Source organism: Benincasa hispida, chromosome 6, assembly GCF_009727055.1.
Source record: "Benincasa hispida cultivar B227 chromosome 6, ASM972705v1, whole genome shotgun sequence".
In the NCBI taxonomy this organism is placed as follows: Eukaryota; Viridiplantae; Streptophyta; class Magnoliopsida; order Cucurbitales; family Cucurbitaceae; genus Benincasa; species Benincasa hispida.
Window position 1 is genome coordinate 46,233,779 of NC_052354.1, and position 70,565 is coordinate 46,304,343.

General features: G+C 36.8%; 7 protein-coding genes, 1 long non-coding RNA gene and 1 other non-coding gene across 16 annotated transcripts; 3 read left to right on the forward strand and 6 right to left on the reverse strand.

The window, feature by feature from the left end:
- Positions 1–5,426: 5,426 nt before the first annotated feature.
- On the reverse strand, positions 5,427–7,140 carry LOC120080028 (protein ELF4-LIKE 3-like). The gene is made up of 2 exons (XM_039034561.1): positions 6,885–7,140; positions 5,427–6,020 (listed from the first exon to the last, which is right to left on the reverse strand). Exon 2 carries the CDS (start codon positions 5,988–5,990, stop codon positions 5,658–5,660), a length of 333 nt encoding a protein of 110 aa, XP_038890489.1. The 5' UTR covers positions 5,991–6,020; positions 6,885–7,140; the 3' UTR covers positions 5,427–5,657.
- A 2,966-nt stretch (positions 7,141–10,106) lies between these two features.
- Positions 10,107–11,064, forward strand: LOC120079025 (stress-response A/B barrel domain-containing protein UP3). The gene has a single exon (XM_039033205.1). The coding sequence runs from the start codon at positions 10,171–10,173 to the stop codon at positions 10,939–10,941; it is 771 nt and encodes a 256-aa protein (XP_038889133.1). The 5' UTR covers positions 10,107–10,170; the 3' UTR covers positions 10,942–11,064.
- LOC120079026 (mediator of RNA polymerase II transcription subunit 20a-like) lies at positions 11,051–13,609 on the reverse strand. Of its 2 annotated transcripts, none has more exons than XM_039033207.1 (5): positions 13,303–13,609; positions 13,068–13,210; positions 12,808–12,989; positions 12,549–12,629; positions 11,051–11,432 (listed from the first exon to the last, which is right to left on the reverse strand). In XM_039033207.1, the coding sequence occupies exons 1-5, from the start codon at positions 13,314–13,316 to the stop codon at positions 11,190–11,192; spliced, it is 663 nt and encodes a 220-aa protein (XP_038889135.1). In that variant the 5' UTR covers positions 13,317–13,609; the 3' UTR covers positions 11,051–11,189. The 2 variants fall into 2 exon arrangements, with proteins under 2 accessions (XP_038889135.1, XP_038889134.1); XM_039033206.1 differs by having other exon boundaries at positions 12,549–12,638; positions 13,303–13,588.
- A 1,093-nt stretch (positions 13,610–14,702) lies between these two features.
- Positions 14,703–17,021, reverse strand: LOC120079024 (growth-regulating factor 6-like). Of its 2 annotated transcripts, XM_039033203.1 has the most exons (4): positions 16,323–17,021; positions 15,968–16,117; positions 15,507–15,876; positions 14,703–15,407 (listed from the first exon to the last, which is right to left on the reverse strand). In XM_039033203.1, exons 1-4 carry the CDS (start codon positions 16,417–16,419, stop codon positions 14,957–14,959), a joined length of 1,068 nt encoding a protein of 355 aa, XP_038889131.1. In that variant the 5' UTR covers positions 16,420–17,021; the 3' UTR covers positions 14,703–14,956. The 2 variants fall into 2 exon arrangements, with proteins under 2 accessions (XP_038889131.1, XP_038889132.1); XM_039033204.1 differs by lacking the exon at positions 16,323–17,021 and having other exon boundaries at positions 15,968–16,306.
- Positions 17,022–17,166: 145 nt separating this feature from the next.
- On the reverse strand, positions 17,167–24,351 carry LOC120079023. Of its 5 annotated transcripts, XM_039033202.1 has the most exons (20): positions 24,190–24,351; positions 23,499–23,834; positions 23,092–23,283; positions 22,917–23,000; positions 22,388–22,447; positions 21,860–21,904; positions 21,427–21,623; positions 20,321–20,603; positions 20,157–20,236; positions 19,867–19,993; positions 19,587–19,784; positions 19,369–19,458; positions 19,220–19,282; positions 18,999–19,073; positions 18,828–18,878; positions 18,669–18,746; positions 18,433–18,567; positions 18,254–18,361; positions 17,730–17,795; positions 17,167–17,507 (listed from the first exon to the last, which is right to left on the reverse strand). In XM_039033202.1, the coding sequence occupies exons 2-20, from the start codon at positions 23,808–23,810 to the stop codon at positions 17,439–17,441; spliced, it is 2,313 nt and encodes a 770-aa protein (XP_038889130.1). In that variant the 5' UTR covers positions 23,811–23,834; positions 24,190–24,351; the 3' UTR covers positions 17,167–17,438. The 5 variants fall into 5 exon arrangements, with proteins under 5 accessions (XP_038889130.1, XP_038889125.1, XP_038889128.1 ...); XM_039033197.1 differs by having other exon boundaries at positions 20,157–20,603; positions 24,190–24,348; XM_039033200.1 differs by having other exon boundaries at positions 20,157–20,603; positions 23,499–23,860; positions 24,190–24,331.
- A 2,315-nt stretch (positions 24,352–26,666) lies between these two features.
- On the reverse strand, positions 26,667–30,899 carry LOC120079972 (O-fucosyltransferase 35). Of its 2 annotated transcripts, none has more exons than XM_039034466.1 (10): positions 30,741–30,899; positions 29,616–30,336; positions 29,256–29,393; positions 29,074–29,146; positions 28,891–28,961; positions 28,720–28,808; positions 28,427–28,559; positions 27,963–28,195; positions 27,354–27,830; positions 26,667–27,228 (listed from the first exon to the last, which is right to left on the reverse strand). In XM_039034466.1, exons 2-10 carry the CDS (start codon positions 30,102–30,104, stop codon positions 27,027–27,029), a joined length of 1,905 nt encoding a protein of 634 aa, XP_038890394.1. In that variant the 5' UTR covers positions 30,105–30,336; positions 30,741–30,899; the 3' UTR covers positions 26,667–27,026. The 2 variants fall into 2 exon arrangements, with proteins under 2 accessions (XP_038890394.1, XP_038890395.1); XM_039034467.1 differs by lacking the exon at positions 30,741–30,899 and adding an exon at positions 30,575–30,717.
- A 21,105-nt stretch (positions 30,900–52,004) lies between these two features.
- On the forward strand, positions 52,005–53,900 carry LOC120080594. The gene is made up of 4 exons (XR_005482569.1): positions 52,005–52,121; positions 53,010–53,067; positions 53,146–53,224; positions 53,583–53,900. It is a non-coding gene; the product is annotated as an uncharacterized LOC120080594 (long non-coding RNA).
- Positions 53,901–56,686: 2,786 nt separating this feature from the next.
- On the reverse strand, positions 56,687–56,789 carry LOC120080663. Its single transcript, XR_005482613.1, has one exon. It is a non-coding gene; the product is annotated as a small nucleolar RNA R71 (small nucleolar RNA).
- An 897-nt stretch (positions 56,790–57,686) lies between these two features.
- On the forward strand, positions 57,687–58,595 carry LOC120079266. The gene has a single exon (XM_039033424.1). It carries the CDS (start codon positions 57,687–57,689, stop codon positions 58,593–58,595), a length of 909 nt encoding a protein of 302 aa, XP_038889352.1.
- Positions 58,596–70,565: the final 11,970 nt, after the last annotated feature.

Here is a 70,565-nt window from a genome sequence, read left to right on the forward strand (position 1 = left end):
CTAAAAGAATTCGTGAACCGATCGCCCGAGAGCCTATACGATAGTTGCTTCTCTGTTTAAACGATCGTCTTCCTCATGATTTATCTAAACGATTGTATATATTTTTTCTAAACGATCGTTTAGCTTTTCATACACGATCGTGTAGCTTCTTTATGCGATAAGCACTTTTGCTATACGATAGCACTATTTTATCTCCCACTTGCTTATCGTCTACACGACTCGTTGTCTTCAGTCCTCTACCAAATTCACCAAAGCCCACCCTTTGGGTTTTCACTCCAAAAATACTCGGGGCTCATTAGTGGTGGTGTCATCTCTGTTGCGGCATTCATGTTCACGTTGATCGTGCTGTTGCAGTCGACATTCCCGCCAGGCATTGGTAGATCTCTTGGAGGGTTTCCGCTGCGTTGGAGTTCTAGAGTGTGAAGATAGTCTTTGGTATGAAACTCTTTCCCTGTTATTTATTTTGTTCTGAACATGCCGATAATTAGATTTATGTGCATAACTGTATGTGATGAATGTATATTGTTATATTTCAATCACGGTGAGATCGGAGCGATCTGAACACGCTCATGGAACTCTCGGTATGAGATCCTTCATAAGGCTGGATACCTTATCCTGGTGATACTACTAGTGTGGCCCACTTTGTAGGTGTTACAATTGTTGTAAAGTGTTTTAGATGATCTGATCCTGATCATTCATGAATTAGACATGCGAGCGAGGATATTCTATATAAAGGAGTTTGTATAAGACCGGACCTCGAAATGTTTAGGCTCGTTATATAACATTGTTCATAATAGAGACTTTCATTTCACTAGGATGACCATAGGTAATATGACCTTAATCCTGAGTGAGTTGTGAACTCCTGCCTATGAGGGTGGTCATTTGATTTGCATGGGGTGAGAGTGGCTAGATCGCCGACTCAACAAGTCTGCCATTTTGGGGATTCGTCTGATTGGGGAGCTAGGAACTCAGCTACACAAGATGGAATTCACTCATTCCCCGAAGTAGAGGTAAATAGATAAATTGCTCATCCTTAGGGCTGATTCCAGGTCTTGAAACAATATGGTGCCACACCCTTTTCTTGGCCCGAGATGGGTTTAGTCATAGTGGGATTATGATCTATGCGATAGACTAGTTCATCTACACGATAATGTTGTTCACTGCATGATCGTCTTCCTCCTCCAAACTTCAAACTCCAAACTTCCCCTCTAACCAAAATTAGCCAGAGCCCACCACTCCTAGATTCTCACACCGAGAATACCAAGGTCACCAAGTGTAGTGTCCTGTTGGTTCGAGGATCGAGTTTTTGCTTGCTCTTGTTCGAGGATTGTTTGAGTTGTTCGACGCGTTTTGTGAATGAGTACAATCGAGGGATTACTTGGAGAATGGTTCTTCAAAGGTATAGTCTCTTGATCCTTTGTTTTTATTTCAAAAGCATGTCGTAATTTAGTTTCTGATGCATAAATCTATTTCTCTAATTGTTAAATGTATGCGTTCAATCGAAATGGGATTTGGACGATCTGCTTCCGCTCAAAGGTTCTCTGTAAATAGAGTTCCTTCAGTAACATCTACAAAGTAGGCCGTATTCGTAGTGTCACCAGGATAAGGTACCTAGCCTTATCCATCTACTACATGCCATTTAGGTATCACTTAAACATGATCCACCTGTATGTCTCTACATATATGTTTAAACTACAGAAGATAACCTTGGATGTTAGTTTATTGGTTTTGTGGGTTAATGCTACTAAATGTGGAATAAAATAGCTCAAATTTTATTAATAAATAAAATTATTTATACAACACAATTTCAGACTACAGGCCCATGAGATTTAGGGTTATAACCCCAACAATGTAGTATTTAGATAATGTTGTTCACTGCATGATCGTCTTCCTCCTCCAAACTCCAAACTCCAAACTTCCCCTCTAACCAAAATTAGCCAGAGCCCACCACTCCTAGATTCTCACACCGAGAATACCAAGGTCACCAAGTGGTAGTGTCCTGTTGGTTCGAGGATCGAGTTTTTGCTTGCTCCTTGTTCGAGGATTGTTTGAGTTGTTCGACGCGTTAGTGAATGAGTACAATCGAGGGATTACTTGTAGAATGGTTCTTCAAAGGTATAGTCTCTTGATCCTTTGTTTTTATTTCAAAAGCATGTCGTAATTTAGTTTCTGATGCATAATCTATTCTCTTAATTGTAAATGTATGCGTTCAATCGAAATGGGATTTGGACGATCTGCTTCCGCTCAAAGGTTCTCTGTAAATAGAGTTCCTTCAGTAACATCTACAAAGTAGGCCGTATTCGTAGTGTCACCAGGATAAGGTACCTAGCCTTATCCATCTACTACATGCGATTTAGGTTATCACTTAAACATGATCCACCTGTATGTCTCTACATATATGTTTAAACTACAGAAGATAACCTTGGATGTTAGTTTATTGGTTTTGTGGGTTAATGCTACTAAATGTGGAATAAAATAGCTCAAATTTTATTAAATAAATAAATTATTTATACAACACAATTACAGACTACAGGCCCATGAGATTTAGGGTATTAACCCCAACAATGTAGTATTAGAGTTGGTTGCCGAAGTTTGTCATTAGAGGTGGTTTTCCTCTCATTCTTAGGAAAAACCTAAACAAATGGCTTTGCGTGTGTGAAACATGATCGTGAGTTAGTTGCCATATTACCAACATGTGGTGTGAATGTAAAACCACAAATAACTCTCTGTCTTTCTTTGTGGAGGATCTCATCACTATCAATTACAAATGTTCATGTCCCAAAAGAAGCTTCCAAAAGATCGGACTAAAGGATCTACTTCTGACATCAGTCAAAAGAACGATTCTTTCTCGAATTGTCATAGATTCTGCTATCAAAATTGATCCAATAACATTTCTAATTCTCAAAGATATTTTCACAACTTGTTAAGGTTTAAGATATTTTCACAACTTGTTAAGGTTTGAAATTGTAATTTTAACTCACTATTCAATGATCTTATTGTTTGAATGTTAAACTAGGTTAAAAGTCCTAATGATACATTTAACATGAGGATCAGCAAGTAATCATTAGAAAAATACAACTTCACTATGTTTAGAAGAGGAAAAAAAGGCAATAGTATTCACCTTGGATTTATATAAAATTAAAAGTGATTGACAGTGGAAGAAAAGGCCAAAAAGGAAATACCAATAGAATTGGTTCATTGCATGATTGAAAAGTTTATAACCATGCAAATTCAACATATTTAATTTGAGTAAAAAAAAAAAAAAGAAGAAAGAATGAAAGAGAGAAAAATTGATGAGATAAGAAGACAAGAATCATGCAGGACATGAGATGAGATACAATGACGGAGAAAATATCTAAATCTGAAGAAGAGGAGCAATAACATTACCTCATACCACCAATATTATTGTTAGATGTGTAAATAGATTGGGTTGGATTGAGAGTATTTTTTGGACTCATTTGAAAATTAGAGTTGCTTACATCCTTAAATTTCAGGTTGAGTTGGGTTAGGTTGTCGAGTTATAACTTATTTTTTATTTTTAATTAAAAATATATAAATTTATAGACAACATACGACTAATAACTAAAATCTCATAAAATTTAAATGTTCAATACCAAATATTTATGATATTTACTGCAAACTTTAGACGAAGATAAATATCATAATAATTTTAAAAGAAAAATATAATTATATATATATATATTATAGGGTTGGGATGGGATGGGTCAACCAAATTTTTTTAACAACTTACGACCCAACTCAACAAAAATAAAAAAAGTTTGTCCCAATCTAACTAAAAAACAAAACTAGTACAACCTAATCTTTATATTTTGGGTTGGATAGTCTGAATTGTTGTCGAACTATTTGAATATCCCTAATTATTGCCAAAACAAATTCAAATCCCCAATTTTCTGGTAATCAATCTCGTGGGCCTTCAAAATTAGGTACCATCAATTATGGGTCCACCTTGATTTTGGATTCATTACTTTCACATACCTTCCCAGTCTATTTTTACGTTTTAATCATATTTAAAAGATGTTTGACAAATATTCAAAATATCAAAATTTATGTAACTTGGAAACTATGTATCGAGGAATACATCGTAATATAGTTTGCATTTATTCAGCATGTTTTTAGTAATATCAAATCTCCAAACTAACCATTGCAAAGAAGTTCAAAAAAAGAAAAAAAGAACAAAACTTAGTGAGGCATAAACACAACTTGTTTATAAAATGGACAATAAATTAATTATAAAGCCCAACATGTAGAGTATTAATATGAATAATAGAGGAAATTATAGAGTTATGATTTGAGCCTTATTTATCACATGATGTTAAATAGTTATCTTTTTGAAGAGAAAAGGGCAAAGAAATTAATGAGAGAAAGAACCTAAGAAAAGGAGGGGATAAGTATGGGGAAGCTGAGTTCCAAATCCAAGCCAAAAGTGAGAGAAAGGTTTGGGTCCCTGTGTCATGTTGTTGGGTGTCACTGTTTTACTTGTTTGTCTCTTATCTTTACAACTATAGTGGTGCTTGTGATGTGTGTTTAAAATTTTAAAAAAACCCCTCTGTTTTTACTTTTTACACTCAGGAATTATTCCATGGAACTGTCTTGAAAAAACCGTCCCAGAATTTTTAACCGTTATTACGAGACAACATTGATGGATTGTATTATAATTTGAATGAATGAACGAATTGTGATGGTAGGGTTGGCATTGGTCCAGTGAAATGTCCCCATTCTTTTTTAAAAAATATCCGAATGATTCTATTTTGACATTAAATTCGAGTGAAGTTATGAAAATATACTCTCACACACGTAGAAAAGCAGTCTCACTCTCTCTTCTTTTTTCACTCACAAATCACTACGTCTCTCGCTCTCCCTTCATTTCTTAACTCACAAAATCACTCCTTTCTCTTGTCTCTTGTTCATCGGAATTGGTTGCATCAGAGCTACTCGCGTGGACTTGCCGTGTTGGAGAAGAAAAAGACGACGTGCAGAAGAAAATTTCTCGCACAAGAGAAGAAGAGGAAAAAGGACAATACTGTAACTTCACATGGTCACAAGTATTTGACATTTTTTTAAAAAAATTGGGTCATTTGTCATTTTAGACCTTTAAAATGGATCTTTTTAGTAATTATCTGGGTGGGCATTGGTTAAAAATGAAACGGAATATATATATAATATAATAAGGAATGGCGGGGTCAAAAAGACGATTGTCCCTTATCTGAGATTCGGTTCTTGTGGTGGGTGTGTGGCTGTGAGCCAAAAAGACCCTCCAAAGCTGCCATCATTCACCCACAGCATCTTCACAAAGACCAAGATGAGAAATGTATGCAACAATTTAGTTTTTTTTTTTTTTTTTTGGGGGGGTGGGGGATGGGTTTAATTTAATTTAAAAATTGATTTGAATTTCTAGACAGAAATGGACAAAAGAAGTAAAATAAAATCATGAAACAGTAAAGCTGTGAGCAAAAAAAGGAGGTATTGTGTTCATGGGAGAGCACCAATAGAGTAGCTGCACACACTGCCTTACTTACTTCAACAATATTACCCCCAACAGAAAGAAATTAAAAAGAAAAAGAAAAAGAAAATAGTAGGAATTAAGTTATTGTTGTTAAGCAAAGAATGAGGAAGAGGAAGAGGAATAGAGAATATGGCTAATTGGGCGGAGGGCGGTTGCGCTTGTGGCCAGGCTTGACGGCGGAGTCTCCATCGTCGATGGATTTGGTGAAGGAAGTGGAGAGATCAGCGTACAAATCAACAACTCTTCTTATGTTATTGTTCAGCTCGCGAATTAGACCTACGTTTCTGGTGAGATTGTGAGGCATTTTGGACTCGTGATTTTGGTTAATTTCATTGATCAGCAGTCTGTTTTGGTCTAAAATGTTCTCAACTTGAACAAAATTCTTCTGAAATGTCTGAACCATTTTCCCATCCATTTCCCTAATTCCCTTCCCTATTCCTCCTGATGACAATGTCTCCCCCTCCATATTTCCTCTCAATCACTTCCAATAATTATCCTGCTTCCAACAATATCAAATTTAGACCATTTTCATTAACATCAGCCCCAAAACCACACACAAACTTTCTGCACATGAGACAAGAACTGTAGCACAAATCATCACATCCATTTCCATGGATGATGAGACGAGAGAACTTATAATATATTTGTTTATTATTATTTGATTATGAGATGTAGAAAGAAAAAGCAGAGATCCCATTTCCATAAAAAGGAACTTTTTTTTTTTTTTTCTTTTTTAATGTACTGAGAGAATACCCACCTAGAGATCAGAGTTCCAAACAAGAATCTCTTTAAACACTCAAAACCATCCATGGACACCATTATTATTCATCTAATATTATTCTACATTTCTAATAAATATAATTGAAATTCGTGAACACATAAACAAACTGTTTATTTAAGCAATCTGAAAGGGTACGCTATTCATTCCAATTTGGACAAACCAGAACAAATCAAAGAACAATCTGAAATTCTTTTCAGAATAGTAAAGGACTAAAAGGGGAACATAATTTAATGACTGCAGTTACCTGGGAACACCAAAATTAATTAATTAATTTTTTTTTTAAAAAAAACCATCAATAATTATTTAGGTGAAGATCTTAATGTACAACTAAATAAAATCAAGAACAAAAACACAAAGACTCACAGTTTCTTTCTTTCTTCTTCTTTTTTTCTTTTTCCTAAAAAGATTTTAATTTGAATGAAATGAAAAAAATAAGAAGCTGGGAGAGGAATGGAAACGACGGGAAGGGGAGAGAAAAAGTGGTATTCTTTCCTTTGATTATTATGTAATTATTATTATTACAAAATTTGAATGTCTATGAAAATAAAAGAAAAAAAGAGTAAAAATGAAATTGGGTACCTTGAAAATCTGGAACATTATATTGTGGGAAGAGGAAGAAGAAGAGTCTGATTCCCGAGGAGCAGTGGAAAAAGATCGCCGATTGAATCGAATCTCCGAAACAGACACCTCTTCTGTAATTTCTGAGAAATCTAGAGAGAGAGATGGACAAATAAATTAATTAATTAATTAAATTAATAAATAAATAAATAAGCAGAGAGAGAGAGAGAGAGAATATATAGATTTGACAGTCACGCTTGCTTGGAGACGGACCCCTATAAAAAAAAATAATTAATTTTAATAAATGAAATATCCCAACTGTTATTTTGTATTTATTTATTATTTCCATTTCTGGTGCTGCTGCTTAGTTCATGAAATTAGGAGGGGATTGGTTGTGTGTTTTTATTCAGATCCAAAATCTTGACTTTCCCAAACAGTTGTAAATCCGCCACGTGGAATATGATTTAAATTCTAAATTCCACAACAATCAATCAAACATTTTGGGTTTTTTTTTCCCCATTATCACGCCCTGCCTAATTTAGTGCAATTTGTTTCTAATTATCTGTTTTTGCAAAAGGAAAATTTAAAAAAAAAAAAAAAATGGTTTGCCTTTCCTTAATTGAACCAACGAAGATGGGATACATTTACTTTATCCTTACTCTCAAAACATTTAGGGTTGTCTATTTATTGAAAATATAATAATCAGAATTCCATAATTATATATATTAAAAATTATAGATGTCCGACGTATTTAGATTATCATGTATATTTTGTAAGAATATTTTTGTAGATATCTAAAAATATTTTAATGATTGTGTTTGTTTTGTAAGATTTATATTCGAGAATGTCTTAAATTTACATAAAGTTTCAAGAATGTTTTTACGATTATTTATTACTTTATAATTAATTTGAACTAATATAACATTTTTTTTATCATTTTGAATTTCTTTTAAAATTAATACAATTTATATTATTTTTATATGTTATTTTTCTAAAATAATATATCATAATTTAAGTTTTTTTTTATAAAATTAATATTTGTTTAAATTTAAATTTGAATATGTTGCTAAAAAATAATAAGAATTATGATATAACTAAAAATATATGATATACATGGTTGAAAAATATTTATTTTAATTATATAATACAAATGAAGATTAATATATATTTGTAAAATAAAATAAAAAGAATAACAAAAAAGTAAAATGAGGATGCTTTCAACTCGAGAATATGGAAAACTTGTGTTTCAAAAGTGCATCCAAAACTCTCCAGATGTTAGGGCATCTCACAATATCGTAAAACAAAAATGGTAATCCAGGTGCATGCAAAACAAACTAAATCATTTGGAAACATCTTACATTTCTTTTTCTTTGTTTCCTTATTATTGGAATATACTAAAACTCCTCTCCCATAACTCCAACTTTGACCTACTCTCTCATATCTCATCAGTTATTATTTTGGGAGAAATTTGGCAAACATCCTTCAAGACACAACTTTGTAAAGGTCAATTATCTACCATTTTTTAGTACAATAATTGTGGGTGAGGGAACGAACCTCCCACCTCTAGGATAGTAGATCATATCAATTATCACTGATCTAAACTCATTTTCACAACTCACTAGCATTTTTTTAGAACCAAGCGAATGAAAGGAAGATCACAATTGAAACACATGCTCCATTATGTCCAATTCTTAAATAGTAGAAAGAAATTTCTAAGGTTCTATTTCTTAAAAAAAAAAAAAAAAAAAAAAAAAAAAGATTCTTTGATCCCTACTCAGCATAATGATAAAGATAATTTTTAGTTCTAATTTTTAATAGTTGAATGTCAGTTTATATCTTCTATTCTACTTGGTAGTCATTTCACATGGGGTATATTGCAAATTTGGTTTATATAATTATCATTTTATGAACAAACAATCTAAACCTTATTTTATTGACTAACAAGATCACATAAATAAATAGAAAATGCATCAAATAATAAATGACAGTGACTTGTTTATCCGAAGACAATTTGTGAAATTTGCACAAATTAAATGGAGTAGAATTGAAACTTTTAAAATTACAATCATTTATAAGTACCAAAATCGACTTAAGTCAAATGGCATATATTTGTGGGTGATTTTAGACTAAATAACATAATCGCCATCAAACAAAAACAACAGTGTCAGAGAAAAAAAAATCAAGCCAAAAATAACCAAAATGAGCTTAGAGGAGGAAGTGGCCCAAGTCACCATGCTCGTTGTCGTCTAACAAAATACATAATGGGACATGCCTAGCACATGTTCTACTCCAAAGCATCACTTAAAACCAAAATGAGCATAAAGGAAGATGTGCAAAATAGAAAATGAGGCACGTTTGACTTGGTGAATTGAAGAACTATCCTAATGTAATTCCAAAACTGATTTAAGATAACATAAGTCAACTACTTCTATAAATACATTATTGTAGTTCTAGGGAAAAAAAAATAAGATCATTGTCCACTCAAAACTTTTAACTTACTACAGTTATTCACAAGCATCATGCGAGTGTGTAAATCGGGTGATTTTTTTCAAGTCTAGATTTTGACATCAAACAATAAATACATTAAAGAAAAGAAAAAAAAAGGCATGACAAGTACCGAATAGGTGTATTTGTTGATTTGGGTTAAGAAAGTTGGGAAATGATTGGAAATAATAATTATTGGAGAGGATGAGATTTGGAAAAAGGGCAACATAGTAAAAAGAGGAAATGGGAAGGGAGTTTTGGATTGAGATTGGGATTGGGTTGTTCTCAGTAGTGGCATTGGGGATTCGATATAAACAAACAAACAAACAAAGGCCTTTCGGCTTTCGCTTTCTGGTGTGGTGTGGGTAAACCTTTTGATTTTTTTATTTTTGGGATATTTATCATTACTTTTCCGTTTTAAATTATACCAATTTTGTAACCCTTGAGAGTAAATTTGGACTTGGATCAAAACAGAGCTAAATTCACGTCCAACCATTCCAAAGTTAGGATATTAAACTTCACCCTTTTGATTTTAGTCCGTTTCAACTTGTTTGGGCTGCCCCACTGTCCTCCAAGTCTGTTTTATTACCCGATTCGAAACAGAAACCGACCGACCCGGTTCAGCCGTTTTGATCGCTGGGTTCCTGGAAATGTTTTGGTCGGGCCGGCCTCTAAACCATTAAATTAAGGGAGATGATTAGGGACAGCGTGATTATATATATATTTTTTAATTAATTTATTTGTTTGTAAAGACTAAAGAGGACTTGGTACCAATCACGTCCTTGTCGACCAAAATCTGTGATTCCCATCATTTGACATTAAAATGCTCTCCTCTGCTCTCCGGTCTTTCTCCACGCTACCATCCACTTCCAGGCATCTCCGCCTCCGCCGTTTGAACCCTTCTCCCTCTTTCCGACCATTCTCCGTCAACATGTCCGCTCACACTCAACCAATCGAGCACGTCGTCCTCTTCAAGGTCAAAGACGGCCTCGATTCCTCCAAGGTAAACGACATGCTCACCGGCCTCAATGGCCTCATCTCCCTCGACCAAGTCCTCCATATCACCGCCGGCCCTATTCTCCGCAACCGCTCCTCCTCCTCCACCTTCACTCACCTCCTTCACAGCCGCTACTCCTCCAAGGAGGATCTCTCCATCTACTCCGCCCACCCCGCCCACACGAACGTCGTCAAGCAATTTGTTCTTCCCATCTGCGACGACATCATGGCCGTCGATTGGGTCGCCGATGCTTTGAAAGGTCCCATCGTCGCACCTTCTGGCTCTGCCCTTAGACTCACCTTCCTCAAACTCAAGGAGAATCTGGGCGAAGAAGTTAAGAGCGAGATCTTGGAGGTCATCGCTGGGCTGAGGGAGAAATTGGGGCCCAATGTCCAGCTGACGGTGGGCGAGAACTTTTCCCCGGCCAGAGCCAAGGGGTTCTCAATTGCATCGATTGCAATCTTCCCGGGGCCGAATGAGTTGGAGGCGGCGGTTTCAGACCAAGAAATGGTGGAATTGCAGAAAGAGAAGGTAAGGGAGCATTTGGAGAGTGTAATTGTGGTGGATTACGTGGTTCCGCAAACGGCGAGTCTCTAATTCCATCTATGATTTTTGCTACAAATTCCTGATGAACAATGTCGTCGCGAGTGTTGAGATTGAATAAATGTGCCCACCGTTTATGTATGAATGGCAGACGCACTTCTGATGTTTTCGAGTTTCTGCTTTGTTTGTTGGATTTAAACTTTCAGTAACATCTAATGTTCCATCATTCGAAAAAGAAGAAGAGCAACTTAAGCATACATAGGCTAATAATCTCAAACTGATAAATAAAAGCAATTACTAAGCTAATTTCTGGCGGATTGAACTGCTTGCACAGTAGCGATTAGTTGAGCCATCACGTTGGCATACTGAACTGCTGTGTGTTGAGAAGTGTAATAATCCGACAGTCCATATTCTGCAAAATTTGGTTCTATGTGCATGAAACGACCTGGTAATGAACTTTTTGACATGGCTTCTTGCCATACCTCGAAGAACTCCTCCATTACCTTTCTTGATTTCTCCATTGAAGATATTGGGAGATACTCAATCTGCAATATACACCTTTTAATACACTATCACGGGAATGGTAAATGGTCTCTCATATGTTCAAAATGTTCCATTGCAACAACAACAATGAGCAATTTTCATATTTACACCCAAAAAATAGAACATGGACACATTTGACACACAAATTCTAGTTTCTACTTAAATCCCACTTGATTTAACCATACTTCCAATATGATGCTCAACGTACCAGATTAAAAACAAACTACAAAACTGAATCAGGATTTGCTAGAGAAGTGCAAGCGATTCATCTCAGAGGGGTTTCATGAGAGTCGATAGAATATACTACTTGTACTTGACAATACAATAGAGAACATGGTAATGCGTTTTTCAAGAATAATTTGGAGGAGAGGAAAGACAAGGGCAGACATTTGAAATCCGCATCTTTCTTTACTTTATCTGATTCAGAATTAAGCAAAGACCACTACACATTCTCATCAAGCATTCAAGTGAACTGGAAGACACTTTCCAAACTAAATAACTCTTTCAGTTCGATTCATGTGCAACAAGGAATATGAAATATAAACAAATGTGAAGATCACAATCGTGAATTCAATAACTAATCCTACATAGGCTTTTGCAAAGATATCGTAATCAGATCTTACTACTTTTCAACAGAAGATCCCTGGCCCCAAAGCTCACAGACAAGTTATTCAGAGAATTATACATCTATGCGACGACGGGCTTTTTTCTTCTCCTCTACGAGTTAAATCACCAATAAGCCAAGCAGCTTATCAATACTTCAACAATCCCACTAGAGGTTTGAAAAGTTGTAGAAGTTCCAACGAGTCAAAATCAATATTAATTTAGAGAGGAAATGACATTCTAGAAGTTGAAACAGAGGACCTCCTACTCTGGTACCATGTTAAATAAACCCAAAAACTTAAAATCCATGGGTTGTGGTAAATTTAATTATATCCACACTTCTACACATTGTTTTGAAGATGATAACAGAAGCCAAACATTATGTTGAAATTGAAACAGCCCCTGGGAAAAGAAACTGCTCCCTCAGATAAAGAAAGACATCAGAAACAAACAACCAGAAGAACATGCAATAGCACAAAAACAAAGTTGACATGAAATGAGGAAATGAGCCTTACCTCCATAACTATCCCTCTCAAATTCTCGGAATTGTTGGGAACAACTTTTCCCACTCTCAGTTGGAAATCCCCTAACTGGTACTGGAATCCCTAAAAAACCAATAATGTGAACTGTCTGTAATCAAAGATTCGTCTATCTCACACGACTACAAGAAAAAGAGTAGAGACTATAAAGCCACAAAAATCAACTCCAAACTTGAATTGAAGGACATGGGAAAAATGTAGAGTACATTAGAGCTAAAGAAGTTGAGTGGTCAACCTCAAAATTGAGAGCAACGCGCAATTTGTAAGACTGCAGCTTCTCCATTATAGCCTGAATCGTAAAATCAGCTTCCAGGACGATCCGTTGGCCACGAATTATAAGATAATACTTGTTTGGTTGCTCCGGCAGCGAAATTCCGAGAAAGTCGCGCGGGAACTCGGCCGCTGGTAAGTTCTGGTCTGTTGACAGATTTAAGATTCATTTAGGCAATCAAATCCAGCCCAGAAAAACGTCTCAAGAAAGAAGAGTGGGATTACCTCGTAGGATGGGTTTGTAGAAAGTGAGAGTAGCTTTCCACTTGCCCCCTTTAACGCCATGGATACTCTCAACACATTGCGAAACCTCGTTGAGTATCTGACTGTTAACAGTGCTGCCGGCATTCGGTTGCCAATGCAAAACCCTAAGCAAAGGAAAACGATGAAAGTAGATCAAGAATCAAATTCACGAGAAAAGGGATGAGAGATTTTTTGATCGGGGTTTCTGGGGTTTTACCATTTTAGCGGCATACTTCCGGGCGTACAAAGCCGCAGCGAGACGACGGAGGTAAGTCGATTGGGAGCAGGTTAGGAACAATTTGCAACTTTTGTGGACAGCCCAATGGAAAGTATAAAGAGCCCTGCCAGCCCAAACTTGAGTACTTGCCATGGCCTTTGGGGATCCATACAATTCTTTTGATTTGTTGTGAGATTCTACAATTTTGGTTCCCTGGAAGGCTGGAACTCAAAGAGAATAAAAAATAAAAATAAAAAATATAGGTTCCCTGTTCGATGGGCATTGGAGGTGACAATGCTACATGCCTTTTCCAATTTCTGAAGGCCCACCAGTATGACAATATTCTTGCTTATTGTGATTAATATTACGAATTAAGTTGGAAGTCATTTCCTTTCTTCTTAAGCACTTTCAGAATTGAGGTTTTTATATAATAATATATCATATAGAGCTTGAAATAGTGGTTCTAAAAAATGCCAATCAAATCAAAGTACTTAAAGATGGCATTTTTTTGTTCCACGTTTTCACAAATAAAAATAGAGACAATCCTCTCTCTCTCTCTCTCTCTCTCTCTCTCTTGTTCTACTCGAACGTCAAGCTACCAATTTGGGTCCATTTTAGCATGAAACAACAAGAAAACTGAAATGGGTCACAAGAGAAGAGAAGGTACATGTTTGTGTAAGAGGAGCAGTGTGGATTAGAAAGCAAGTTGTGTGTCGTAGAGTGGGGCTGCAGAGAGAGTGAGACAGAGGTCCACATCATCCTGCAGCAATATGCTAATTGATTTGGAAGCTTTCCCAACACTCTTAAAAAGGACCTTTCTCCCGTTTCCTTTTTGACTCATCTTAATATTAAGATTGTGTTTGGATTTGGAATGACTTTTATAAGCATTTAAAAAGTGGTGTAAATGGATTTTGAAAAGAAAGGAAGTTAATAAGAAGAGAACATCCCTTGTGTGTATCCAGAGACGATAATGTTGTTACATTAAGTGATGGAAATCAAATGAAGTGAATGCTGAATGAATGGTGAATGGTGAATGGTGATGTGTGTCGTCCTTGATTTGCAGTAGACGAGAAGAGAGGTATCTACACACTTACACACACACACACTAGGCTTTTACAGCTGTGTAAAGAAAGGGCTGAGACTCTGAGGCAGCAGGAAAGCACGAAGCAACGTGGTTCATTAGGGGCCCTCTTCCATTATTATCATTATTATTTGAAGACAACAGACATAGAAGATTGAAAGAAGCAGGCAGCCCAGAAGACAGATGGCCAGGATGCTTACCTTAGCATTTTATCAGACCTTTCTGACTCACCATTCATTATCCAACTATTTATGCATTGAACACACTTTTCTTTGGATCCTTTTTATGGAACCAATCACTGTTCTGTTCAACTTCAACAAACATCCAAACAAACAAATCCATTTACCCCTCCACCCACCTCATACAATTTCATTTCTCTCACTTAAGTACATATTTGGACACAAAGTCAGAACACAACCCCAGTGGGTCATCAAAGAAAATCAAACAAACAAACAAAACTTATTTGTAATGGCATTTTGATAACAGCTGGGTCATGGATAGGATTCCAAATACAAACCAAATGTAGCCTTGTTTCTCAAAATGCTAAATGTGCACAAAGGAAAAACCAGGATTTCAGTTTTCATTATGCTTATTGGAAGTGAAGATGGAGGAGAAGTCATGGTTGGGAATAGACATTGAAAGCCGAGTTGCACAAACTGAGCCAGTATTTGATGACTTATCATCCAAATCAACCCAAGACTCTCTGTCTGACTCTTTAGGAGACCATTCATCAAAAAAATGATGCATAGTCTTCTGTGGTTCATCTCTTTCCATTTTACTCTGCATCTCATTATATTTTCCAAAGCTCTGCAGCTGCAAGTAAGAAGAGTAGTCGCCTTGTAAAGCAGAGCCGTTCTTGTATCTGGAGGATGAGGAAGAGCAGCTCATTGTCAGAGGAGTTAGCTGCCAGGGATCTTCCATAGACGAAGCAGAGAAGCCTCTCATGTTACCAGAATGTTGTTCCCTCACAAAGGGATGCTGATCAACATCTTCTTCCTTCCCCCCATAAACATTCCTATTTCTTCTTCTCGGTTACAACAAGGTGATTAAAAATCCTCAGTTTAGCCTCTCAAAAGTGAAAACAAAGTATCTCAGAAACAGAAAGAAGCATTTTTGTACAAACCTGTAATCTGGAAGCAAGGATGGATGGGCAGAAGAAGCAGAGGCATGATGATAGAGAAAAGGGTGGGGATGGGGATGAGTTTCAGAGTTGGTGAGTGAACCAAAGGAATGAGAAGAGGAGAGAGTGGAGGAGTTGTGGGTGATGGATGAGATGGGTGGGGTGGATGGATTAGAGTTTGTTGTTTTCAAAACTTCCACAGGCTTTCTTGAACGGTTTTTACCTCTGTGCATATGTCTTTCACAGTATTTAGAATCTGGGTATGCCTCTTTGGAGCATCTCCATTTTTTGCCGTCTGTTCTTCTGCACCTTCCAGGCTCTGGATCGATTTTCCTCCCCGAACCCATCTGCACGTAGTTCCATCCAACTGCAACTGCACTCACTCACACAACATCAAGCATTTATAATGTAATATTACGTAATGGGTCAAAAACAGAGAAATAGGAAACAAATAGGAAGTTTACCGTCTGGATATTGGTGGGGAAAGAGCCTGGAAATGAAAGGAGTGTCCAAAGAGGTTCTTTTAATGGTGTAAAGCAGATCAGGAGGGACGGGGATGCCGGAGACCATGTACTTGAAGATCAGGGCTTGGTGCTCCAGCTCTTGCCATTGAGCTGCAGTGAATGGAAATCTGTTTCGTGAGCTCATTGTTTGAGTTTTTTCAGTGGAGAAGGAGAGGAAGAAAATAATGTTGAAGATGGTTTTATTAGAGGCAGAGTAGAATAGGTATATTTATTTCAGGGACCATTGGGCTGCAGAATCTTCTGTGCATGTTTAAAAACTAAACTAATGGTTCTGATTATAATGCCGGATGCTTACTTCTCTCTTTCTCTCTGATCATATTATGACTGCAACTCTCTGCATCTTCTGCTTCTGCCTGCCACCCCTTGTCTCTGACATCTCTACGGAAATCCATAAAAATAAAGGCAACTAAAATATTTAATAAGGGAAAACAAAACAAAAGGAAATTTATCAGACACACAAAGAGTTGGACTCTGAAGCTAAATACCTGCACCTGATTTTTCTTTTCTTTTCTTTTTTTTTTGGGTACGGTTTAAGCTTTTACTGCAACTACCAACTCTTTACTTTTTCTGTTCATTTACCCCAGAGCTTCAGACTATATCCCAGTGCCCCCCACTTACCATTTTTCTTTTTTACTTTTTTTCTATTTTGGATATTTCGTAACATCATTCATACATATGCCTCACTGACTCTTTTCCATTCTGTTCAGATCAAGCACCAACGGTCCCTTTCCTTTACACCTACTTTTTTACCTTTGCGTTTCCTTGGTTGATCCATTTTAATATTAAACCGAGATCGAGTTGACTTGCAAACTTGGGGGACAGAATAAATTAGTATGAACATTGGAAAAGCAAGCGCATTTTACCATAGTCGATGTGTGTGTGGTTCAAATCCAACATTTGTTTAATGCAAAAAAGTTCGAAGTTTTCAACACAAACTCTAATTTTGTAAGAAGGAAGCCAAACATAGTCTCTCTCTCTCTCTCTCTCTCTTTTGTAATATGTACGAAACAGGGGCAGAGCTCGAGGCATTCAGTCAAGCCAAACAGGTCTTTACTGCTTTGTCATTCAGTACATTGCAATCCTCGAAAAAAAAAGAAAAGAAAAGAAAAGCAGAACAGAGCAGAGCAATGGCTGCAATGTGTAATAAATATAATGCTTTGCTCTTTCCCTATCAATTTATTGTTCTATGAAATACAGTCCACTTCCATCTACATTTCTTTAAATGCTAAACTACTATAGAGATCCAATCGTAGAAATGTCTGCGAAACAAAGAAACCGAAAAGTAGAAGGAAACATTTCCTGCCTAGAAAATTGGAACTTATGGATTAAAAAAGAGAAGAAAAATAATCATTTGTAGTATATAAATTATACATCAATGAACTTGCGTTCATCAGTTCATGTCACGGTGGGATCATTCCTTCTGGAAGAAAGAGAGAACCAGATCTGTATGTACAGAGAACAACTGCGTGTCCACAAAAAGCTGCTCAGCACAATAGAAAACGAGTCACTTGTTAGCATTGAACTAAGGATCATCCCCTTTGCTTGAAAAATAAGATCAATATTTTTAATAAACAGCAGTAGAATCCTCTAAACCCGTACTGAAAACTAAAATCTGGATCTGGCCTGTTCAAAGAGATATGTTTCTCAAATCAAGCCAGTAAGCCAAAAAAAAAAAAAAAAAAGAATCTATGCAGGTGATTACCTTCAAAAATGGCCGATCACGGCTTGGGAACGACTCGATGAAGCTCTCCTTCAACAGTAATGATACCTAACAGAACAAGACAATTAGCCATTGGCCTTTTACAAGTTTATACAGCAAAGCAAGTAACCCCCGCATACAGATCTGCTACAAAATATTTTTAGCATTAAAGTCTTGTCAACCGGATACAAATACACTTAAAGATGTGTTATATTGTTTACATATTAGATTCATATTTGATGCAATCTCGGCTGTAGAAATATTTTATACGTTGGACACTATTACAATCAAAGCCACAGGCCACCTTTTTCACCCATAATTTTTCTTTTTATTTAATCTCATATCCAGACTCTCTCTCTAAGACAATGTTTAGCAACAACGACGATGATAAGAGAAAAGTTTATATCCAAGTCAAACCACCAAGTTTACTAAGACGTTAAAGCTCAAGAAAGTAAACTGTAAAGCTCAACAACACAAGAAGGCATCAAATCACAAATTGCCTAACTTCAAGAGAATTGCAAACCCACCTTATCATCATTCGATTGTACATTAGTAATTGTATGTGAACGGAGGTTAGAGCAGAGAGAGTCCAAGTATAATCTTAGCACTTTCAGGAAACCTTTGGCGGCTTCAACCTATGAGCAACAAGCACATTAAACATATTTACAACGTAAATGATTGGAAAAACCATGGGGGGGGGAAGAACCTGCACATCAGTGCATTCATGCACTGGCCTCTTTCTCCCTAAAAAACTCTCTCCAACGAGCTCTGCATGATACGGTCTTAATGATGTGAATAACTCCTTTTGTTTTGGCAACTGAGGTATTGTTGGGGCCTTGACCTGTCATGTTAAAATAGCGGTGCAAATCAAATACCTATTCACAGCAAGTTAATAATTGACAAAAAATTGTATGAAGATCAAATTCTGGAAAAAGTAGAGACCTGGTTCTTGTTCACGTCAACCAAAACGGCATTGGCTAACTTTGATTGTACTTCACTGGTTTTATTTTTCACACCAACCTACTTAGAAGTTCCCGTAAGTAATCGATTAGAAAAATACCAGAAATAGCTGAAAGAAACAACCAGAAATAAAATACATACTATGTAGGGAACAGGTGCATCCAAGAAGTCCAGCATGTCATTTGGTAACACCTGAGTGTTCATGTTCATGAATGATGACAGTTGAGATGTTCAGAAGGCGATAAACACAGATTTCCTCCCAAACAAGAGATAAATCACATGACAACAAATAATCAGAGGTTAGAATCATACTGGCATCAGCAAGCTTTGCCACTGGTAGGGACGAATCATAGGGATAATTGATAAAACTGAAGCTGATAGGATACCCTGCATGTTGCATATGAATTATTCTCACATCCATACTAAATAAGTCACAAATGAGACCTCCAGTCAACAACCAAATTGAACACCACAATCAGACCCTTAAGACTTCATTCGACCAGAACAAACATGATGCAAGAAAAATCATGTACCAGATTAGAACAAACGATCACGATCTGCTTCTCCAGCAGCGCTCCAGCTAAAATTGATAAAATCTGTGGACAGAAAAATCACATGGCCTATGTTGTCAGCTATATTAGCAACAATACTCCATTCAAGTCTAAGCTGGCTGTATACTTACATGCTCAAGGCGTAAAGAACCACAAATGCTTGCAACAGTCCATATCGACAAGGCATTTGCTTCCTCCTCTACCATGAGAGCACCTTGTGCCTGAGAAATCAAAGGGGATCAAGCTAAATCGAGGAACCAAATGGACATGTCTAGAGAGAAATTTTGACAAAGGCCACAATTCTAATCATGCCACAGATGAGGGCATCATTAAACCTAAAAATAATTACCTCTGCTAATTCAAGACTTGTACTGCATGATCTTGGATCAATGGTCGAGCCAGCAACATGTAGAACTGTTTTTCCTGATCTATAATACTCCAAGGGATGCAGGTGCTCCAGAGGATGGAACTTAACAGAACATCCCCTCGCAGGGTAATGCAACTGGTAATACTCGCATATGATTTGTAATGATCCATTCTTATTTTCCTGAAAATTCAAATAAATTAAATTCTTAAAGAAAATGGCAAGAGAGCTACCTACAAAAGCACAATTGTTACATTTATAGAACCTTGGCCCATTCAAGAATGTCAAGTAGGTCTGTGGAATCATCCTGGCCAGAGAAAGATGCCTCCTCTGTCTCTGTGTCATCAGCATCACTTCTGAAATTTCTGTCTTCACTTGGGGACCCCTGAAAACTACATTATAGAAATTGAATGTTAAAAAAAACAGCATAAAAATGAGGAGCTGCAGAGCGACTGTAATTAAGCTTAATGTAGAACATTTAACAAGTCGTTAACTATATTGAAACGTAAGTCCAATAATCAGTGATTATTCTACAAGCAAATGACCAGTATTAACCTCGAGGACGATTCAGAGCTTTCATATTGATAATAACGGAGGAGAGGCAGAACAGCATTCGGTAAACGTCTATCAATTGCCTGCTTGTTTCTTGTAAAATCATCAACATCGATATCATGACTTTCCTTATGTACAGTAACACATTCTATTTTCTCTGTAACTACCTCTGGTTGTGGATCAAGTGTGGCAACTATATCATCACAAACGCCCTTTTCCAGACATTGAAAATTTCCATCCAGCATTTGATGCTCAACATGATTCTCATCACCCATTCTTTGAGAAAATTCCTCTTTTCCCTCATGTACGTCTTCAGCAGCACTCTGATCTAAAGTCATGCAACCTATGTCTTCCACCAAATCTTCTTCGTTGCTCAAATTCTCTGAGGATTCCAAATTCAAAACACCAATACCTTTTGTTAATCTTTGCAGCCTTTCTTCGGTGAAGATGCTACAGGAAAATTAAAGAAAAAAATAAACCAAAAAAAGGTTAGAAAATTGACCCAAAAAAAACAGACAATAAAACGCAAGAAATAAAATTTAGTTCACAATTAAGAGGGGAAAAACCATACGTGGATAAGGAGAGCCAGAATAATTAATAAAGCAATCTTCTAAGATCTTTACATTAAAACAATTTTATTCCAGATGTTACATTTCATTCCCTTTAAACATTTACAAAGAGAATCTTAATTCATCCTCAAAAACCTATATGAATGTCAGAACCTAAACAAAAAGAAGAGGAGCTTTGGTGCAACGACACCTCATACTTGATCTCTGCAGCCTTGTACGCCAATAAATTTAGCAACTTTAACATTACATCCACCGTGTCTACCATAGGTATTCTCTTAAATGCCGTGAGAATGAATGTATTAAGTTGCAATATCATACATCCAATTACTTACCATCTTATGCTATAACCAGCAATACAAGATTATCATTAACATCAAATTTTCAATCTAAATGTAACTCTTATTAACATCAAACCATTTAACATTGAAAATTAGAGTAAATGTTTTACTATCCAGTATACACACACAAACAAAAGGTGGCAAAATTTCCTAGCATATGAAAACGCCAATCTCTCGAATCAGTGCTCCCCGTAAAGCATTACAAATTCCACTTTGTAACCATTACAACCATAATTTTCAAATGTCCTAGATTCAAAGTAACCAGTCTAAGTCTTTTTTGGGGTGGGGGGGCAGAGTCATTTTATATCTTAATATGGGGAGCAGTGTTTTTAAAAATCGGAATGTTTACAATTTATACATATATACCTATTCAACACACCGAAATGTAATTCGAAAAATGGCAACCGAGATAGGATGCAGTAGCATCTGCGTGTGGTTAGTACGTAACGGCTCAAGGATGAGTAGGAAGATGCTTTTTCAGAAACAGAAAGCAACCCAGATGGTTTCTGCACTAATTCTTCAACTAAAACACAGCATCCGTACAATGTCGAATCATCAGCAACCTGCAAAGCATAGTTTGCAAATGAATGTTGTAGTTCCCTTACTGTTTTAGTTTTACACTTTTGTTTTTTGTGGCATGTACTTTAGAGGTCCTATTTCAAATTCACTCTGTGAATGTAAGGAAAAATTTCCCAGTCCAATGGAGGAATAATCATGATGCAAATATGTAAGTGGCAGGAAATACATGACTATAACCCCCACCCACAAGGGAGAATTAACAATTGAAATTTCCTAGTACCTGTAAGCGGAATACAAATGAGAGATCACTTTGCTTAAAGTGTTCCTGCAAATGCAACATAACGATTGAGACAAGTTACAAATACATGTAGCTACAGAAAGGTGACTCAAGTTAGAAACTAAAATTTCTCTTAGCACATAGCTCTTATTCAAACACTAGTGTGCTAATAATATTACCGAGGATAGCAACAAGGTAGTGTTCTGTGTTCTTAAGTTATCCTAGAAATTTACACAGCTCAAAATAACTTAAGACAGGAAAACAGTGCTGCTTGCAAGCAGTAAGCACAGCACAGACCTAGTTAATGAATGAAGTAATAGTAAATGCAGGTTAAAACTGATCTAAGGTCCAGCGAATATGCTCAGTTTCTTGAAGTGTTAAGCAGCATTACCAAAAAGAGGTTTTTATTGTCAGCAATGTTAAGTATATATGTCTCATTCACATCCTATTTTCAACAACTCATTTTTGTTAGCCAACTCATTTAATTTTATGACTCAAGTTCCAACCCACTTTCCAAAAAGTAAGTAGTACCTGTCCAAGAAGAATCTCGTTCAACTCACTCATGGAAGGAGTTTTCTCAACAGCGTGAACCTGTCGTCACATTATCAAATCTTAGGGAAGAAAGAAAGTGATCTGAGACTCAAAAGAATAATTTAGGAAGCAAAAAAGACAATACTGCTGCTAAAAAAACATCTTTTTAAAATGAGTTTCAATGATGTGGTGAAATGTATACAAAAAAAAAATCCTATCATATAGTAATTACAAGGGACATTTCCAATGAGCAATGAGCAAAGAGAGTAGATAAGTTGTCAATGCAAAAAGGTTAATTAACTTGCTCCATGATAGAGCAAGGAAAGTTATAGAATCAATAAACTTAGGGGTGTCTCATTTCTTATTTGTGAAGATGCAATCATTCCGCTCAAGCACCATATCTATTTTCTTTAAAACAAACATTTGATGCACCAGATGGTAAATAATTGTGAAACAATGCACCGTGTCTATTTTTTTTAAAAAAAAAAGTGTACTTAATACATGAGAAAAGGCCCAATGAGCAACCGACCTCCACACCTCCTGGAAAGCAGAATGAAAGAAGGTCCTTGTACTTTAGCGGTAACTGTTTCTCTGGAGGGTAAACAAATAGGACCTGACAGGGGATGGAAATTCATAATTCAGTTACTGCGGCAGGAAGATCCCATTGACTTTTAGGATCGAGTTTGATTGAATATAAAACCCACCTGTGGTTCAAGATGAGGTTCCACTCGAGATTGACTCTGACTATTATTAAGAGCAGTTCGCAGTCTCCCAGAACCTTCTGACCTCTTTGCAGCATACTGCCTCTGAAGTGCCTGAATATCACAATTAGGATGAAGACCAACAACAACCATGCTCTCGAAAATCCTAGTTGGCTCCTTCTGAGATCGATGGTCCTAAAGTTTTGCAACGAAAATATGTTGAAAAATAGAATAAAAAAAAACTTATTACTATGATTACGTAGTGAGCATCAGGAATCCAAATAGTCCCAAAGTACATTATTGAATGAGAGTAAATATAAATAGCACGGTCGTTTAATAGACTAAAGAACTAATAAATGACGCATAATATATGTTTGTGGAAAACAAATGAGCAGAATGAAAAGGCTAACCAAGTACTGCAACTGGAAATTCGCCCACTGACGCTTTTGGGTAGTGAGAACTTCAGGATTGTAGGTTCCTGCAGTTTTGACTTGAGGAGGACTAGAGAAGCCTTTAAGCACTTTATTAACTTGACGCTGCAATCTCTGAAGTGGACTGCCACCCTCGTCGTCTTTTGAAGAATATATAACAGAAGGACGAGGAGAGCGAGCATCGGTTGCGGCAGCAGCTGCAGCAGCCACAGCTCTTGCAACATCTTCAGTGGTCTGGAGGAAAAGTGAAGCACCCCAACCAGGGCTCCCCGTCTCTTCGTTCTTATCCATCACTAAAACCCTTCTCCTCTCCTCCTACCCAAATATCCAACTTTTTTAGCCTAAAACAATCTCAAACAAAAACAATAACAATAACACGATTCTGCACAACACCGATCAGGTTATTTTACTTTGCTGATGTACCAAAAAGCTACAAATATATCCCTTCTTTTGCACAGAACGTGAATCCCAAGCCGAACTATTCAGAAATTATCCTCCAAAGAAACTTATCGAATTCACCGAAACTTCTATTTGAAAATTCAAAAACTAAAAGACCAGGAATATTCTTCGATTGTTGTATCAGAGAAATTAGCATGAAAAGCAGAACTCAAACACAATCAAAGCCCGTAATAATAAACTTAAGAAGCCGGAAAGGAAAAAAATTACGAACCTTCGATGATTGCCCAATAAATAATTGAAGAGGGAAATAGTTCAGACGGCCATAACGAAGCTATGCTCCACTAAGCGGTCCGCGAAGGAGGAAAAGATAGAGACAGATAGAGAAAGAAGATGGCGGAGGGAGACGGAAGGGAAATTGGGTACAATAATATAATATTAATATTAATTAGCTTAATTAATTTTATTCAATTAGTAAATAAATAAATAAAAGGAAAGGCAATCAAAATTTTCCCTTTCCTCTCGATAAAAAATGGGAAAGGGAAAATAAAACGTTTTTTTCTTTAAGTATCCAAAGGCGTTCCCTTCAAAGGAGAAAAACACACAGAAAATTATTAAAGTAATAAAATTTTGATCTTGAAAGGAAAGGTCCCCTATGGAAGATTCTGAAGAGTTGTTGGTTAAGGGGGCTTTGTTATTATTCAAGTTTTTAATTGCGTAAGGTTAAGTTTTATTTATATTAATTTTCTTTTCTAAATAATTAAATTATTAGATTGGTCATTGGTCTATGGTCAAAGGGATAATTAACATGACAAACCGTCCACCTGTTTTTCCATTAAAATAAAAACCTAGGTGGTAAATCGTTGGGACTAAAATTATTTAATTTTAGGTCTTTAGGAGATAACAAGGGATGATAATGAATGCGATAAAAAAGGGCTCCACTTTCTTCGCTCATGTGTTGCGGAAAGTGGGCCATGGCTAGGCAGATTTAATGACCTGAATCATTGTATGAGGATTCTTGGCACATTTAATAAATATATGCGTCACATGTCTCTTCTCCTCCCCTCTATACATATATATTAAGGATGGTCGGTTTGGGAGAGAATGCTTTGAAACTCCCTTAGTTATGGTCATGGGCGCCAGGATTAGGAGAGGCGAGAGCCATTGGAGAACCCTGCAGCTTTGGCTTGAAACAAAAGGAAAAGAAAATGGAACTTTTTGAGGTGGGTGAAATTGGGGTTCTGCCATAGAAAAACAATGATGACGGGCATGAAACCATCATTATTGCAAAGCATGCGCACATGTCCTTCGAAAGGGCAGTCCCGTTTCCAATATGTGACTGACTTTCGACTGTTGAGACGCATCTATTTTCGGAATAATTGGTGGCTCTGCTTTATTTAGTATCCCTTTGCAAGCAAAAGATGTTTGATATGAAACACAGTGGATTCCCAGTTTCTTGCTGCTTGCTACTGCTATGAAAGATTTGAAGCCAAACTTACCAGATTCACATGCAAGTCAAAAGCCACACTTTATTTCAGTCTCCCTTTTCACCCTTTATTCTTCTTGCATTCCATTATCAAATACGTCTCGTCAGATTAGAAATAGATGGTTCTGGTTTACCAACTTGGTCCAACGGAAGTTTCCATTTAGATTGTGAGAAGTGAAAGGTTTCAAGACAAAAGTTTTACAGCTTCATGAATTGGGCCCCAGGTTTGTAACTTATTTAATACTAAAATGTCATTTCAAGCAGACTCTTATTCCTAAAAAAAAAGAGTAAGTGTAATTACTGTGGGTTGGGGTTTGCCGACATCTTTGCCTCAGATGTTGGACACTGCACTACACAACACCACCCTCCAACCCAAAGAAACAAAAGAGGAAATAGGGATATTGGTTGGCTGGTCTGGGCTTCCATTCCATCCATGGGACATACAGACGACACACACACCTTAACTTATCTGTTCGTTCTCCCACTCTCAACTTGTCATTTCTTTTACATATTCCTGGTGAACATTGCAGAAACCAAGAAGCTATTTCTTCAAAGTGAAAGGAAAAAAAGGAAAGGCACCACTCTAGAAGAACTGAGGTTGGTTTTGTTGAATGCTACAAAGATATACCCTCTAATTCCGGTTATTCACATTTCTGGTTTGTTTGTTTTGATGATAAAAGTAAGTATCTAGATTCACCCCTTAAAAACAACTCAAAGAAAACCAGTAGAGAGTCAGATATTTGGGCATTTTTCGTATATTTACTAATTCAAATCGAGAATCATTCGAGAACAAGAAAATAACATTGAAATTTTATTTCCATGTGAGAAGTACTTCTATATTCCGTCAATTTTGCTCATTGACCACAACAATGTAATCAACTCACCCCTTCAACCACACAACTACTTGCATCTTAATAGGACTCTCAGTTTGAAGGAGACATCGCATATCAGTACTTGCTTTACGTCCTAATTCCTCAATGGCTCTGCTTTAGTTTTACATCGTTTCTATACAGCAAAATACTGGCTTCGATGATTCCCGTATGATGAATATACTATTGTCACTCAACAGAGTGTTTTTCAGCTACACGGTTTCATGACTCATGGGCTTATGTGTTCATGTCTCATTCTTCCAGATCAATAGCAAATAAGAATTTAGCTACAATGTCAGAGACTAGCACAAAAGGTAAAACGCGTCTTTGCAGTCAACAACATTGAACCAAATCCATCTAAACCATAGTAATCACAATCGACGGAAGATATCAGAGTGGAAGCAAAACGGAAGTTTATTGAGAATATGGTATCATAGTTTTGTATTTGTGAATTATAATGCAGTTGATTCAGTATCTGTATTGCCCCCTTGGGGAGTAGGTTGGTTACATGGTAAAATTGGTTGGGTTTCTATGGTATAATCAACAATCATTACAACAACAAATTCAATTCAATCAGACTGATGGAGGGCCTCTCCACGTATATGAAATATTCTCTAACCAGTGAGCTTTCTTGAATTTGAACGTTCACGATCGTCAATGTTGGCAGGGACATGCCCAAATATATGATAAAACCTTTTAAACCTCTTCTTGTGCAGCCGAAGAAGCTCAAGAGAATATAAGTCAATTCTTTGACCCCTACTTTTCTTTGGTTTTATCACAAATGCATCCTGGAAGGGGATTTGCATAAAAACTCTCCTCCAACTTTGGGATTTCTCCAGCTTCTCTAAGATATGGAGCCCCTGCCCGATTTTTATGAAGTGCTTTCACTTCCAAACTGAATTTTTTCCATGATATCTTTCCTTCATCAAGTTCATCAATAAGTTTAACGAAATTTGCCCTGCACCAACAACATTACAAAAATTATCAGGCGTTGTGAAGGAAATGAATAGGTATTAAACAATCAAGACAGATGGAGTTGAAGAGTTGTTAGATTTAAAGTCAAAAGAAGATTTTGATGATTACTTGTCTGGACTTATGGTCTTCTTGAAGCCCTCAAAACGCCTGTGACCTTGAATTGCCTTTGCCATATTTCCATCGTACGTATAAAGGAAAACATCACTTTGAAGGGCAACAACGTAGTCGATGCCAGCCAACATGTTCTGGTGATTCTTGAAAGGATTCAACTCTTCTTCTGTGGTGAGTGTAGAATGGGAATATATATTGGGGAACTCATCCTTAAGATATTGCATACTTCCATTTCCATAAGCCTCACCAGCTACCAAGTATATTCTGGTGCTGGATGGAAAACCCAACCCTCTGAGCAAAAGAGAAGTCTCCCTTGGGGTCAGCGGACAGCCACCAAGCAACCTTCTCTCTGTCCCGTTAATTTCCTTCTCTTTCCAATGGGCAACTTCATAACGCATTCTAACCAGCTCATCATCTTCCGCTGTTGTCAAGTTATGACTGCAGCCTGTAAATGCAAGCATATCCTTCTCATACCTATAACAAGACCATGGCATCATTTTATAATCTTGTTTAGTAGCAAACAAAGAAAAGGAGAAAGGTAGATGTTCAAGGAAAAAATATAAACGCATCCCCAAGTTTTGGAAGGCTATCAAACAAAAAACTTGCCGCAAATGAAGAGCAATGTAAAGGCTTCCATTCTGTCGCATTCTAGAGACCAAGGCGTTCCCCAGTTCTTCAATTGGAGCTGAATATTTTAATGCTTGGAAATTGACACGACATCTCAACTTCTGTATAGAACTTGAGAGACCATTGTTAGCCAACCGGGAATCCGTGTGTGTAAAATACATCACCTTGTGCTGCTTCAGCAGTGGGAGGACCTCTGCTTTATAGTAACCAGTCTGCATGAAATTAAAGAGTATTGTTAAATGAACAGTCAACAATTCAAATTATTAAAATTGGATTAAGTTACGTTCCACTGAACGAAACATATCACAAAGAAGAGAGCAAGAATCTCTTTGTAGAACATTCCACATAAAAAGACACACGAAGTTTTGATCTTCTTAATGTATTGACAGCAAACAAAATAGTTAGATCCTTCAAACATGACTCAATCGAATATGAATGATGACCTTGGACCAAGAAATTGGTGTTTTGTTGAAAGGCACTAATTCGGCATAGGCAGGTGGTAGTGTCTCTACTATATGAACATCATCCTCCAGAGTCTCGAGAAAGTGTTGCCAATTGAAGAGATCTTTAAAGCCACTACAGACACGGTTAACAAATCAGCTATAATATATTGACATCAAGTACTTTTTTTAACCAGAAAAAAAAAATCATTAAATAAATGAAGAGACAAATTCTCAAAGATACAAACTCCATTTGGGAGTGAAAATTGGAACAGAAGTATTCAATGCAATAAAACCTTTCATCTGCCCAGTAGGATTTATGATCAAGCGAAGGAAGGGCGAGTGCGGCTTTCATAACCTTTGCAATGACAACCATATCACAGATCTACACCAAATAAGCTTCGAGATATCAGAAAATAGTCGGTTTCTAAAATAGCCTGTGACAATAGAAAGCAGAATAGCTAGACCCCAAATCTCATCTGATTCAAGCCACCGTTCGCATTTACAAGAATGTATCCGTTTATCTTTGCATCAAGCTCTGTATAAACAGAAAAAGGAAGTTTGTGAACTTAAAACCTAAATTTAGAAACACTATCTACACATACCAATGAAGATGGACTGCAACTATTTGTAAGATAAGTATAACATACTTTTTTGGTGCCTTCCCTCATCAATACAAGGAGCAAAATTCTTGCTGTCAGGTTTCATCCAAATTTCTGAATGCTTCAATCAGTTTGATAGAGTAAGAAATATTTCAGTACTCATCCAAAAGAATCATATGGTAGTTAATGGGCGAATCATAAAACTTTTCAATCTCAGGTTTATCACTTACCTGCATGCCATTTTGACTACCAACTACACCTGATTCCATCATCAGAGTTCGCTCAAAACTAGTCTCCCCTTCCCTGTGTCTAAGATTATGAGAATTTTGATCCACTTGATTTTGACTAGTGATAGAGTCAGGTGTATCCTATATAAAGGATGAAATGTTTAAGTAAGAAGATTTATGGATCAAGTATAGTAAACAGAAAAATGCAAAGGGTAAAGAGAGTTGTAACAAAAGAACCATCAGTTTAAAGATACTTGATCAACCGAATTTTATGTTTATCGAATGTTATATCCCTCAACACCAAATGAAAATGAAGGCTTGTTCATAAAGGTATACAAGTCAATACTATATATTTTCATCAACCTGTTGTGATTCCTTGGTCTCAATGACAGATCCAAACCAACCATTCATGCAGATCTTCAGGATACCCAGAAACAAGCAGAGACCACAGAACATCATGAACATCAAATGCCCCAATTTCCTTTTTTCCCTTAGCCTGAAGTCCAGAGAAACAAAACCAGGATTTAACAAACTTTTAGCAGCAACACCCCCATGGATTCTCTGGCTAATATGTGGAGCTGTCTTCCGTTCCAAAGCAGATTCAAAGCCATCCACTTGAACCGTGCTTCTGAAAGCTTCTGATCTGGGTGAGTTCACAGGAAGATCAATCTCATGGTGGCTACTAAGCCCATTATTGTTGAGAATGTTTGAATTAGTGCTACCATGAGTGTCAGTGCTGTTGTTGTTACGCTTGAAGGAGTGTGCACGACGAGTTATAGGTCCCGAGAACCGCGGGCTGTTGACCCTTTGAGAAACGCCATCGTTGCTGTTGTGGTGGCGCTGTGGAACCATGATCTCTGCCACCACCTAATGTTGATTTTAGTTAGGATATCACATTATCACCATCAAACAACAAGAGCTAAATTTGCAGCCTCTTGCTTGCAGTCTCTTCTGCAGCATTCAACACAACAGTTCAAAACTGGCAAACTCCATTTTAGATGGTCTGATAAGCAGCAGGATTTCAGGTGGGGAAGGGAGACAAAATCAAATCCTTTCCTCTCTTTACCGATGGATATAAATATGCCTGTGCCCATAAATTCAAAATAAATTTTAAAAAAAAAAAAAAAAAATTAATGCTTATAACGACAAACCGAGGACGCAGTGAAACGGGCTTGTATGTAAACTCGTATAGTAAGAGAATTTGAAAGAACAAAATGTAAAACTACGCATATTTGAAATGAAGAAGCAAAAGAAAACCGTGTTCTCTAATCCTACACAAAACCAAAGCGCCCCCTCTTGGATTTTCTTCTTCTAAATCTCACCTGAACTACCCCTTTTCAAGTTGCAGCAACCCCTCCACCAAAGCTCACACTCCATTAATCAAAACCACTACACAACCCTTAAATGATTGCTACTTTATCATCATCCACCAAATCCTCCATCAAAGCTAATTATCTTGATAGAAAAGGCTTGAAGACAGATTCATACCTTGGGTCGGAGATGGGCATCGACGGCGATAAGAATATGAATGACGAGGGGGTCATAAAGAGAAAATGGTTTAGGAGCACTAATGGAGGATGCACATGGTCTAGATTTTGGAGTGTGGGGTCTGAGGAAATGGACTCGAGAGTCAGTCGCTTCGGTAAATTAGCTAAAATCTTTTATTGCATATTGAAAAATATTTATCCTTTTCACAATTTCATGAAGTTTGCTCGAAATTATTATCATCGGCCCACAAATTTGTAAAAGTTTCTTGCTTTTTATAGAATGTCATTTATTTTTAAGTTTTCTGTTACTGTATCTGAAATTCATAGTTGTGATAATTCTGGAGCGTCTCGAAACAGAATCGACAAATGAACTCTGGGGAAAATAGTTATTTTTCTCTCTTTTTCTTTTTTCATTCCAGTTCCATTTTCAAAGAATTTGTCCAATTTTTATGTGTTTTATTTCATTTAACCCTAGATCGCATCTGAAACAAGCTGTTCGAGACTGAAAGCAAGCTGGCCAATGGCCACCGCCCGCTAAATTTGACTTAGCCCGTGAATCCTCGAACTCGATTCCAATTGCTAGTGCTTTACATACCCATCCCCATTTATTTATTGTGAATTTAAGGTGGATTTTGCTAAACAATTTAGATTTTATTTTATGTTATCAACCTCATTTAGATTTCATTTTCGAAAACTGTTTTGATGATGTGATTCAAGACATAAAAATTTTAGAGATGTATTCAAAGTTTAAATTCAACTCTCAAAATCTATTTTTGATCGTTTAGATTTTGTTATATACTTAATTATTAATCCTAAAGAGTTGTTTAGGGCAGTGAGTTGAAATAAAATGTTAAAAAGTTCATTTTATAGGTATATGTTTGAGATACAAAGTTATTTGGTCTAAGTTTATATATCTAAGGTATTTTATGTAGTTTTTTGAATTCTAAAGTCTGTGTTATGGTGAAAATTTATTTAATGATTTAACAAATGTGAAATTACCTAAGACAATCCTCTAACCATTATCTGAAAGTGTAAATGGGGAAGTCAAAAGTTTATCCCCATAGCCCGTATGAATAAATTACAATCACTAATGTGTGAATAAGATGAGATTATTTACTAAGAAATTAATTTAGGTTAACTTTAATATTTTACAACCAAACCTTTACATAATAATATAATTAAGTTGGATTTAAGTTAACATGAGACAAATGACTTAAGTGAAAAATAATATTGTAGATAAAATATTAGCAGCATATAAATAATAAAAACAATTGTATTATACTTATTAATCTTGCATCGGAACTTATAATGTAAATGTTTTATTTAAAAAAAATGTTAATGTTTTATAATTATTTTTTTTATATTTTAATGCATTATATATATAAGATTATATTTAAACTACAAAATAAGAGAAAATGTTAGACAGAAAAATATTAGAAACGAGAAATAAGAAATGGTTATCAAACAAGTTTCTATTTCTGTTTTTTTCCCCAATAAACAAGATTCAAAAATAGTTACCTTAACATATTTCTGTTTCCAGTTCTCAAAAAATAATAGACAAGAAATAGGATACAAGAAACAGGAAACGAAAACGTTATCACCTAAGTTTCCACCTTCGTAGGAACCCCTATTCCCCACTCTAAGTTTCCCTTTGCCCTAAGTTTCCCTTTGCCCTGAATGCTTTAGCATTCCTCACACTTAGTCATATTTCTAGTCCAAAATGGCTCATAGAGTTTGGGAATCCAAACAGTCCTCAACAATTCACGTGTCATCTTGACACTGCCTACAACCACTATTTTGCACACATTTCCCTACCCATCGTGCGTGCCTGTGCGTCTATGCGCTATGACGTGTGCGCTGCTCAGCACCTGTGTGCCAGCCGCACACTTAGGGCCTTCCTAGCACACTCCAACAGTGTTGTGTCCGACTGATCATGCCCATGCTCATGCATGCTTGCTATGCCCACCAATGTCCATCCGAGCATGTCATGAACTTATCCATGCCCATTGGTGTTTAGACTTTCCATGTTCATGACTCGCCCATCTCGGTTGTATGCCAAGGTGTGCTGTCAGCCATGCCACCTTATGGCTGTTAAGCATGCTCTACGCTTGTGACACCATATTAATATATTTTGTCACATCTATTTTTAAATTTCTATAACAATTATTTTTCTTAAACTTTTATCAAATAATTTAGATAAAAAAAATTAGAAGAAATTCCAATCACATAAAATTTTAAATAAATATGTTATAATAAATTGTAAATTAATTATTAATATGAAAATATTGAAATAGCAAGCATCATTACTTTTATATTTTGATTTAAAATTAACATTTATTATAAATAATTTAATAAAATTTGAATTATTATATTAAAAAATTAAAATTAGAAAAAAATAACTAGCTATGGTTATATATATATATATAATTAAAAAAATTGGGCGAAAGCGGGGTCGGGGACGGGGTGGGAATCCTCTCCTTGTCCCCACACGATTTAAATTCCCTATTTGACCTCCGTACCTGGTCAAATCAGGATTCTCTGCCTAGGTTGGGGACCTACGACCCAACCTGTGAAGAATTTTGTCATCCCTTAAGATAAATTTGATTTTTTTTTTCTCTTTTATACGTGATGCTAAAAAAATATAAATAAAATGTGATCTTTTTTAATTGGCCAAAAATAGTATCAATTTTTTATTTTTATTTTTTTAATTTTTACGTGTATATTTTTTTAATGTTTTGTTTTTTTAAACGTGATGCTAGACTTAGGATAATGGGATCTTTTAAATTTTCCAAAAATAGTTCTTTTAACGTGATGCTAAAAAAATAAGGATAAAATGTGTTCTTTTTTAATTTGCTAAATACAGTATCATATTTTGTTTTTTTTTTATGGTAAAAATTTATTTAATGATTTAATAAATATAAAATTACCTAAGACGATCCTCTAACCATCATCTAAAATGTGTAAATGGGGAAATCAAAAGTTTATCCCCATAACTCATAGATAAATTATAATCACTAATGTGTGAATGAGGTGAGATTATTCTAAATAATGGAACTCATTCCCTTTTATACGTTATACAACCCAACTATATGTAGGAGGTCATTTAGGAACTTGTGCACGTCCTATCTACATATTAAATTTAGTGAGTGAAGTTAAAGTTTCCACCTTTTAGGAACCCTTGTCCCCACTTCAAAATGCTTCAACATTCCTCACACTTAGTCATATTATACTCTAAAATGATTTATAGAGTTTGGCAATCCGAACAGTCCTCAGCAGCTCACGTGCCCATGTTGACACCGTCTATAGCCAATGTTCTACGTGCATCTCCCTTCTCGTCGTGTGCACCGATGCACCGATGCGTTATGCCATGTGCGCATGCCCTTGCATGGGCTACCCAACACCTGTGTGCCCATTGCACGCCTAAGGCCTTCCCATCGCACCCCAACTGTGTTGTGTCCAACCAGTCATACCATGTCCATGCATGCCTGTTGTGCCCACCAACATCCATCACGAGGTGTCATGTGTTTATCCACACTCATTAGTGTCCAGACTTGCCGTAATCGTGATCCGCCTCTCTTGGTTGTATGATAAGGCGTGTTGTCAGTCGTGCCACCCTATGGCTGTGAAGCAAGCTCTCGCCCATTGTGTGCTACAAAGTACACCCTCTCATATTTTTTCCTGTCAAACCTTGTTGTATTTGCCTTCTCGAAAATACATCTGTGATACTATATCAATATTTGTCACATCTATTTTTAAATTTTTACAACAATTATTTTTCTTAAATTTTTATCAAACAATTTAGATTGAACAAAATAGATGAAATTCCAATCATGTAAAATTTTAAATATGTTATAAAAATCCTAAATTAATTATCAATATGAAAATATTGAAATAACAAGCATATTTTAGTTCATATAACTAAATTACATTAATTTAGGTTGACTTGTCAAGCATCATTACTATTTTTCAAAAAATTTAAAATTAACATTTATCAAACATCATTTTACTTTCATTCACGACTGATTTTTCAATTGTTTTAAAAACTAAAACGATCTCAAACTAAGTCTCAGTAGCCCATACACTATTCATTTAATATTATTTTATTTCATAGATATAATAATAAAGTAAAAATTTCAAGTGAGTAGCATTTTAAAGGGTTTTCTACATTGAAATTGAAAAGACGTACAAAATTCATGTTTGTTTTACAGTTTTCAACATTTTGCCTAGGAATAAGCTATTCCTAAGCATCCTCATTTTCCATAGACAAGAATTTTCTATTCTCTTCCAAAACTGTTAGCTTTCTTCTTTTCTTTTCTATATGTTTTTCATTTTATATATAATTTTATCTTGTATATAGCTAATTACTTAATTAATTAATATTAATTTAACAAAATAATACAAATATCTATTTTAAGAAATCAATAGCAATGTATTAAAATGTTTAGTTAGCTTATTTTTATCATAAAAATTTATTGAAGGAATACAATTACTTTTTTACTTAAACAGTTAATTAAGCTAATAATTTTTTAAATATATTTAATTAGTAAATTGGGACTAGTTAAAATTAGTTTATGCAAAATTTATTTTCAATAGTAATAATTGATTACTTATTGTTTTTTTTTTTTTATGATTAAGTAATTATTTATTGAGATTAATTTTAATTTGATTTTTCATCATAAACAAATAAAACCTTTTTATTATTTTTCATTAATATTATTTATTAGCATATCATATTTTTATTTCATTTTTCACCTTTTTATATAATATATTATTTATAAAATATATTTTCTTATATTATTTAAGTAAAACTAAAATTACTAAGGTTGAACTTAATTAATTATAAAAATTATTAAGTATTAGTTATAATTAACCTGATGTTAATTTAATATATTAATTAGTTAATTATAATTATAAATTAATCAATTTTCAAATATTTATAATTAAAATTATGATTGATTCTTAATTAATTCACTTTTATCTATATATTGAATGATATGTATTTCTTAATTAATTAATATATTAAAATTATATAAAATTGGCATACTTAATTTCATAAATTATTGCATACATAATTTTTATTCATAAAAATCTGATAGCATTTCCCATGCATAATCAACACAGATTCCCAGACATCTATAAAACTTTAAATCGAACGACCCCTTAGGGAGTGTTTGACTCACCAACATGAGTTGAATTGAGTTGGTATAATATACTAACTCAATGTTTGGCCTACCAGTTTTAAATGTTGGTAGAGTTTAGTTAGTATATTTTATTACAACGACCCGTCTTGCTAAGATGGGTATAGGACTATTACTACATGAATGCATAATCTCAAAACGACTTTTTCTTTCTCACAAAATCCAAATGAATTTCATAAAATAAATTTCTAATATAAAATCTCAAAGAACACAAGTTCATTGTTCTTGGTGATCCTAACTCAAGTTTGAAACAAATTATTTAAACAAGTGAATAAATAAAAGCCAAAGAATGATAAATGATTGACCCCTAAACTAAAACATGTCAATTTAAGAAAATAAGTACGAAAGCGATGTCAAGTCTCAAGGTCTGGTCACAGATTCCTCTTGTCATTCGTCTTTTTGTCCTTTTCTTTACCTAAAAAAATATAGATAAAAGAGTGAGTATAAAAATACCCATTAAGTGACCAACTACTTGGCCCACTAGGTGCACATGTTAGTATCCCTAACATGACAAAAGTGTGCATCCCGACAAAGATATAGGCATAGGCATAAGAGGTGAACCCAAAGGCATGCTTTCATAGGAAGTGACTCCGAAGAGACACAATAACATAATCGTAGGTGGCGATCCCATAAGAACGCTAAAACATACTCAAGGGATGAACATAGTCCGATAGAGGTGTTAACAACCACCATTAGTCTATATGCAACATGCATTGTCCAAGTTCATATCAAGCTACAACATAATATAATAATCACATAAACATATCTCATGAGTTTCTAGAACAGTCTCAACAGTTCATCCATCGATCAAACATAACAAAACCTTCACAAAATATCATATTTTCCGTAACAAAAACACAAGTTTTAAAACACCCTCAATAGTCCAACCATAGCACGTCATAGTAATTCAATCCATCAAAATAGAATCATGCTTTCAGTGCAATCACAATCCTAACACCAACTTGGGTTTGAGGGTAAATCGGTAGTAAATCACTTACCTCAAAACCTAGCGTAAATAATTCAATCTCCCCTTTAATCTTTGAGAAACCTTGAGTCAAACACCACTACCTGAAGCATAAATCACTTTGGACTTTTAAGCTTAACTCCATACATAAAATTATCTTAAAATTCCTCAAACCATCTACCCAATACATGGTGTGACCCCCTATTATTTCCAAATGATATGTGGTGTGACCCCCTATTATTTTTAAATGTCAAACAATAACTCAATCTATGTGACATTTAATTACAAGAGTTAAAGACCCAAATTCAGCAACCACTACTGTCACTAAGGGGCTTTCGAGATCTTACTACTCACCAAAATTTCTCTAAAGCAACCTCTACATTGTTAAACAGTGAGCCTACAATCTCCAAACCCGATTCTAACATCAAAACAACAAGATTTAGGCCCCAATTTTATTGGGCAACAAAGAGTCAATCGGTGATAGACCCAAAATGCACAAAATCTTACCCCAAAAGGCAAAATCCATGAACTTCGACGAGCAAAAGAGGTTGTCGATGAAGCTAACGTTGTGCGCAAATCGGCAGCGGCTAGACGACACAAAACGATGACGAATGTGTTGGAGTTGATACCCTAAATCTCGTGGGTCATGTAGTTTGTAAAAGTAATGTACAAACGATCTATTTATTTAATAAAATCTGAGGAATTTTATTTGACATTTAGTAGCATTAACCCACAAAACCAATAAACTAACATCCGAGGTTATCTTCTGTAGCTTAAACATGTATGTAGAGACATACAGGTGGATCATGTTTAAGTGATAACCTAAATGGTCTGTAGTAGATGGACAAGGTTGGGTACCTTATCCCGGTGATACTACGAATACGACCTGCTTTATAGATGTTACAATTGTTGTAAAGTGCTACAAATGATCTGATTCTGATCATTAATGATGAGACATGTGAGTGGGGGTGTTCTATACAAAAGGGGTTTGTATAAAATGAGACCACAAAATGAATAGTCTCATTGTATAACTTCGTTAATAATAGAGACTTATATTTCAATCAGGATGACCATAGGTGACATGACCTGAATCCTGAGTGAGTTGGAACTCCTGCTTATGAAGGCGGTCATTTGATTTGTATGGGTGAAAGTGGCTAGATCGTCGACTCAATAGGCCTACCATTTTGGGAATTCGTCTGAATGAGGAGCTGGGAACACAACTATACAAGATGGAATTCACTCCTTCCCTAATGTCGGGATAAGTAGATAAATTGCTCCCTTAAAGACTGGTTCCGGGGCTTGAACAATGTGACGTCACACCCTCTTTTGGTTCGAGAGGGGTTTTATCATAGTTAAACTATGACTTATTGTTCATTAGAGGGATCAATGGTACTTAAGGAGTTAATGTACTATAAGGGCAAAACGATAATTTTGGCCCAACTGTACTTACGAACAATTTGTGAAGGGTCATTACACAGTTGACTGGTTATAACCAGTCAATTGTGTAATGACTGGTTAAATCCAATGGACACAGAAAGATGTCTGTAGTGCGAAGAGTGCAGCTGTCGGTCTTTAGTGGAGTGACTGGCAGTTAATGGATATTGATAATTTAATTAAAAGAGTTTAATTAATTATCAGAGTACCATTGAAGGTTCAATCTACGGGTCCAAAAAGTCCCTTCTGTAGCTCAACAGAGATTATTGATAATTAATTTTGAATTGTTCAAATTAATTGAGGGAATTAATTATATATGATATAATTAATTTAAATTAATTATGTATGATATAATTAATATAATGTATTTGATACATTATAATATAAAGTTTATTTTGAGATGAATTAAATATTTGAATATGATTCAAATACTAATTATATGAATGAGATTCATATAATTAAATTTAATATGAATCGAATTTATATTAAATACCATGCATTATTGAGAGAAATACAAACTATAGGTAATATTGTATTTGATACAATATAAAAACTATAGGTTATGTGTTATATTCTATATAACATATAGTTTAATATATAATATATGATAAGTTAGTTATACACACACACACATATATATTATACTATACTACATATTATATTAAATTTTATATTTAGTTTAAGGAGGGAGTTAGTTTTTCTCTCAATTAGACGTGGGAGTGGGAAGTTGGCTGAAGATCTTTTATCTTCTTCCTTTTGCTATGTTTTTCTTTTTTACACAGTATTTTGGTTCTTTCCTAAGGAACACACAGAAAGAAAAATCTCCTATCTAAAAATTCTTTCCCTCATTCCAAAATCATAGCAGAACTCATATACTCCTGCTAATTCTCAACCCCTATGGAGAATATAGGAGGCTCTCTTGTGGTGGTGGCCCTTTGATTTTTTTTTCGTGGACATTCGTAGATAGGAGATCGTGAAGACTTTTGGCTTCAAGGGTAAGTGTTGATCTAACCCATCTTTCTCTTTTTATTACATGCTGTAAAATCTGTGATAATGCATATTGAGTTATGTGTTTTCTAATTACTATAAAATTTAAAATTGGGACACAATCCTCGTTTCGCGTTAGACCTCACAGTCATTCAATTGGTATCAGAGCCAGGTTCTTGGTCCCAACTTTATTTTTTCCAGAATTAAAATTCAGTTTATGATGGGTTGCATTATGTAATTTTGTTCATGATGTTGAACGAATAAATGGTTTGCAATTTATGGATGTTTTCGAGATTGGCTTGTAGCTTTACTGTTTTTCTTTACAAATTTGGTTTGTAAGGTCCCATTGTTTAGGCATAACTATTGCAATCGAGTCTGTAATTCATTGTTACTGTCATTCGTGAGTTTTTCGATGACATTCTGGTGAAAACGAGGCCCAAATTGGAGCAGAAGCGATAGAGTTCGTGTTTATACAGTAGCCGATTGTACAACATGTTGCAACGCTGCGAAGAGGCTGACATAAATTTTTTCCCATAGCCTTGCAACGCTAGGTCACAACATTGCAACGCTCTGAGATAGAAAGAATGATGTAGTTTATGCCTGGTTCGATTCGTGGTTCGGTTGATTCGAGTGGTTCGCGGCTCGATTTGAGTTTTTTTTTTTTGTCCGATTCAAGCAACTCTCTTGTTGTAATAGTTAATTTTTAATTAATTAAATTAAAATAAATATTATATCGATTTAATTAATGGTTTAGGAGTCCAATCTCAGTCCATAAACTGTTCTTTAAGTTATGCATTTGATATATGGTTTAATTTTATTTTTATATGTCATAATGTATGTCATATAGTAAAATCTCACCATAGGTTATGCATTAATCATGCATCACGAATATTATAAATGTTATAATATAGTTGCATGATTTATTTTATAGCATGCTCATGCATCATATAATATAAGTTTTATAATATATGTTTGCATGCATAATAACATTGTCATGCATCATTTATATTATAAGAGATATAATATTTAGTTGGATATATGTGTAAATGTTATTATTTGTATTTCATTACTTTAGTATATAATTGTTATGTATGTTAAGTAATGAAATGGAGATTGCATGAAGTATGACACTACTTTAGATAATTTTATAAATATTGTAATTTTACTAGGTATATCATTAAATGCGATGTATGGTTTTAATTTATTTCATTTATTTTATAATCGTTATTATTAAATGCAAATAGAAATTAAAATCAATAACTCATAATTGCATGCAAACTTTAGTTAAAATCATTTTTTAAATAGTTTAAAATATGATTCACATAGGCCTAAGTTCACAATATTTTTTAATATGATTAGAAATTAGTTTAATCCTTTTAATCAGTTTAATATAATTAAATTGACTTTAATAAAAGATTAAAATTGTAACAAATGTATCTAAGGGACCTTTGTCTAAGGCTAGTTTTGTTTAGGCTGTGGTATTTAAACTGAAGAAAATGGAACACCCTTACCTGGGAACTGACCTGGAAGGTGAATTAGATAGATTTTCTACAAGCACGAGATTGTTGATTAAAGTTTGTTAAAATATTTAATGAACATTAATCAAAATTATTTAACTATCCAAAGTAAGTGTTACCCTTTGACAATTTAAACAATCAATTAGTAAAAATAATTAGTCGTACTTTTCTAAGTTAAATTAATCCTAGGTAAAACACTCAGTGGGAGGAAAATGGGTATATGATACTTCATTTTTATTTTTCACACTTCTCCCTCATAGTTCACACCATGAAATCTATACTTGGCCTTGAGGCACATTTGCGTGTGTCTCCCTACGGGTGGTGTTTGTATAAGTCAATACTAAGGTGAATGGAGGAGTGTTTATATAAGTGAGAGCGGGACGTGTGTCAACACATCCCACAGCCTCTCTCATTAGTTTGTAGTAAATTTTCATGCACGGTCTCGAGGCACCTTTGTTTATGTCCCTCTACGGATGATATTTGCATAAGTATTTACTCAAACTCTAGAAATGGATAGGGTTGCTTTATTTTTTGCCCCAATCGACTTTTCCCTATAGTTGGCTCATTAGGTTGGAACTCTAGAATCTAAATGAGGGATTACACTTAAATAAAATATTGAGCTAGTTAATAATTTCTAGACCGAACAATTGTGACTAATATTTATAGGAATATGAGTTGTTTTGTATATTGGTTGAGATGGTCTCATTTTAGTGAAAGGGTACCCGATCACCCTAAGGTGGCTTTTACCCTGCCTCACCGAAATATCATTACAAAATAGATGTCGCATAGGGTGCATTAAACTATTTTGCTAAATTTGATTGGTTTTTCAAGTTGGGTAATGTGATTACTAATATAAATAAATTGTATCTTTCGGCAATTTTTTAAAATGACTTTCGCAACATTAAATATGCTCGCCATTGACAAATTAACTGGCAATAATTACATCACCTAGAAAAAACACTATTAATACATTTCTGATCATTGATGATTTAAGATTTTTCCTGGTGGAGGAATGTCCTCCAGTCCCAGCTCAAAATGTCGCTCGAAACGTACGGGCGACATACTAGCACTAGATAAGGGCAAATGAAAAGGCCCGAGCGTATATCTTGGTAAGTATTTATAAATTATTGGCTAATAAGCATGAGTCTATGCTCACTACCCGTGAGATCATAGAGTCCTTGTGGGGAATGATCGGATAACCGTCCGCTCAGCTTAGGTATGGCACTCTTAAATTCTTCTTCAATGCCCATATGCAAGAGAGGGCCTCTATTCGAGAACACATTCTGAACATGATTGTCCACTTTAATGTGGTAAAGATAAACGAGTCTGTTATTGATGAGGCCAGTCAGGTTAGCTTCATTCTAGAAACTTTACCTGAAAGTTTCCTTTAGTTCCGTAGCAATGCTGTCATGAACAGGATTGACTACAACCTGACCACTTTACTCGGTGAGTTGCAAACTTTCCAATCCTTGATGAAAGTTAAAGAACATAAGGGTGAGACAAATATTGCCTCGTCCTCTAAAAAGTTCTTCAGAGGTTCGACCTCTAGAACTAAGTTTGTTTTTTCCTCTTCTGATACCATAAAGTGGAAAAAGAAGAAAGGTGGAAAGGGGAAAGCTAACCCACCAGCTGCTGCCCAAAAAGGCAACAAGGTCAAGGTTGCAAAGAGAATATGTTTCCATTGCAACTAGGAGGGACATTGGAAAAAGAATCGACTCAAATACTTGGCGGAAAAGGAGAAGGCCAAGCAAGGTAAATACAATTTGCTTGTATTAGAAACTTATATAATAGAGAATGATGATTCGACCGGATGATTGATTCAGAAGCCACCAACCACGTTTGTTCTTCATTTTAGGGAATTGATTCATGACGGTAGCTGGCACTTGGTGAGATGGCAATGCGTGTAGAACTGTAGGGATTGGGATCGAATCTCGTCACAGTGGAAGCGCCCTGTGTGAGATTGCCTTGCATCCCGCGATTCGATTTTTACAATAAACAAAATCATTATACTAAACTGAATGAATAAATACGTAAATTAGCATGCTATTGGAGAAATGGTTAAAACGATTTTTACCTTTGTAGATTTTCCAAGTGTCACGGACAATCATCTCTAAGGTTTCAATGAACGGATCTCCAGATGGTCTTGATCACGAATAACTCCTTGAGCGATCTCGAACACTATCATGAGAGTTACCTTGTTATTCTCTAGTATTCCAATTGAGGGACAGGTGATATCAACTATTGGGAGAGAGAGAGAAGAGTGTTTTGGATAGTTGGGAGGATTTATGGCTTAGAGACTGTATAATAACCCTAAGGAGTTGTGTATTGTCAGAGTTTCTCTACAATCAAAGTGTATTTTTCTAAAAGGCCATGAGATATAGAGAAGAGCCAAACATCTTGAATGGTCGTAAAGGTAGTTTACGCCATTTCAGAATCTGAGGTTGCTCAACACATGTGCTTGAGGTAAATCCTACAAAATTGGAACCTCATTCAAAATTATGCCTATTTGTAGGTTACCATAAAGGAACGAAAAGGTGGTTACTTCTATAATCCTAAAGATAATAAAGTGTTTGTGTTGACAAGCACCACCTTTTTAGAAGAGAACCACATGAAGGAGAATAAGCCCCGCAGTAAGATAGTGTTAAATGAAATTTTCAGTGAAACTATTGTACCTTCAACAAAAGTTGTTGAAGAGCCCTACACCTCAACAAGAGTTGTTTAAGTTGGTTTACCTAGTAGGTCAAATCCACCTCAAACATTGAGGGAGCCTCAACGTTGTGGGAGGGTTGTGAACTTGCCTGTTTGTTATATGGGTCTAAAAGAACCCTATCTATCGTAGCTAACGAAGATGTTGAGGATCCATTCTCTTATAAGAAGGCAATGGAGGATGTTGACAAAGATAAATGGATCAAAACTATGGATCTCGAAATGGAGTCTATGTACTTCAATTTAGTTTGGGATTTTATAGATCAACTTGATGGGGTTAAACCTATAGGTTTGCAAATACATCTACAAGAGAAAACAAGGTGCTGATGGGAAGGTGCAAACCTTCACGGCTAGACTTGTGGCAAAGGGATACCTAAGTTGAGGAAGTTTTCTTCTCACCCGTTGTCATGTTAAAGTCTATTCGGATACTCTTGTCCATGGCCTTATATTATGACTATGAGATTTGACAAATGGATGTCAAGACTACTTTTCTGAATTGCAATCTTGAGGAGACCATATATATGGAACAGCCTGAGGGATTCATAACCCAAGATCAAACGCAAAAGGTTTATAGGCTTAATCAATCCATTTATGGCTTGAAGCAAACTTCTCGATCTTGGAATATAAGATTTGATACTGCGATCAAATCTTACGGCTTTGATCGAAATGTTGATGAGCCTTGTGTTTACAAGAAATCATCAATAGTCCAGTAGCTTTTCTTGTGAAGTATGTAGACGATATCCTATTCATTAAGAATGATGTAAGTCTACTAACTGAAATTAAAAATTGACTAGCGACCCAATTCCAAATAAAAGATTTGGGAGATGCGCAGTTTGTTCTGGGCATTTAGATCTTTAGATATTGAAAGAACAAAACGTTGGCTCTGTCTCAGGCATCGTACATTAACAAGATACTTGTCATGTTTTCGATGCAGAACTCCAATAGAGACTTGCTCCTTTTCAGGCATGGAGTTATTTTATCTAAGGAACAGTGTCCTAAGTGTTGAGCTTGATGCCCTAATTCTCGTGGGTTCTGTAGTTTGTAATTGTAAAAATATGAGATATTTTATTCGACATTTAGTAACATTAACCCACAAACCAATAAACTAACATACAAGGTTATCTTTTATAGCTTAAACATGTATGTAGAGACATACAGGTGGATCATGTTTAAATGATAACCTAAATAGTCTGTAGTAGATGGATAAGGCTAGGTACCTTATCCTAGTGACATTACGAATACGACCCATTTTGTAGATGTTACAATTATTGTAAAGTGCTACAAATGATCTGATCCTGATCATTCATGTAGGGACATGTGAACGAAAGTATTATGTATAAAGGAGTTCGTATAAGACTAGACCACGAAATGAATAATCTTATTATATAACATCATTAATAATAAGAGACTTACATTTCACCAGGATGACCATAAGTGACATGACCTGAATCCTGAATAAATTGTGAACTCCTGCCTATGCAAGCGATTCTTTGATTTATATAGGTGAGAGTGTCTAGGTCACCGACTCAATAAGCCTACCATTTTAGGGATTCATCTAATTGGGTAGCTGGGAACTGATAACTTGTAGAAATACAAGTTATTTATACTGCCTTATCTAGATATTGCGACCAAAAGAGAATAGATATGCACCAATTGTATGAAAATCAGCTTAGAAATACAATAATTCTGAATTATCACAATTACACCCACTAACATCATTAAGATGAAAGAAGAGGAGATTCCTACTCGTTTTTCAGGAAACCAAGTCACCACTTACGATTAAGGCTCAAGCCAAACTGACCAACGTATCTTTGACACATTGCGCCCATCAATCAACAATAAAAAGACGATTAACAACAATAAAAAGACGATTAACGCAATGACGATGCAATGTGACAGTCGATCCAAAGTTGACTTTCAACTGCATGTGGTAATAAAAATAACACCGCATGCGAACACTCGATCGAAAGATGTAGCTGAGCAACGTAAATGCGGAAGATCGTGCCACGTGTACGCCAACGGTTGTGCAGATTTGACGGTCTGATTTCATAACAGAAGGAATAATATCCCTCCATCTTCGGAATTTTCATAACAACAAGTGGAGACCACAAGGCCGAAGTCAAAGATCTTCACCTATAAATACCCCATAGAATTCACAGAAAAAAAGGTCACTGGATACGGGGCTAATTACTGCTATTATATTGAGAAAAAGGCTGAGCTGAGTATTAAACTGAAGAAATCTGAGAAGAAGAAGAGACAAGGCCGAGAGGTGAGTCTCAGTGTTAATCTGCCAAATCCCCGTCACGAAGCTCTATACTCAGATCCCTGCTACCGGTTGAGTAAGCCTGAGAGGGAAGCTCGTCTTTCCACACGATCCATCCATTCCGGCAAGCAAATCTCCATCCAAATTGGTGCCGAGACGTTGGCACTTGTTTGTTTTTGTTTCTATCTCTCTTTTCATCATTGTATCTCATCTTCTTTATCTCTTCATTCACACACTATGTATCAGACGCTAAATAGATATATTGAATGTCTCGATCATTTTCATTACCACTTCTCTGTCTATTTCCGTTCCTCTATTTATCGTTTTCTTCATGAAGTGTTTTTAATCCCCGGGTAGTCAATATGAATTAAACGAGTACTTAATCTTTGTTAGAGAGATAATTGCATTAGCTAAGGCATGCTAGACGGCATCTTCACCTGTGAGAGCAGAAGTGAAGATGTCATTCTGATCTATCGAGAGAAGGTTAGAAGAATGCATTAACTAGAGCGAGTAGTACTTCCAGGAATGGAAGCAACATTGCATTCATTATGTTCGTCTCTGTTTCACCACAGACATGTGGGAACGCGGCTGATCACTGAAAGGTGTATGCCAAGGGAAAATGAAATCGTACTTATAATTTTAACGCAATTAAGGAACTTACGTTGTTTATATTAGTTATCTTCCTCTTCCTACTTCATACATAAGACTTGCCATCGCATCACATGATCTGTGTATAATCTTCACAACCAGCCTTGCCCTCAATATTTTATATCATGCCGCTTGTATTTTGTGCCATATTAGCTTAGGTTACTTTATTTTATTTTATCATCGCATTTTTATTGCTTTCCTTTACTTTATCGCAACTTTATATACTTGTACACAAATACTTTTATTAAATTGAAAAACCTGATCGCATGTATCATAAACATAATGCAATAACCTCAAACAGTCCCTGTGTTCGACCTCAGATCGCATCGAGAAACTTGCGGTGGAATTATACTTGGTTCCAACGCAAGGAAACTTGTGACAACGCACAACATACTAAAAGAGCATCCATTAATAACGCATATCTAGAAGTAGTATTGCATGAATTTAGTCCATTAACGCATGTATCATTCATAAAGAAGCGATCATGCCATTACAAGAACACAGCTATACAAGACGAAATTCACTCATTCCCCAATATTGGGGTAAGTAGATAAATTGCTCTCTTAGAGGCTGACTCGGGGGCTTGAACAATGTGGTGCCACACCCTCTCTTGGCTCAAGAGGAGTTTGGTCATTGTTAGACTATGATTTATTGTTCATTAGAGGAATAAGTGGTACTTAAGGAGTTAGATGTAATTATAGAGACAAAACGATAATTTGGCCCAGCTGTACTTACAAGCAATTTGTGAAAGGTCATTGCGCTGTTGACTGGTTATATTCAATGGACACAGAAATATATTTGTAGTGCAAAGAGTGCAGCTATCGGTCTTTAGTGGAGTGACCGACAGTTAATGGATGTTAAATAATTTAATTAAAGAAGTTTAATTAATTGTCAAAGTATCATTGGAGCTTCAATGTACTGGTCCATAAGGTCCCATTTGTAGTTCAACAAGGATTTTTTAGAATTAATTTTGGATTAATTTGAATTGTTCAAATTAATTGAGGGAATTAATTATATGTGACATAATTAATATAATGTATTTGATACATTGTGATATAAAGTTTATTATGAGAGGAATTAAATATTTGAATTTGATTCAAATACTAATTATATGAATGAGATTCATATAATTAAATTTAGTATAAATATGATTTATATTAAATGCCATGCATTACTGAGAGAAATAAAACTATAGGTTATATTGTTGATACAATATAAGAACTATAAGTTATGTGCTATATTTGATATAACATACAGTTTAATATATATTATATGATAAAGTGGTTATCATGTGTGTATATATATATATATATTAAACACTTTATTAAAATACTTTATCAAATTATTTTATTAAATGTTTTTTTAATTTTATATTAATTTTTTGAAATTAATATCAACTCCCTCCCTTTTTTTTTCTTCTCTAGTGGAATAACATGCGTGGAAGGTTATAGGGTGGTTTTCCAAGGAGATCATCTCCTTTTCATAAGTTTTTTCTGACAGAAGTCTCTATGGGATTTTATTAGCTCTCATAGAAGAAATTTTCTCTCCAAATCACTCTCCCTCTTCCTAAAAGAAACACAGAGCCCACACCTCTTGTTATTCTTATCCCCTACAAAGAATGTAGAGGAAATTCTTGTGGTGGTGTCCTCACTGACCTGTTCGTGATCGATTCGGAGAAGAGGATTCGTGAAGAACGGTTCTTCAAGGGTAAGTACTTCCTTTCCCTAATTTCTTCTGTTAAATGCATGCTATAAATTTATTTTTGATGCTTCATTGTGTATTGTAAAATTTTGATTTCTGTGAAAATAAAATTTGGGACCGATCCCTGCTTCCGCTGTGGACATTTGGGTTCTTTCACTAAAACACCTCAAAAGGTTGAGGAAATGAGACAGATCCCTTATGCATCGGCTGTTGGTAGCCTGATGTATGCGATGTTATGTACTAGACTTGACATCTGCTATGCGGTGGGGATAGTCAATAGATATCAGTCTAATACAGGATTTGATCACTAAACTATCGTTAAGAACATCTTCAAGTATCTTCAGATAATGAGGGACTACATGCTCGTGTATGATTCTAAGGATTTGATCCTTATGGACTCTGATTTCTAAATTGATAAGGATTCTAGGAAATCCACATCAGGATCAGTGTCCACTTTTAATGGAGGGGCATTAGTTTGAAGGAGCATCATGCAAGGGCACATTACTGACTCTACTATGGAGGCTGAGTATGTAGTAGCTTGTGAAGCTATTAAGGAAGTCGTATGGCTCAGGAAGTTCCTGATTGATCTAAAAATTGTTCCAGACATGTCTAAGCCCATATCTCTTTATTTTAATAATGTTGGTGCTGTGGCTAATTCTCGGGAGCCCGGGAGTCACAATCGCGAGAAGCACATAGAGCATAAGTATCATCTCATTCAAGAGAATGTGTACTGAAGGGGCGTGATCAACATGAAGATAGCTTCAGCGCACAACATTGCTAATCCATTTATAAAAGCCTTCACAGTTAAGGTATTTGAGGGTCAACTACAAAAAATGGGTTTACAGACATCCCACATCTCTAGGGCAAGTGGGAGATTTTGTACTGGACACGTATTATGCCATAGTTTCTTGTTTTGTGTACTTTTATATTAGTATGACTTTTATGATGTATACCCCATTAGCTTTAGGACAAGTAGGAGATTGTTGGGGTTGATGCCCTAAATCTCCTGGGTCCTGTAGTTTGTAATTGTAATGTACAAATAATCTATTTATTTAATAAAATCCGATGAATTTTATTTGACATTTAGTAGAATTAACCCACAAAACCAATAAACTAATATCCGAGATTATCTTCGGTAGCTTAAACATGTCTGTAGAGACATCCAGGTGGATCATATTTGAGTGATAACCTAAATGGTCTGTGTAGATGGATAAGACTGGGTACCTTATCCCAGTGACACTACGAATATGACCCGTTTTGTAGATGTTACAATTGTTGTAAAGTACTACAAATGATCTGATCTTGATCATTCATGATGAGACATGTGAGCGAGGTTGTTCTATACAAAAGGGGTTTGTATAAAATGGGTCCACAAAATGAATAGTCTCGTTGTATAACTTCGTTAATAATAGAGACTTACATTTCAATCAGGATGACCATATGTGACATGACCTGAATCTTGAGTGAGTTGTGAACTCCTGCCTATGAAGGCAGTTATTTTATTTGTATGGGTGAGAGTGGCCAAATTGCCGACTCAATAGGCCTACCATTTTGAGAATTTGTCTGATTGGGGAGCTGGGAACACAACTACACAAGATGAAATTCACTCATTCCCTAATATCAGGATAAGTAGATAAATTGTTCCCTTAAGGGCTGATTCTAGGGCTTGAACAATATAATGCCACACCTTTTCTTGGCTCGAGAAGGATTTGGTCATAGTTAGACTATGACCTATTGTTCATTAGAGGGATCAATAGTATTTAAAGAGTTAGATGTAACTATAGGGGCAAAATGGTAATTTTGGCCCAACTGTACTTACAAGCAATTCGTGAAGGGTCATTACACAGTTGACTGGTTATATCCAATGGACATCGAAAGATATTTGTAATGAGAAGAGCACAACTGTTAGTCTTTAATGGAATGATTGACAGTTAATGGATGTTGGATAATTTAATTAATTATCCAAGTATGATTGGAACTTCAATCCATAAGTCCATAAGGTCCCCTTTGTAGCTCAACAAGGATTATTGAGGATTAATTTGAATTGTTTAAGTTAATTGAGGGAATTAATTATATGTAATATAATTAATATAATGTATTTGATACATTATAATATAAAGTTTATTTTGAGATGAATTAAATATTTGAATATGATTCAAATACTCATTGTATGAATGAGATTCATATAAATAAATTTAATATAAATTGGATTTATATTAAATACCATACATTATTGAGAGAAATACAAACTATAGGTCATATTGTATTTGATGCAATATAAAAACTATAGTTTATGTGTTATATTCGATATAACATATAGTTTAATATATAATATATAAGTTAGTTATCATATATATACATATTATATTATTTATTAAAATAAATTTTATATTTAATTTAAGGAGGGAATCATAACTCATTCCCCTAATTTTTCTCTCAATCAGACATGGGAATGGGAAGTTGGTTGAAGATTTTTTATCTTCTTCCTCTTATTGTATTTTTTTTACACAGTGCTCTGATTCTCTCCTAAAGAACACACAGAAAGAAAATTTTTCTCTCTCTCAAAATTCCCCCTCATTCTAAAAATCATAGTAGAGCCCACACACTTTTGCTAATTCTCCACCCCTACGAAGAATACATCACTACAAGAATTTTGGGCTTTAATGTCGGTTGGAAAAAGTGAAACTGGATGTATAATGTCAGTTTTGTTTTTTTTTTAAAAGCGGATCTTTAATGTCGGTTTTAAACCGACATTGTAAGTATACATTTAATGTCGGTTTAAAACCGACATTAAAGATCCAGTTTTTTTCCTTAAAAAAAAAAAAAATACCCATTCCCCCCCCATTTTTTTTATTTCTCGCTTCTATCCCTATCTATCCTATCTATCCCTTTTCTAAACCCTATTTTCCCCATTAGCTACCTTCTCCCCAGTCCCCCCCATTTTTGTTTCTTACGAAAATGATATTAGGTTACATTTTGTTTCTCTCCTTTCTCTCTCAGATTTTAGACAAACTTTCGTAGACGGGGAAGAGAACTGAAATCGAAAGCTATCAAAAATGGCGACCAAAAATGCCAAAAAAGCCAATCTCTTGGATCATCAGTCCCTCAAACACCTAATCGATGAATCTGTTTCTGAGGTAGAGAAGTAAGAGATATGTGGAACCAACGAGAAATGGCAGAACTCGTAGATAGATCGGCAATGTCGGTCCATGTAGTACCGATTTGAAATTGATTTTGCATCTTTTCGTACTCCCAATGCCATTGATAAATAAGCAGCGAGAGTCATAGTCGATGCTTTGAGAAGATTCCAACGATGATTGAAAAAATAAATTGAAGAAAGAACAGAGAGATCGGTAGAGATATGAAGGATTTGAATATGTTTCTGAGGTAATTCAATCTGCAATTTCATTCCCCCTTTTTAGATTTTTTTCGCGTTAATTTTAATCTAGGTTTGAGCTTTTTCCTTGTAGATTGTCACCAGCCGTAATGAAGGATTTGAATCCGTTTTTGAGTTAATGCTATTTGGCTACATTTTAGTGTTTCTGAATATAAACCAGCTAAAAAAACCACAAAGTTCTAGGAGTTTTGGTAATGCAATACATTTTTCATTTCGTCATTCATTTGTACTTCTTAGGGGAGAGAGGAATACTAGAGCATTAGAGTTTTGGAGAAAGACTTTATTGATGTTTGATTCGTTGTTAGTTCATGTATCTCTAGAAAGTGTCAAGCTGAAGAAAAAGAAGAAACACAAGAGAACAGAAAGGCTTAGGTTGGTAATTCTTTTGACATTTTTTCCAGCACTATTTGTTACATAAGTGTGCCATATTTAGATATTCTAATCCTGCAGATGGTAGCAAAACTGCATGGAATACTGAGACCATTTCTACTTCGGAGAATGAAATCTAATGTCGAGCTAATGCTCCCTCGGAAGAAAGAAATCATAATATATTGGTTATGATTGAAGGTAGCACTGTTTTTAATCTAATTATTATAGATAGATTCTATAACCTGTGCATCAACTTCTCTTGTTTTTATAAATATTATTTATATATTTAGATATATATCTCCACCCAAATCCCTCCCCTCTCACCCAAATCCCTCTCGCTCTCGCTCATAATGACCAAATCCCTCCCCTCTCACCTAAATCCCTAGCTTTCGCTCATAAAGTCCATCCGCTCTCGCTAATAGTCTCTGCAGTGCAGCCCTCTCGCTCTCACTCGTCCCTCCACTCTCGCTCTCGCTCTCGCTCATACCTCCACTCTCGCTCTCGCAGATAAATTCCCCTCTCACTCGCCCCGCCTCGGCCCCGTTGCCAACCTTAGAGGAAACTGATCCTATTAAATCTAGCGCCTTGAGTAAGTATTGTCTTTTTCCTTTTTTTTTCTTTTTTTGTCTTTGTCTTTTTCTTTTCTTTTTTCCTTTTGAATTTTTAAATTGGTGGTTTTTTTCCCTTTAATTTCTTGGATCATATTCTTATCATCATGCGTTTGATAATTTATTCCGTGCCTTCCAATTGGATTTTCTCTCTGTTGGAGGGAAGGGGACAAGGACACGTGGATTAATTAGTATTCCTGTGGTGAACTATTAATATCACCATCACTTGTCAAAATTGCTTTCTTGACTTACTTTCCAATGGTTTACACAAGATATTTTAATTCATAAGTTTTGTCAAATTTCATGGCTGAAAATATAGTTAGCTACGTGTCGTGGTTGTTTGTTCCACAATAGTCCATGTGTGCTCAATTTGAATCATGCCTTTTTGAGTTAATCCTATTGGTGGCCGCTTTATGTTTATTGTATGGTGGTTTAATATTTGGTGATTGATCCTTGTTAACAAGAATTATTGGTATAGGAAGTTCACTTTGGGAAATTGATAGTCTTCGACACCATTATTGTCCTCCTGTTTCAAGGTATGCAGTTTAATATTGATCCAGAAACTTCTGTTGCTTTGGATTTCATACTTAAAACTAGTCCTTATGTTCTTGTAGGTTAGTTTTATGCCTAGTATCCCCGTACAATCAAGTGTGTGAAGTGTTCAAGAGAGAGCTTGGCATGACACCGGATAAGGTATATTTACTTGGCTAAACCTGTTTCATATAATCAGATTATGCATTCATTCTGTTGAATGGAGATTACTTTTGCAATCTGACAGAAGTTGGTTATCTTGATTGTGTTACTGTTACATATGAGTTGGCAGTTCTATTTTCTGTATTCTGATCACATTATAGAATTATGCGTGACAAATTGAAGTTTCATTTACATTTGGCCTTTCATATGATTATATAAATGTGGTTATGGTTATAATATTAATTTTTCTCCTTGGATCAGAGTCTGCCTGAGGTTAAATTCTTAATCTCAAGCACATTACTTGTTAAGTTGAAGTTAAATTGAAGTTAAATTCTAAATCTTTCCAAATCTTCTGTAGTTGCTGGATGGCCTGAAGAAGAAGAATCCTGATAATGAAGTCCATCTCAACAACGTATATTACATCTCTTAATCTCTCAAACCCTCCCAAATTTGTAGACAAATAAAATTGTGTTGCCCTTACACAGAAGATTCTGTTGCCCTTGTAAAATCATAATCTTTGTATTACTTGTAATTTGTGTTTTCAAGGCTTGAATTATTGTACGCCTTTTAAATTATAATTCTATAGCAGAATTTGTGGATTAAATATAATAGATTTACAATCCATACATGAATAATGTCATAGCCATAGTGTTCGATGATGATATGTCATGTTATACTTTTTTACCGAAAAATGGATTTGGCAAGGGAACTTTAAAAAACGGACAATAATTGATAAAACGGACAGATCGGGCTTCAATGTCGGTTAAGAATCCAAAAAAAAAAAAGGCTTTAATGTCGGTTGCAACTGACAAGCTTTAATCACTAAAGACCTTTAATGTCATTTGCAACTAACATTAAAGGGCTTTAATAACACTGTCTTTAATGTTGGTTGCCAACCGACATTAAAGCCCAAATTTCTTCTAGTGCATGAGGCTCTTTTGTGGTGATGGTCATTTTGATTTTTCGTTCGTGAATGTATGTGGAGAGGAGATTGTGAAGACTTTTGGTTTCAAGGGTAAGTGTTCATCTAACCTTTCTTTCTCCTTTTATTGCATGCTGTAAAATATTTGATAATGCATAATGAGTTATGTGTTTTTTTAATTATTGTGAAATTTAAAACTGGGACACAATCCTCGCTTCCACATTGGATCTCACAGTCCTTCAATACGGTGGTTGGCGAATAGCACGAATAGATATTGGACAACTGATAACTTGTAGAAATACAAGTTATTTTTGCTCTTAAGTTGGAACAACTAAGGTTTTTAATGATAGATTCTCCTCATTTTTAGAAGAAATGCATGGATTTATTCAAACGTTAGAAAACTCATGCAAAAGAAGTTTTATTACTAAATATCGTGACACTAACGCATTGTATTGCAGGATTTCAATGCAAGGAATAATGCTAACGCATTAGACAAGTGCCGTAGGAAAAGCTTTAACGCATGGGCCATGTGTCGGAGGGAGTTCAACACAGAGAAGATTCATTGCTCCAGGCTGATTGTGTCACATCACCACTTGCAAGTATGGGCACCTGCAGCAAGCAGCGTTTGAAAAGATTCCACGCAGCAGGTAGCGTCTGAAAAGCTTCCGAGAGTCAGGCGGCTAATCAGGGCATGGACTTTAATGCTGCCCATTCACCAAGTGGACGTGACCAACGCCTATAAATAGATGAAGTCCCTTCAGAGTCCAGAAGTTCGGAAATTATCAAGTCCTTACTCTCTGTATATTGTAGTCATAGTTTTAGTTCTTAGAAGCTGTGATGTGGTGCCAGACGATCAGAAGGGTTGAGAACCACCACCACCGCCGGTCAGGGAGCAGAGGAAGCCATTATTGAGAAAGACACTTCATCCAATTCCTATACAAGTGATTGTACACAACGAGATTAAGCCAAGTAAATACAAGAGATTGTATTCTTTGGCTTGACTCAGTTTCCTTCATCTTATTTATCGCTTTCACTTCATTTGATTAAATATTGCTTTTGTAAAGACTCTCTGTTTCTTTATAAAATTCATATATTTGATCCATCATACTTGCCATTGTTTATTTCTTGTTTATGTTGAATGCATTAATACTTTATGCCAAACTTCATTCCAACGCTCAAGCCAACTTGACAGATTGGTAAAAAACATCTTTAACTTAGATTGTTCGAAAGAATAACTAAGCTGCATCAAGTAGGACGCCTAGTACAGCTAGAGATAGACTTACTAGTGTTTATTGTATTCTGTGTTAGACGCATGCATCCTAGATATAGGTTTTGTATGTTATTCGCATTAAGAAATGTTGAATGAAGTCTAACGCATGAAAAAAAGATAAGCAAATCACTCCATCTCATCCACATCATATCCTGGTTTGTGTACATTCATCTTAGACCAATGCGTCCATTTACATTAAACTCCATTCTCACATGATCCATCACTAACTACTCAACTCTTTTGCATCTCTTGCACAGGCACAAAAATTTAGTGTAAATAACACATTTCTCACATTTATTTAGCAACGTCTGCGTTTGGTTAAATGAATCCCTGAGTTCGACCCTGGACTTACCAGAAACCTAAATTAGATTTATACTTGGATCTGATTTAGGAAACCTTGAACATCATTAGGAGTTGTGTGCGTTCTATTGCATATATCTAACGCCCTAACGCATTACAATTACTTAAATGCATCAAAGCATAAACACATCACTTATACTTAGAACTTGTTCTTGCAATTTATTTTATACAAAATACTCCTAGAGCGAATCACAATAGCAACGAACAAGTTTATTTTTGGTGCCGTTGCCGGGGATTCAGAAACAAAACTAATCAGAAATTTCGTTTGTATTTGTTGTAGGAACACTTCGGTCGAGGGAGTATTACGAGTTAAGCCTAAGCTTGTGAACGTTTATGAGCAGGGAGAGCACTCTTGAACTCAGATACGACACCAAAATTGAAAGAACCTTCCGGCGTAGGAACCGATCCAACCGTCGTTGAAGGTTGAGGCAACAATTTCTCAGACAACAGAACAGGCAACGAGCAATGGTGGAAGAACAAGCAAATCAACAATTAGCTCATGCTGCTTAGAATCCAATCCTGATGGCGAATAGCAGCACGCGTCCCATGAGGGAGTACGCATCCCCTGTACTGTATGATTTCTCTTCAGGAATCATATACCCAACGCCAGATGGAACCAGGTTCGAGATTAAATCTGTTATGCTCCAAATGCTCCAGTCTGCTGGACAATTTGGGGATGGTCGTGGTGAAGATCCTCACGCCCACTTGAAGCGTTTCCTCAAAATCTGTAATTCATTTGTGATTCTTGGAATCACCTTAGAGGCGATTAGGTTGTCCTTGTTTCCCTATTCTTTGCGTGATGACATAAAACAATGGGTGAGCTCACTAGAGCCTGTTGAAATCACCACCTGGGAGAAGTTGGTGGAAAAATTTATGCAAAAATACTTCCCACCTACCACCAACGCGAGGAGGTGTCGAGAGATTATGAACTTTGAACAAGAAGATGCTGAGACCTTAAGTGCCGCATGAGAGCGTTTTAAGGGCTTGGTCAAGAATTGCCCGAACCATGGACTACCTCTAACTATCCAAATGGAGACGTTTTATGGAGGACTGAATAGAGCATCGCAGATGGCACCAGACGCAGCAGCAGCTGGTGGACTTATGGACAAATATTACATTGAGGCTATAGAGATACTAGAATGCACTGCTAAACACAATATGGAATGGGTGGATGATACGTATGATGGAAGAGCTGACGGGAAGAAGAGATCTCAGAACGTTAATTCTATCGATTCGAACGCAATAGCCACACTTTCTGCTTAAGTGGCTATGATGACTAGCCTTCTATAGAACATGACACTGGGAAATGCATCAAATCAGCAGAAGGTGAATCAGGTAGAGGCGTTTGGGCAGCCCATGGTTAGCTGTGTGGGCTGTGGAGATCCTCACTCTTATGCTGAATGTCCACAAAACCCTTAGTCAGTATGTTTCATAAAAAACAACTCATTCTCTAATACATATAATCCTGGATGGAGAAACCATCCGAATTTTTCTTGGACAGGAGGAATTCATTAAGAGCACCACCCAGGGGCGTACCATCAGCAAAGGAATGGACCACCGCCTGCATTTCAACAAATGCATCAGCAACATTAACGACCCTTTAATAGAGGAGGACAGGCGTCGAGCTTAGGATCTTCGCTTGAGAACCTATTGAAGGAGTATATAACCCAGAATAATGCGTTGCTGAAAAGTCAGGCGTCATCTATCAGAAACCTGGAAATCCAGGTAGGGCAGATAACGAGCGAGTTGAAAAGCAGGAAACCTGGAGTTCTACCTAGCAATACTGAAACACCTGGGAACAATAATGGAAAGGAGCAATGTCACGCGGTGACATTGCGAAGTGGAAGAGCTCTTGAAGAAAGAAGAATGAATCAAAGAAATAACAGTCCTAAGAACGCATCACACGTTCAATGGATCAGAAAGAAAGAACGGCCGAGACTACAAGCCATTTAGAACACAGTACGTCTAACGCGGGAAAGCCTGAAGTGACTTTGAACGCATCATTTCCTAGGCGTCTGATGAAGAGGAATGATGAACAACAATTCAAGCGCTTTCTTGAGCTCCTAAAGCAGCTGCATATCAACATTCCACTGGTAGAGGCTTTGGAGCAGATGCCAACATATGTCAAATTTTTTAAGGACATTTTGACGACGAAGAGAAGAGTCAGTGAGAAGGAAGTAATAGCGCTAATGCAGGAGTGTAACGCGTTAGTAAGCAACAGTCTACCAAAAAAGCAGAAGGACCCTAGGAGTTTCACAGGTCCTTGTTCGATAGGAGGTTTGGATGTGGGTCATGCGTTGTGTGATCTAGAAGCCAACATTAATCTCATGCCACTTTCAATTTTTAAGAAATTGGGGATTGGCGAAGCACAACCTACTTCTATTACTCTTCAGCTCGCTAACAGAACAATTAAGTACTCGGAAGGGAAGATTAAAGACGTTCTGGTGAAGGTTGACAATCTCATATTCCCAGTAGACTTTATTATCTTGGACTATGAAGCAGATAGGGAGGTATCAATTATCCTTGGACGGCCCTTCTTAGCTACTGGGAAAGTTTTAATTGACGTGCATAAAGGCGAATTAACTATGCGCGTGGACAATGAAGAGGTGAAGTTTAATGTGCTCAACGCATTAAAGTTCCCAGATAGTGAAGATTGTCAACTAAACAGTATTGAGTTACCTGAAGAAGAGACTCATGTATGTGAGGTCCTTATGTTGGAGGAGAACCTGAAAGAATCAGAGCCGCCAAGTCTGAGTGAGCGGCGGACAAAACCAACGCGTCCAACACTTGAAGAACCACCAGAACTCGAGTTGAAATAGTTACCTGGACACTTGAAATATGCATTCCTTGGAACCAACAACACTTTACCTGTGATCATTTTCGCAAATCTTACAGAGCCTAATGAGCAATCTCTCTTGCAGATGCTGAAAAAACACAAGCGTGCAATAGGCTGGATGCTTGCGGATATCCTTGGCATTAGTCCATCTTATTGCATGCATAAGATTAAGCTGGAAGAAGGGAAGTCGAGGTCAATCGAGCCTCAAAGAAGGCTGAATCCCATAATGAAAGAAGTGGTCAAGAAAGAAAATTTAAAATGGTTAGACGCGGGAGTTATTTATCCTTTATTCGACAGTAGTTGGGTAAGTCCAGTCCAATGCGTTCCCAAGAAAGGGGGAACAACTGTGATAGTCAATAGCAATAATGAACTCATACCCTCGAGGACTGTCACGGGCTGGCGCATCTGTATGGATTACAGGAAACTCAATGCAGCAACTAAGAAAGATCGCTTCCCCCTTTCTTTCATCGATCAAATGCTCGACAGACTTGTGGGCAAAGAATTTTATTGCTTTCTCGATGGATACTCTAGTTACAACTATATTCTAATAGATCCGGAAGATCAGTAGAAGACTACGTTTACTTGTCCCTTTGGAACATTTGCATTCAGACGCATGCCCTTTGGGCTATGTAACGCACCTGGGACATTTCAAAGATGTATGATGGCTATCTTCTTTGACTTCCTAGAAAAGACCGTTGAAGTCTTCATGCACGACTTTTCAGTCTTTGGAGACTCATTCATGTCATGCCTAGATAATTTGGAGGTCGTCCTCGATCGATGCGAGGAAACAAACTTGGTGCTGAAGAAGGAATTGTCTTAGGTCACAAAGTATCTAAGGCTGGCTTGGAAGTAGATGAAGCCAAAATAGATGTCACAGAAAAACTTCCACCACCATCAAATGTTAAAACTTTACGAAGTTTTCTAGGGCATGCCGGATTCTATAGACGATTTGTTAGAGGATTCTCTCAGATTGCGCGACCTTTGAGTGCATTACTAGAGGCGAACCGACCCGATGACTTTAATGAAGACTGCACTGACGCATTTGAAACCTTAAAGTATGCGTTGACGACAGCTCCAGTACTAATAGCACCGGACTGGACGCAACGCTTTATTCTCATGTGACAGTAGGAACAATGTTAGGGTAGAAGAAGGGTAATTTGATACATCCCATCTCCTACACGTCTAAAACATTAAATGACTCTCAAGACCACTACACCACCACTGAAAAAGAAATGTTGGCCGTAGTGTTTGGCATTGAAAAGTTTCGATCTTACTTAGTTGGTGCGTCAGCCACCATATACACCGACCACTCAGTCGTAAAATTCCTGATGAGCAAAAAAGACGCGAAGCCAAGGTTGATAAGATGGGTACTGCTGCCACAGGAGTTTGATATTGATATCCAGGACAAAAAGGGAACAGAAAATCAGGTGTTTGGCCACCTGTCCAGGCTAGAGAATCAAGAAATGCAAGCCCAAGAAGGTGAAATCAAGGACACATTTCCTGATGAAAGCTTGTTTAGAGTTGAAGGCAGGGAACCTTGGTATGTGGACATAGCCAATTATTTAACCAAGCAATTCCCTGGGAACTTCAACTCTCAGCAAAAGAAGCGGTTAATTCATGATAACAAGTTTTATTTTTGGGATGAACCGTTTCTATATAAACAAGGCCATGACTCCATAATGCATCGATGCGTTCTGAAGGAGGAGACATAACGCATCTTAGCTGAGTGTCATGACTCTCCTTACGGAGGGTATTTCGGTGGGCAAAGAACCGCAACGAAGGTCCTTCAAAGCGGATACTTTTGGCCCACCATCTTTAAAGATGCGAGGGAGTTTGTTCGAAAATGTGATCCCTATCAACGCACTGCGAATATTTCTTCAAGGGACGCAATACCCTTGAACAATATTCTCGAAGTTGAGCTGTTTGATGTTTGGGGCATAGATTTTATGGGACCTTTTCCCTTGTCCTGTGCCAACAGTACATCCTACTTGCAGTAGATTATGTATCTAAGTGGGTAGAAGCAGTAGCCTGTGCTAGGAATGATGCGTCCACTGTATCTAAGTTTCTTACCAGGAACATCTTTACACGCTATGGAACGCCAAGGGCCCTGATAAGTGACGAAGGTACACACTTCATTAATCGCATCATTTCCAAATTACTTGCAAAATATAATGTCAGGCACAAGATCACCACTACCTACCACCCATAAACAAATGGTCAAGCAGAAGTATCAAATCGAGAAATCAAGTCTATCCTGGAGAAAGTCGTCAATGCAATGCGGAAGAATTGGGCACAGAGGCTGGATGAAGCGCTCTGGGCCTACAGGACAGCTTACAAAACTCTTATAGGTATGTCTCCATACTCTCTTGTATTTGGAAAAGCTTGTCACTTTCCTTTAGAATTGGAGCACAAGGCGTTTTGGGCAGTTAAGAAGCTAAGCATGAACTTGGACGCCAGGCGCTCAACGCAAACTTCAGCTCAATGAGCTCGAGGAGTGGAGATTGAACACGTACAAGAACAACAAGTTGTACAAAGAAAGGACAAAGCATTAGCATGACCAACGCATCAATAAGAAAGAACTTGTTGTTGGCCAAAAAGCCCTATTGTTCAATTCACGTCTGCGTTTGTTTCTAGGAAAACTAAAATCCAGGTGGTCAGGACCCTTTATCATTAAGACAATCTTTCCCTATGGAGCTGTGGAAATAATGCGAGAAGATGGCACCAACATATTCAAAGTAAACGGCCAGAGAGTGAAGCTTTACTTTGAAGATAGATTGGAACGCCAAAAGTCATCTCTCGCACTACCCGAAGCCAATTGAGGCCCGCGTCGAAGTATCCCTGCATTTGCATCGCCGTATATTCCAGGGACGCTTCCTCTATCCTTAACCTTTTGCATTTTGTATTTTACGATGCGTTTAAGTTTGTTGATTTATTTGTTTGGTTGTTTTAAGATTGTTCTTTGTTTTTGCTTTTATAAAAGTTGGAAACTTGTTTGTTTTTCTTTAAAAGTTGTGTATAATCGATTTGAGAATAACAGACGCGTTAGACGCAAGTTTAATGCATGGTCCAGTTGAAGGCACGCGTCTCGAGAACACAAAAACACTCGAGTATTTAGAAATCCAAGACGTCTCTTTAGCTTTACATTTATTACAGACGTCAGGCGCCACTTGACCTCAACCACTAATTCTCTCTCAGCCTATAAAAGGACCCAACGATTAGAAGCCTTCTTCTTCTTCATTTTCACTCTCGAGTTCTTTGAAACAAAAGGAAGAAAAAAAAACCTCTCTATCTCCCTCGCTTTCAATTCGCTCAAGCTTTTTCGGCCATAATGTCATCCGCCTCAGATAACCAGAACCAGACCATGAGCTTTGGCAACGACTCACCGATAAGCTCCTATTCCTCGTCCTCTATTTCGGTTTCACCTCTCATGAGCCATAGAAAAACCACCAAAACCCTTGCCCAAACCAAACCCACACACGGCGGAGCTACCTCTTCCCAACGGCTGTCTGTTTTGAAACCTTCCACAGCACCAACGAAACTCCCTTCCAAAACCTCCAAATCCATTGTTACCCCTCCGGCCAAGACCCCTCAACCTAAACCTAAAACCCCTCAACCAAAACCCAAAACTACCCCCAAGCCAAGGACCAAAATACCTGCAAAATCAAGGACGCGTCCGTCATCTACAATCACTTCCAAACCCTACACCGAGCTTGCCCCATCACCAGTCATTCCTAACCACTATGTGGTGCAACGCATGATCCCACTCCCGCCTACGTCTCCAATGCACTGTCACTAGGTGTGGCGTCACCATCTCCACTTTCGATCTAGCCCTTACCCACTATTTAATCCAGTGGAATCAGAGCGTCGAGCCAACCACCTCATTCGCCCATCATCATATCCTCCCCAGGGATGTCTCATACCTCAGTAGGCACCCTCATTTACTCCACCCATACCACCCTCTGACAGTCTTGCGTCAGAGCTCAATCTTGAAGAGTTAGCAGAATTGGCTCGACTGGACGAGCAAGAGGTTTTTGGTGCGATCTTGACATCCTTCAATCAAAGCCAAGAGAAAGAGCAGGTGATGCGTTCAGACCCACCTAACGCATCACTTGAATTAGACGAAGCGGAGCGGTATGCTATGATGCTTGAAGAGGAACTAGAAGAAGAATTAAGAAAAGAAAGGGAAGAAGAAGATAGAGAAGAAAGGAGAATTGGCCCTGACGCGTCGCAATCATGCCCATCCGACGCGAATGAAGAGCCCTTAAAATAAAAAAGAGTAACAAGGAAAAGACCGTTAAAATTAGAGGAAGAAGAATATGAGCAATCTGCATCCGGCCCTGAGGATGCAACGCATCGAAATAGCTCAAGGCACGATGCAATAGAGCAAGAATTGGAAGACTATCAGCCCGCAAGGCAAGGGTGAAGGAAGATGGCTCTCCAAAGGGAATTGGAGAATGAACTAAGAGAGTTGGCAAGGGAAGCCAAAGAGCACGCGACAGGAAAATGCAAGGTAACCAACACGTTACCTAAGAAGACCTCGAGAAGAAGGCGTCAATTTAGTGACATACTCGTAGAAAAGAGATTCTTTCTCGAGCGCCACCCTCTGCCAATATACATAACAGAAACAATAAACGCATTGGGGTGGAATCAGTTCTGCGTTGGGCACACCCGTATTTGGCCCAACCTCGTCCGCATGCTCTACAACAGTAAGTTTGATATGGAGAAGAACATAGCTTTTGTTGATGGGGTGTTAGTGCGCTTCTCAGCTGACAAGATAAACGAAGTGTTCAACATTGACAGTAATCCGGACGCGGAAGGAAATCGCATCTTAGAGCTGCCAATGCCAAGCCAATTAGAAGATGCGTTAAGGATGGTAGCCAAACCTGGAAGCCAATGGCAAACATCGAGAAATAGGTCAAAAATGTTAGCTTCCAAGAATTTAACTCCAGATGAGAATTTGTGGTATTACTTAATCAAACGGAGCATCATGCCTACAACGCATGATGAGACATTATCAAAGGAACGCGTCCTGGCTACCTATTGCGTCATGCAGTGCATCCCTTTTGACGTTGGAAGAATTATAAGGGATCAGATCAAGGCCATCAAGACTAAGCCACAATGGCAACTCTACTTTCCATGGTTGATCTGTGCATTATGAGAACGTGGGGGCATCCCCCTGGGGGATGACCATGAAGATATCGATGGCTTGATAGACATAAAGTTAGTGAGGCATCTACTTCACGGTTCACCACATCAACCTTCCTTACCTGTCAAGGAAGTGGCAACCAAGCATCGATCATCCAAACGTGCCCCCAAAAGAAGACGCGTCCAGATTGTTAAACATAGCGATGAAGCTTCAGAGCACAAAGAACATGAAGATGAGCTTGAACTTCCGACTGAAAAAGCGCAACCAACCCTCAATCTTACTTTCCATGACTCACCATTGGCCCCGCCAGAAGGGAGTCCTGATCAAACACATCAAGAACCAACTCATATTGATCAGGAAATCCTTTATTCCCTTCCTTCGCCCCCACCAAGTTCAATTCCCAACTTTGCGCCTCCTTCAATAATTTTTGAACCAACTAGGCTAGGGTCAAGCAACGCAGCAAATTTTGAAGACCCGGTTGGAAGAAATGAAGAACCAACACCACCTCAACGCAACGCAGACTTAGAAGAGTTGAAAACTTTTATCAGTGATCAGCTCCGACCACTGGCCGCGTCTATCGAAGGTCTTCAGCAACAGAATCGGGTTCTAAGGGATTATCTAAGGTAGCAAACAAGACGGATGCAAGACCAATTTGTTTACACAAAGCAATACATGAATCATGTCTTGGTTGGAATGTTTGCTTTGCCTCCACTACCTGCCCATCTTAGAAACCCCCTGCATCTGTCTCTTATACACATCTAGATGTGTATAAGAGACAGCAATACATCAATCAGGTCTTGGTTGGAATGTTTGCTCTGCCTCCACTACCTGCCCATCTTAGAAACCCCCTGCATTTTATGGATGAAGACCCTGAGGAAGAACGCAGAGATGACGCGCCAGCACAATAGAGTTTTAGGGTGTTCAGTTATTTTTGTATTTTGATTTAATTGTTCTTTTGTATCTGCTTGACTTGTTTGTTTACTTCATGTGAATTTATGAAAATGAATGAGAAATTCCTATCATTTTGTTCCTTGCGTTTGACCTTGGTATACTTGATTTTTGTTCTTTAGACATTTTCTAAGTCTTGTACTTTGCCTGACCTCAATGATATCAACTATATGAAATCTAAGTATAGAGTAGGCGTTAGGAAATTCAACAAGGCCTGAACTTCTATAAAAAGGTTATGTTTACCTTCTAACGCATGCAAGCTTTAAGTCTTAAACTCCTTTTAGACTCTCAAAGCCTTTTTGAAATTTTGTTTCGCTTTTAGCAATGAGGATTTAGCTCGTCTCCAAATTTGGGATGAGTAGCTCATCTCCAAATTTGGGGATGAGGGAAATCCGAGTTAAGACGCATCAAACGGGTACATCACAAATAAAAGGGAAAAAAAATAAGAAAAATGTTAAATGCAACTCCTCTGTCATTAGTTAAAAAGAAAAACCTTAAAATGGCATGAGTTTAGTTGGAACAGGCACTTACCCATAGTTGGATGCTCGCATGACACCCGTGGGGGAAAACAAAAACGAAGTTAAGTCTCCTAGACCAACGCGTCCCATATAACTCCTCTATCTAGTCTGAAGAAATTATATCTTGAAATGCATGAATATTATATATGAGTTTAGTTGTGAAGGGTTCTCACCCGTAGTTGGATGCTCGCATGACACCCGTGGGGCAAATCAAAACGAAAGTGGGATACCTGGAACAACGCATGGGTAAAGTAAAAAATCATAATTGTTTTTTTTCTTTTTATCTGGCATTTATCTTAAAAAGTGCATCTAACGCATTGCTGGTTTAGAAAAAATGAGAATGTTTTGAGAAATGAAAGGAGCTGTGATAAAAGGCTTGTTGCACCTGAAACTAAACATTAGTCCTTTTAGAAAAGAGTCAATCTGAGTTATATTTTCCAAACTCTTACCTCAAGCTTATGACTGAATATGATGAGAGGCGAACTCTGTACACTTAAGACAAAGGCGATAACAAAGAATTATTTTGGAATGCTCGAGGACAAGCATTGTTCAATAACCTTGCGTGGCTGGGCGAACCTTTCGTGGTTGGCTGGATGAAGACGATGTGTGCAACTAACGTTTGAAGATGAAGGCTCTAGCGGATGACGTGGATGAGCAACGATGAACGACATCCAACTGGTTGTGGTGGCTGGCGGAAGAGAGAGAGAAACGACGATGAAAGGAGGGGGTTTCACGAAGAGAAAGCTCTTTTCTTTTTTCCCCCTTTAGTGGCACACTTCTCAAGGCAGCCTTAATATATATATATTTCTTTTAAAACCCTAACCTTTTTCCTAAACAAATATACGTATATATTTAAATATATTTATATATACTCCTTAATTTCTTTTCTATCCCGACAACTTCCACCTTTCCCCTTAAATATATATTTCTCTTTTTACTTCTAAAATTCCAAATTCAAATTAAACAAAAAAAAATCTTTTATTAAATGAGGAAGTCTTTTCTAAATCTTTTCCAAATAAATATAAATTTACATTAATTGTATTAAACATTACTTGAATTAAACTCAATCTTTTCGAAGTAAAGCTATTGAACCTTAACGATTCAACATATATCCCAAATAATTAGAGATAATTAAATTAAAATTTACCTCAAAACTTTGGAGCATTACATTCTTCCCTCCTTAAGAAACTTTCGTCCTCTAAAGTTCTAATCCTGGAAGAGCTCTGGATACTGTGTCTGAAGGAAATCGGAAACACAATTTTCGTGAGCAACGGAAGCAAGACTATTCCAAATTACAATCATGAATCAACAATACATTTACAGTCGACTTCAATACAAGCGGTTATACAATTTACAGAGAAATTATAGCATGATACACTAAAAGTACAGAGGGAAAAACTGTACTAATAAATAGAAGCGTCTTCACGCTCCGATGCGCGACCGCTCGAACAATAGCGACCACGAACACTCGATCTACACGATCGCAACACCGCATGAACACAGTACGAACACTTCGTGCTTGTTCTCAAAAATCTCCTTGGTCACGAACTCCTCCGCAACAACGAATGACCTTCGCAGTACCACGAACGGCCTCCAGAAAACCTCGATGGTGTCGAGTTGAGTTTGACACCACCAACAAGGCGACCTTGGTATTCTCGGTGTGAGAATCCAAAGGGTGGGCTCTGTTCGGACTTGGTGTGAGGCAAACGAGTGGAGGAAAGATAGATCGTGTACACGATTGGCCAAGTGGGAGAAGTCGGAGACCTATCGTATAGGTCGATGCCCAATCGTTTAGATAAAACTATGCGAGCGTCTAGCAAAAGCTATGCGATCGTTTAGCTCTATCGTTTAGCTCGACAGACTCTACACGATCGTGTACCTTGGGCCACCGATCGTCTAGCAAAACTTTGTGATCGTTTAGTAAACATTGCACGATCATTTAGCTGGCACTTGCACGATCGTTTTCCTAGCCCAGTCGTCGTTTAGTAAATCTGTATTTACTTGACGACTTCCATGAGTTTCTTTTCGCTGGAAAGAAAACTCAAAATTCTTTTCAAAACTTTTGTAAAAACCTCATTTCATGCTCTTTTCAAAATAGGAAACTGATTTCCTTTTAAAACCTCACTGTTACCATGATCAATAACCACCCACTACATTTAGTTATTTAAAAGAAAAATTATTAATTATCTAATATTTAATATTATTATAAATATAAATGATAACCAACTTATTATACTATATTTATAACCTATAATGTTAATATTTCATCTCATGAAACATATAAACCATAGTTCTTTTTATATTCCATGGTACTTAATATATATCTCATTTACATCAATCCTCCACTAGATGTATCTTATACATCATACCGATTATATCATATATAATCAAGATACTGATAAAGGGCAGAAATGCACGTTATCATAGTGCTAAGTTCTAAAACAATGTTGGCTTGCGTTGATAAAACATGTTAAATTGTGTCCATTAAGCATCAATTTCATAATATTGCAGTCGCATGCGTTCATTGCATTAGAACAGTTGATTTTTGTATTTTTGTGCAGAATATGCGATGACGCAAGATGGAAATTGCGATCATAGGAAATCATTGGTTGAGCGCAGCATCACCACAAGGATTTACGGTGATCGTGTTCGCAAATATTCTTCTGAGGAGGATCGCCGCAACTTGGTCAACGCAACATGGTAGGCGCATCTGGGTGAAAGGCTAATTAATCGCGATGGGACAGAAAGCTGATGACAGTCGAATCCGAATCAAGTTGACTGTTGATAACGATCACAAGTACATTCAGCTTTTCGGTGTGCCGACAGATCATTCCAGTAAGCTTGGGAGAGAGCCAGAAGCTTCAAGAATAAAGAGAGGGCCGACGCCTGTAAAAGCAGGAACATCTTTGGAACCAAATAGTGGTTTACAGTGTAAAAGCCTCGGTCAGCAAGGAATTGCTATCAAGCTCTCACCATTTAACTCCCATTGTTGTTTTGTACTCCACTCATTTATCGAAATGGAATCTACTTCTCTATATCTGTTCACTCTCTATTATTTACGCATGAGTAGCTAAATTAGTTGAATGGGTTGAGAAGCATTTAGCTAGCACAACTAGGGAATCTTCATTCTATGCGATTATCTTGTATTATGTATGCTTCATTCGTCTATTAGAGATACTTGGGAGGGTAGTCTAAGGACAGGATCTAGGCTTGGGAAGGTCAGGTTAGAATCTAGGCTCGGGAGAGTCAGATTAGAACGCATAAGCAAGAGATAGGAGCTTAGGAATAAGCACTATTTGCTATTAACGCATCACATGCATCCTAGAGATAGGATATGATTGTGTGCGGTCACCTTGCCATTATGCATCTCGCATCATCGCATAGGACAAGAGTAGAGACTTAGGAAGAAGCTCTATGGACGCTTTTGCATTCAACACATGTGTCCTAGACTTAAGAGCATCACATTTGCATTGGAAAATGACTTGCGGTGCATGGTTGTAGCATGATCGCATAGTTTGACGCATTCCCAAGTAACGCTAGCTAAAGACCCTCTCAACCCGTTCATCCGCATACTCAGTTTATCTATCACACAACTAACTTTTCTCATATCCGCCGCATTTGTTTATTTTTCATCAACGCAATCAGCAACAAACCAACAATTAATTGAGTTACCGGTTATCGCAAAGTTTTCATAAAAATTACCATCGCATTCTATTTTCACAAGTCCCTGAGTTCGACCCTGGACTTACCAGGAAACTTAGTGGAATTTACACTTGGATTTCGCTGAGGAAACTTGAGTGCACAACGCAATTTCACCATCGCATATCATCCATAATTTCACTTCATAAAATCAAGCATCAGATACCTCTTGTCAATTTGAACATTTCAAATCAACACCAAGAACTTGATCCTTCAACATGAATCCAAGCTACCAAGTATACCTCATAGACCTATAGATCCGAAGCTCCAACGGTAAGTGAATTACTGTCTAAACTCTTTAGTCACGGGATCCACCATCCGTTAATTGCTAGACACCCCACTAAAGACTGACAACTAAACTTTCCTCACTACAGTATATTATGTGTTCATCTTAAACAATGAGCAGTGTGACAACCCTTCACAAATCGCTCGTAAGTACAGCTGGGCCAATAACCGTTATGCCCCTGTAGTTACATCTGTCTCCTTAAGTACCACTGATCCCTCTAATGAATATAAGTCATAGTCATACTATGAATGAGTCTTCTCTTCCAAAAAGAAGTTGTGGCCACTATGTTCAAGCCCCGGAATCAGCCCTTATGGGAGCAATCTCTCTACTTATCCCTGCTTCAGGAAAGAAGTGAATTCCATATTGTGGATTGAGTTCCCAGCTCCCAGATCAGACAAGTCCCCAAAAAGGTAGGCATGTTAAGTTGGCAATTTGGCCACTCTCACCCATACTAATCAAAGAACCGCCTTCAAAGTTCACAAAACACTCTGGATTGAGGTCGTGTCACCTATGGTCGTTTAGGTAAGATGCAAGTCTCAAGTATCAACGGCGTTATATATAGAGTCTAGTCATCTCGTGGTCCAGATCTTATACAAACTCTTTGTATAGGACACTTTCGCTCCACGTCTCCACATAAATGGTCAGGATCAATCATCTGTAGTAGTTTACAACACTTGCAAACCTTTACAAAGTGGGTTGTATCCGTAGTGTCACCAGGATCAGGTATCCCACTTTAATCCTTATACTACAGATCGATTTAGGTTATCACTTAAGGCATGATCCACTTGTATATCACATATACATGCTTAAAATCACATAAGATAATCAAGGAGCTTTGTTTATTGGATATAAGTAAATGCCAGAATTAAATAACACTTATTTTATTCATTTAACAATGTGTATCTTTACAAAATAACGAGACTCCGGGAGAATTAGGACACCAATCCCAACAATATCCCACTTGTTCTAATGACTCCGGAGACTAATGTACAATACAATATAAAAATGTACAATATACAATAAACTAGGGCATATCCCAGTAACATCTCCCATTTGCCCTAGACAAGATGCCGCATGTCTCGCTGACCCAGACTTTCCAGGTGACCCTCGAGCACTTTAGCCATGAGGGCCTCTGTAAAGGGATCATCAACGTTGCACTCCGATGCGATCTGCTCGACTATCACATCACCGCGATGCACAATCTCCATGATCAGGTGATATTTTCGTTCTATGTGCTTACCTTGACGATGACTCCAAGGCTCCTTCGAATTAGCCACAGCCTCGCTGTTATCACAATAAAGAGTGATAGACAAATCTATATTTGGAATAACTTCAAAATCTGTAAGGAATTTCCTC

What these genes read in the sequence shown, in the direction of transcription:
- LOC120079266 (XM_039033424.1), top strand. Translation starts at nt 57,687, where the DNA reads ATGGATCAGAAAGAAAGAACGGCCGAGACTACAAGCCATTTAGAACAC.
- LOC120079023 (XM_039033197.1), bottom strand. Translation starts at nt 23,810, where the DNA reads ATGGATAAGAACGAAGAGACGGGGAGCCCTGGTTGGGGTGCTTCACTT. An exon ending in CATTTGTATTCCGCTTACAG is followed by an intron (nt 21,624 to 21,859) that starts GTACTAGGAAAT and finishes TATGCTTTGCAG; the next exon opens with GTTGCTGATGATTCGACATT. An exon ending in GTGATCGGCCATTTTTGAAG is followed by an intron (nt 17,508 to 17,729) that starts GTAATCACCTGC and finishes TGTGCTGAGCAG; the next exon opens with CTTTTTGTGGACACGCAGTT.
- LOC120079024 (XM_039033203.1), bottom strand. Translation starts at nt 16,419, where the DNA reads ATGGATTTCCGTAGAGATGTCAGAGACAAGGGGTGGCAGGCAGAAGCA. An exon ending in GATCAGAGAGAAAGAGAGAA is followed by an intron (nt 16,118 to 16,322) that starts GTAAGCATCCGG and finishes CATTCACTGCAG; the next exon opens with CTCAATGGCAAGAGCTGGAG. An exon ending in TCCTTGCTTCCAGATTACAG is followed by an intron (nt 15,408 to 15,506) that starts GTTTGTACAAAA and finishes GTAACCGAGAAG; the next exon opens with AAGAAATAGGAATGTTTATG.
- LOC120079972 (XM_039034466.1), bottom strand. Translation starts at nt 30,104, where the DNA reads ATGGTTCCACAGCGCCACCACAACAGCAACGATGGCGTTTCTCAAAGG. An exon ending in AGACCAAGGAATCACAACAG is followed by an intron (nt 29,394 to 29,615) that starts GTTGATGAAAAT and finishes TCCTTTATATAG; the next exon opens with GATACACCTGACTCTATCAC. An exon ending in TACATTGCTCTTCATTTGCG is followed by an intron (nt 27,831 to 27,962) that starts GCAAGTTTTTTG and finishes GTCTTGTTATAG; the next exon opens with GTATGAGAAGGATATGCTTG.
- LOC120080028 (XM_039034561.1), bottom strand. Translation starts at nt 5,990, where the DNA reads ATGGAGGGGGAGACATTGTCATCAGGAGGAATAGGGAAGGGAATTAGG.
- LOC120079025 (XM_039033205.1), top strand. Translation starts at nt 10,171, where the DNA reads ATGCTCTCCTCTGCTCTCCGGTCTTTCTCCACGCTACCATCCACTTCC.
- LOC120079026 (XM_039033206.1), bottom strand. An exon ending in CTACAAACCCATCCTACGAG is followed by an intron (nt 12,990 to 13,067) that starts GTAATCCCACTC and finishes ATCTGTCAACAG; the next exon opens with ACCAGAACTTACCAGCGGCC. An exon ending in TGAGAGGGATAGTTATGGAG is followed by an intron (nt 11,433 to 12,548) that starts GTAAGGCTCATT and finishes TGTATATTGCAG; the next exon opens with ATTGAGTATCTCCCAATATC.